The sequence below is a fragment of the Taurulus bubalis genome (genome assembly GCF_910589615.1).
Source record: "Taurulus bubalis genome assembly, chromosome: 11".
Classification (NCBI taxonomy): domain Eukaryota; kingdom Metazoa; phylum Chordata; class Actinopteri; order Perciformes; family Cottidae; genus Taurulus; species Taurulus bubalis.
The window spans coordinates 9,756,407-9,828,495 of record NC_136599.1 but is presented as its reverse complement, the minus strand read 5'-3'; the positions used below and the strand labels follow the sequence as shown (position 1 = coordinate 9,828,495).

The 72,089-nt window shown below is 39.0% G+C and overlaps 3 protein-coding genes across 3 annotated transcripts; 1 reads left to right on the top strand and 2 right to left on the bottom strand.

Moving 5' to 3' along the window:
• Positions 1-19,336: 19,336 nt before the first annotated feature.
• On the bottom strand, positions 19,337-27,427 carry LOC306743962 (putative N-acetyltransferase family 8 member 5; the record flags this gene model as incomplete). The annotated part of the gene is made up of 3 exons (XM_079226522.1): positions 19,337-20,088; positions 20,615-20,640; positions 27,345-27,427. 3 exons carry the CDS (start codon positions 27,425-27,427, stop codon positions 19,337-19,339), a joined length of 861 nt encoding a protein of 286 aa, XP_079082648.1.
• Positions 27,428-39,783: 12,356 nt separating this feature from the next.
• On the bottom strand, positions 39,784-44,589 carry pfdn4 (prefoldin subunit 4). The gene is made up of 4 exons (XM_079225661.1): positions 44,549-44,589; positions 43,516-43,623; positions 42,530-42,670; positions 39,784-40,386 (listed from the first exon to the last, which is right to left on the bottom strand). Exons 1-4 carry the CDS (start codon positions 44,576-44,578, stop codon positions 40,255-40,257), a joined length of 411 nt encoding a protein of 136 aa, XP_079081787.1. The 5' UTR covers positions 44,579-44,589; the 3' UTR covers positions 39,784-40,254.
• Positions 44,590-65,652: 21,063 nt separating this feature from the next.
• znf217 (zinc finger protein 217) lies at positions 65,653-69,068 on the top strand (the record flags this gene model as incomplete). The annotated part of the gene is made up of 4 exons (XM_079226000.1): positions 65,653-66,967; positions 67,191-67,298; positions 67,433-68,824; positions 68,956-69,068. The coding sequence occupies 4 exons, from the start codon at positions 65,653-65,655 to the stop codon at positions 69,066-69,068; spliced, it is 2,928 nt and encodes a 975-aa protein (XP_079082126.1).
• Between the last annotated feature and the right edge of the window lie 3,021 nt (positions 69,069-72,089).

Sequence of the window (72,089 nt, the reverse complement as noted above, 5' to 3'; positions counted from 1 at the left end):
CTATAAATGAATGTCCAAACTTATTTCATTGAATTGTATTAAGTACTCAAACTCAGCCTTCATGGAAATAGAAACACACAGTGCACTTATGTCCACACATAAGTACATAAATATCAGCCTAAAGTAGTTCATGAGTTGATTTTCCCTCGTGGTTTTGGGAGAGAAACGTCATGTATTTCAAATTCAAAGAATGGTAAATATAAAGTAACCATAAAATGCTTACAGTTCCAAAAGATGTGAACATTTCCTTATTGAAATTATGATGATCATTTTCAAGGAAAATAATCCAAAGCATATTTTGAGCATTGTTTACACCCAAAATAGCTCAAAAACATACAAATTCCACTCAAGTTAGATGGGAAGTTGAGAGTAAACAGCATATATAATTATATATAATCTATATTATTATACGGTTTCATTGATAATCTCACAGTTATCAATGAAATTGTATCACCACTATACTTTGGTCTTTAAATTTGTTCAGAAATACATACAATACAGAACCAGTCATGTGGGTGCAGGATAAATTATGGTCTTACACTCCACAAATAGCAAACATGTTAAACATTTTGAATAAAAAAAGAAATGCAATCTGTGTCATTAGTAATTGTTGCATTGGTGCCTTTAATGACAGAAAAGATGCTTCTAATGGCCTTTTTCTAAAATACGGTATGTCTTTATAATTAAAGTGGTGGTAAATGTGTTAAATCCTGTTCTCTGATGTTTGTGTTGTATCTCGAAAAAGCAATAATACCCTCTGTTAATGAATCTGATCGCAAAATCATTTGCAGGGAGATTATCTGCCACTGCAGCTTGATTTGTTCCCGGGTGTGTTCATGCTGACAGATCGACTGTTTACGAGATAAGAAAGATACAGCGAGAAAGTCATTTTAAGTAAACTGCATATCTCTCGACTTTACGTGAATTTTAATAGACGACAAACAGAAGGTCATCCTGAGAACTTTACACTCTGTGATTTTATGGTTGTGTAGCTGTAGGGGGGGAAAACCCACGCTGTTGCAGAAAAGAGGATTTTAGTGACACAAAGTTCCCGTCCTCAAAGTTATATGGTGGCAGGTGTGTTGTGTTGAATTTCAAACATAAATCTGACCTTTCTAGTGGCATTTCAGAGGACAATATTGAGGTGTGATTGAGTGTATTATCTGTAAACAGTGTAGCACTTTACCCAGATTGTTTGCAGCACTTGGTCTGAGTTATGCAGAGCACCGTTCACTTTGATTGCATCCGGCGGGACACATAACCCCTGAACTGAAGCATAACTCAGCATTAATCCCGGTAAAGCAAAACATGAGTCTTCTCTAAACAGAAAAATACATGTATTCCAGGTGTGGTAAAAGGTGTCCACAATAGGACATTAGGGCAAAACAAAAACGTGTGCTATATCTTGTTTGGGGATTTGCACAGAGGATACTGCATGTTGTATTAGTGCTGTTCAGCGCTCACACAGCGTTACAAAATATCGACAATGTCATGCATCATATTTTATTAAAAAAGCAAAGTAAAAATGCTTTACATTGTCTGCATTCTTACTTAAAGGGTTAGTAAAACAGATGTTTTCCAAAACCCAAAACAAAAGTGTAAGGAATAGATTGAGCAGTGTGTTAATCTTACATAAACTTAACACGTTAGCATTGCACTGTATCTCACTAATTGGGACGGGAAAAAATTTACTTTGCAATCTAAAATTAGAAATAAATACAGCAATATTCACTCAACAATTGTGCAGGCTATATTTTAAAGTTGAATGCATCAATCTGTTGCACAAAAAGACACATGGGATTTTTCCGTTGGATTTTGGATTCTTACAGAAAATAACAATAATAACACGTTTTGTTCAGTAAAATAATCTTCACAAAACAAACACTACTTTTATTATTTCGGAACCGTGAATGCAATTGGCGAAAGTAAAAAGCTACACAACAGTCATATGGGCGTGAGTATGCACAATGAGGCAGTGACGGCGGAGCTATTTCGGCATTATGACGTTTATCTAACCAAAAGCCAATTCATGACACAAATACTTTGAGATGAGGAACCAGAAGTGAGTTTATGGTCTCAAATAGTTTCAAGTCTACTTCCATACAGCATGACGTTTATTCGGAAAATTGTGGTCTTATTTAGAGTAAAGTAGACTGTGATTGACAGGTTGCTGCCGCAAGCAGAGATAATTACAGCGTCTCTACGTCACTCCTCCGCTTTCCAAATATGGCAACTTTCAATTATCGGTTGTAAAAAAGCCAAGATGGCGACGCGCAAATTGCCAAACTCGAGACTTGAAAACGACAGTCCACAAAACAATGGGTGACGTCACGATACGTCCACTTTTAATGTACAGTCTCTGCTCATAAATGTCCCCAGCCCGCATTCACCAATTAGTGTATGATTGGCACAATTTCTACAACCTTTTGCGTGCAATAAGATAGCCTTTCTTGCTGTTTGCGTGCCATGCAGTCTGTACTGAAATTCCTGACGTGTTTTCCTTTAAAAAAAAAAAAAAATTGTGTATTTTACTTCATTTATGTACTTATTTACAGCGACTGAATCCAACAGGGACAGTCAGAATGTTCTTAAAAAAGCATTGATTCCTCATTATCTTCTCCTCTGTATGGCTGCAGGCGTCAGTACTTTAATAAGCAAACATATTTGTTTATAAGACAGCTACGTGCTTCAGGTAGCAAAAGATGAGAATGACATCACTCATGAGTGGGATATGATTCTTTCCATTCACTGTAACACGGATATGGGACAATAGTAACAATATGTGTACTGTTTAAACAATAGCTTCTCAATAAACACTACATATGAAGTTCATAATGCTCTGTTTTTGTTGACAATGTGTAAAAAACAAGTGTTGATTCTGTTCGCAATGTTTGAGGCTGTTTGTGATGGTGTTCCTGTTAGTTTGTCTCGCGCTGGCACATGGCGAGAGAAAGCTGTTTGATCATAGCAGACAAGAATTGACCTGTTTTCAAAAAAATGAGCGTCGCAATTTTTCTCTAAAATAAACATTCAGCTGGTGGCAGCAATATTTCCAGCGTTCATTGTTAGAGAAGGTGCCAGGACAAATGTGAGATTTGAAGCTTTTGATTTCCTCCTTATTGGAGTAAGGACACGCCGCCATGCAGCTGCCTGGAGTAAAGGTGTTTCATTACACAACAAGAGACAAAAAACAACACAAAAGAATGGGACAGCAGTGGATAAAAGCTGTTTTGACCTCACAATCTCTTGTCCTGACCTTTAATGCAACATTGTTTTGTGATGATTATTCAGATTTTTTTTTTGCTGATTCATTTCAACTGCAATAATAATGCACTTAAAGGACATATACAAGACATATACCATTTTTAAATGAATAACTTCTCCTCTTAATTAGATTCAAGATATTTGTATATATTTATATATTTATATTGTATTTGTATATCATATGCACAGATAACAGACAGTTACTCCATACAATGAAAACCTTATTTTGCTAGGTCCTCCTAAAACACAGAATTACAATAAACTTAATAACATTTTTGATTAAGAATACAAAAAAACATTGCTATAAATGCTATTAATATATATATATATATATATATATATATATATATATATATATATATATATATATATGATTTTGTATGACTGCATACCAAGAGAAATATGTTAATTCAGTCTATAAATGTCTACACATTATGTAATCTGGAACATAAAACACACGTTTTCACCTTTCCAGGAAAATCTAGAAAAGAAATATTGGTTTTTCAAAGGGTGATTAATGACACGTGATTTAAATATGTTTATATCTGAGAAAAATTCAGAATGAAATGGGTTAGTACCAGTGCATTATACATTAGCCAGATCAAAGCATGGGTCATTAAAAAATAACATGTTTTGCCTCACATGACTCCAGAAGATGTACGTGTGAAAAACTGTATCCCACCTCAGTTTAAACCAAGTTCCAAACTATTTTATGAGCATCAAACAGGGCTGCTGTAAAAAACGGTACTTTCCCGCCGTGCACAGAGGCAGAATATGTGAGCGCTGTATGCAAATAAGCTTGGAACAGAATTGCTGATTTGTTGGGCTTAAGGATTGCAAAACCATGTTTGCATGCAGTGCAATTCTTCAGAGCACCTCTGTGCTTGCAACAGGCCTCATTCTGATGTCTGAATAGTAAATGAACAGCTCATTTGGCGAGGCTCAGAGGCTGCATGGGTTAAGGTCAAAGGGGCTGCTCAAAGTCGCTCTATATGATGAGATTTCAGTTGGTTCATTACTCACATTGCTGCCTTTGTTATTCAGGCAGCTGTCATTATCCAGAGGGACTGAGTGCAAGGGAACCTAGATATTTTTGGAAAATCATTTCTCAGGACGAGAAAAGCAAAGAATAGAGGAGCTAAATCACAATATTCCCATCAATTCCAGGTGGAGTTTATAGAAAGGCAGATATTTGTGTCTGGAGAGGTAGTCCGTATGATAATAGTGTAATTTACCTCGTCAGTGAACACAGAACATGCAGAACAAGCACCCTCCTAACATCTATTGATCAAAAATCCAATCTGTCAAATAAACACAAAGTCCAAGTTGCGTATAGTGCTGGTGCACTGCGAGGCGTCTGGAATAGAGTGGGAGTAAAGCCGCCGCAGAAGGCGTTCCCCATAGAATAAATCAATATTCTATGTTGTATTATTACTTTTTACACCTGAGAAATAAGATGATCCTACCGTATATATTATTCACTGCTCCAAATAGGTTACTTTAGAATTATACTTTAAATATCTTCGGTGATATATAGCAGGCAATTTCATACTGTAGTTTTTTAAGCTTAGTTAGTCACATTTGGACTTGCACATCTATGTAAAATAAGTTGTTTATGTGTACATTACAATGCATGAAATCTGATAATTAATAAGGGATATTATTATGAGGGATTTGTAATTGTATGCATATGAAGGTCACTTTCATTACTGTAGAATGATTGATGTGTGAATGAATGTTAGACAAATACTGCATGCTGCATGATATATTGACTACCGCTTTAAGGAGTTGTAGTTCTCTTGTTCGCCTGAGGGGGCAGAGCCGAACATTGACTTTTGAGACAATGGACACTACCCTTTTTGGGGAAGAAGAAGAAGAAGACGGAAGAAGAAGTCTATTTCCACCCCTGAAACGGCAGGGCCAATGATATGTTTATAAAGGTAATAAAACATTAAACCAATAGGAAGGACTCTAAGTCCCACGAATGAGTTGAAAACTAACCGGTACGCGAACGCTCGTCCTCTTTCCATCCGCCCAGCGAACCACTCGGACCTGTGTTCTGAGGTGCGCCGTGGATTAAAGGGCCCGATTCGGGAGCATGAGCTGTCTATCATTTTTTATTAAATATACTTTTACTATAACTCTTTTGGATTCCGGACCTTATTCCCCACCACCTCCCAGGATCTGAACATATATTTTACAATACCAAACACACACATTGTGGATTTCTTCCAATCAACTCTTCCACGACGTCTTGATGACATTAATCACACATGACATGACCAGCTCTCAGGATATTGTACTTTTCCTTTGGATGCATTCGTGAGTGAGACGAGCTGCATTATGAAAGGAGAAGAACGGCATGTTAATGGTAATGCCGATGGCATGATGAAGATGAATTGCCATTTTCCCGTCATCTGTCTCCTGTGAAACCCCAAAGCAAGGAAAGGGAGAGTGGGGGAACTACTTAACTGACATGGCAGCTCAAGAATGACTCAAATCAAAAGTGCATTAGTGGATTTGATGGACAATAAGCATGGAAGTTGTTAAGGGAGTGAATATTTAAAGCATCTCCCCGGCCTGAATAGACCGACCAATATACAGACAGTCCGACTATAGATATGAGAGCAAATAGTATCGACTAATCAGCAAAAGACCGTTTAGACTTTCCTGAAGCTAAATGGGATGCAGCCAAGTAGAGTTTGATGTGTGTTCTTAAACAGCTTAATGAACCCGTTCTAAACCCAGGGGGAGGTTTAACTATGGATTCCTGCTGCTTTTCCTCCATACAGTGCCATACATTATCCATAAATACTAATGCAAACTTGCAGAGATGAGACACATTCTTAGAAAATTAAATCTGCATTTTGAGGAGATTTTATTCTAAAAAGAGAAGCTCCAACAGAAAAGAAATCTCATGTTTTAAAGTGGTGTCTCAGACCTAATTGCAGTCGATCGACTTGAGGTTCTTGACCTAATGAGCTCCAAGTGTGGGGACACATTTAGCACGCCACAACACTTCAACTCAACTTCAGCTGATTGCAGTGAGTAACTCTTTCATTTCATACGTCACATGATTCATTACTAGTTTCTTAGTAAGAACATATGCAGATTAAATAACTAAAGTAGGCCTATGTGACACTGTTTGTTTCACTGTACAGCGTGAAGATTGTACACTTTTTTACATCTTGCAACTCTGGTATCTCATGAAACTCGCTCATATTTATAGGAATAGTATTTCTACATTTAACATTTCAACTTATTTCTGAACACATTTCTGGATCTCACAATGTATATCCAGAGCCAAAGTGGTTGGTAAAATCCTATAGCTCTGGGTATCCAGCAAAAGTCTCTGCAAAAAGAACCAATACTGACTCGAGGAGTTCCTATATAAAAAAGCAAGATGCATAGAGTGGAAAAATGTGAGGCGGTTTACCTCGCTGGATGTGCTGTATATGTGATGATATTTTTGCTTGTTTAGGGTAACTTAACTTTCTTTGCAAAACATGAATGGGGAATTTGCAAAGTAGTTGAAACTCATGTATTCAGTGTTATCTAGCTCCACTAGCTGTGACTCATTTAATTACGAGACGTTACGATGGAAGTTGACAGACATCAAAGTCATTCGTGCCAAATTCAAACTCCTTTATTGGATGAATAAACATCTTTTTCCTTGATGAAAAGGGTTCCTTCAAAACTCAGATCTCTTCAAGTCGGCAGTTGCTGTATTTGCATGTAACTGCAGCCAAATGTGTCTGGGTTTTGTGGCAAAACTGAAAGCACCTATGGGAGAGTCAGATGGGCGAGCATGGTTTGTGACTTTGAAAGGCACAGCTAGAATTAAATCCAAACAACTAAACACCTGAAACCTTCAGGTGCAAAATATGGTATTATATAATGTAAAGTATTCTTTGGATTTGAAACAATAGATCACTCATGCTTTGCAATTACCCGTGCTTGTATGTGAGAGCTCAAAGTGCTTCTTAATCACTATGAAAATCAATGTGGGAAAAAAGCTAAAAAGCAGTCTAATTGCTGTAACATTTCTCAAGTCCACCAATGAATAATGTTTCCCCCACAGGAAGAATTCAATTGAAAGAAATAACTGAAGTTCTAGAGCTCAGGTTGTTTTGATCTGTTTGACAAGAACGGCACTTTTGTTTGTCAAAACTTTGGATTTACTCATCATGCGCGTTCATATCTGCTTCAAAAAGAGTGAAAGAAGAACTACCTTCTTTTGTGAACTGTTTAGTTGTTGATTTGGACTTATTTATCTCTCAATCTCAATGCCTCATAGAGGAGAATCATATTATTTGTGGAAGACACAGAGACAGAGTCCCATCTAAACAGTTCTGTTCAAAATGCTTTACGCTCACCCACCGATATTCTCTTTGCTTGTCAGTGTCTCTTGCTGACCCCATTTTTACATCTAAACCTAGTTACGAATAATAAAGTTGAACTGAAATTGGGATTCCTCTATATTATTGTATCAGGGAATATGTAGATATTGCACATATTTTTTCATTTTTGAAAAGAGGATAAATTTTGAACATATTTGTGGGAAAAAGTGCGAAAGCCTCAAGCGTCTGGGTGGGCCCAGGGATTACTGAAATCGTACATTTTTAAAAGAGGATTTCTATGACAAAAACACAGATTTGACCATGAAACATGCTCACCTCTGAACTGTAGCTCAAAGGTGAGTTTGACTTAAAATCCCATTCCACGAAGAGAACCCCCCTAAAAGCCCTGATCTTATTGGTAAATCACTTTTTAATCTATAAACCACTATTTCATGTCACAATGCCAGACAAAACTTGACTCGAACTCGGTGGAGTGGGCGGATAGAAAGGTCTGAGCGCAGGCAGACTCCCACAAGGTCTGAGCAGTTAATAGAAGTCTTTTGTTTGACAAAAACTACATTGAGAATGTGAGTAATTATCTGGGCCAACATCTTTTTTTTTCTCAGCTATTTCTGCAAACACTCATTGAGATGTTTGGCAGGCATGTCTCAACAACCACATATCTGGACTGGGAGGGTTAACTCAGCCCTCCAATAGCTTTCCCACAGGAATACCTCCTTCCATTTGTGACGGCGTCTGAATCCAAAACACCCTAGAGGCATCGCCCGGGTGACTCTTAAAATAGGTTCATACGCATCTGTAATTTGGTAAATAAGGTTGCTGTGTCTTTCCCTCACCTTTAGTTTGGAGCAACCTTGCTGTTGACGGGGCACGCAATGAATTACAAGTGAGTACAAAAATTCTGAGTTTAATCGAGAAAAAAACGTAACAGGCCATAGCACCTTATCTCTGGAAACAGCACAAAAACATCCACTACCCTCTATCTGTTTACCACATCAATACCAGCTGTCTATTTTAGCGATTAGGGAACTCTATCGTCTCGAGGATCAGGGTTCAGACTCCAGTATTAGCAATCATCCGCCCTGCTTGAGTGTCGGTCAACACCACCATGCACCAGTAGTTCCTTGAGGAGTAACCCAGCAGAAAGAGCACCTCCCCACTGGGACCAATCCCACAAACTCACATGATATGACTCACATCATTATTACTATAATCGGCAACCCAAGTAGGATTTGACTTATGCACAATACAAAGCATAATGTTGTTATCAATTAGATTGCTTTACTATTAGGAGAGTGGCTTTCTCTGACAGAGCTGCAGTGTGACGTTGTGAAACGAGTGCTGAATGAATAACAGCTTAAAATGGGTACATGTGGGACTATAACCTTATTTTATAAATTGTTCTGTGCAACTTATCATCAGTTATCATGTCAATCATGTTCTTGGTGACATATCTTAACTTGAAAGACAACAAAACAGTGTTAGTATAAGAATACAGCGTAATATATACGTATAAACAGGTTTAAAATTGACAGTAACACGTCAAGGTCAAGAGCAGAGCGGCGTGCATGCAGCTCTGGAATGACACTGAACGCTGTTATTTACTGTTCTGTCGAGAGTTCATTTCCCTGTCTCTCCGCAGAGATATTTACGAGGCTCGATAGAAGTGTGTGTCGGTTCCACTCTGTGCCACAATGATTCTTCATGTATTTTCATTGTCATTTCATAACTGAAACACTGATCAAGATCATTTCAAACTGCTAAAATGCATTCAGAGGCATTGCCTCAGTTCTTTTATCCCACTAAATTGAGTTTGCAATAGTAAATTTGTGGTTACCTAAGAATTAATATTGGAAGCATTTTCACAGCAATGATTTTAATTGACACGATTCAATTTTATATATATTTATATTGTTCTTATAAAGTCATTAAAATGCTACATTTATATGAGCAATGTCTATCGTTCGATTGCTCCATTGGTCAGTCCACCACTTTGGTCCAGACTGAAACACACCAACAACTATTACATGGAATGTAGTAGGTCCAGATGTCCATGGCATCCAGATGATGAATAACTTTTCTCATGTACAAGCTGGTCAACATTTAGCATATTAACATTTACAGCATTTAGTTCAAGGCACCAGTGAGCCTACGGCAGAGTTGCTAGCTTGACTGTAGACTCCTATTCTTGTTAATTGTGTGCCACTTAAAGTTCTGTTTACCCCAACATGGATATTTAAGGATTGTTCACAGGAATGCTTCAGTGACATGGAAAACCTTTTAGGTTATATTTGTAATGTATTTGTATCATGTTCTTTCTAAATCCTAATAGGCTTTAATTTAGATGAAATACTAATATTGAGGATATGTTTTCATCGTAGTCTGATCATGTTCTAATCTTTATCAAGAGTAAGATATGACATAGTTCAGCAAGGTTTTGCCAGTTAATGAACCAGTTAATGAAAACACGGCCCAGTCGCCAGGGAAGAATAATGACACTGTATGTTTCTTCAAACCACGGATACATTATTGAATTCGATCAGAGCAAGTACACGTTGTACAACAAACAACGTGCATGAGCAACTATGTAGTTCATCTGGCAGAACGTTATAGAGTTACAAGCGAGAAGGTCTTCTAAAAATGGGTGGGAGGAGTTACAGGACTTTCACCCAGGAGACTGTTAAATATTGAGTGCTTGTTTTACAAAACATTGCTACGCTTGTACCGCGTTGTTATTTATTTGGGCTTATCTCTTTACGGTGGTTATGTTGTTACGGTATGTTGTAACATCATCATTTTAACAGAAAACCACAATGTTGTTAACCTTACCATTCATTTCACAACATTTAATGACATGCAAGCGTGATACGAGGCTGATATGAAAAGTATTTATGAGTCGTCAACACTCGACATATGCCGTGGTTTGCAGAAATGAAATTCAATGCCAATATTTTTTTCTGGTGACTGCGTTGATCAAACATCAGTCATTCATGCAGTAAAATGTGAGCAAACCTAAGATGTAAGCACTATCAAGACAATGATGCCCCTCAGATGGTGGGCATTTTGGTCTCATCAGCTTTTTCCACAGTCATGAATCTGATGATGGGGTGAGAATAACAGCACGGGACCCTGCTGTGTTGGGGTTACAACGAGCTGCAAAAGAGGGAATCTTTCCGGCAATTTGGCAGGAATCACAAACAATGTCCAGCTACAATGAAGTCTCCTGAGATCGGCGCGAGAGGATGTGCCTATTCCGAGGGTCTCGCAGAGGACTCGACTGCCAAACCTGGAGATGGCACACACCGAGATATCCAAAGCAGACTGCTCAGTCTCCATGCATCACACAGAATTGGTAATGACCATCTGTCTATCCTCCTCTGTAGCCGCTGTCCAAACTGCTGCGATTCAGTATGTTGCCTTTGGGTAATAATCATGTCTTTTCACCTCGAAGTGCCAGCAGAGGCCGCCTCGTGGTGTGGCTCGGTCAAAATTAGTGGGAATAGGTGTTGTGTTTCAGCTGTGCAGAGGGTCGGTGCCAGCAAATGAAGGATGAAGGTTTGTCTCGGAGTCTGCTTGTGTGCGTAAGGCAGTGATGACAGTGAGTCTGTGTGGGTGGGTGGACGGATGGGTGAGCTTTCACCCAGTTGGTCAGGAAGACATATTGTTGTGATTCAGGATTGCTTCACTTGCAGACTCCAGTATTATATTTCTGAAAATCATCATATCTTGCTGTATAGCGTCGCGGCAGCATATTTGTTACTACAAATCACGTTTTTTACGGCGTTCAAGAAAACAGCTTCAAAATGCTCACATATTTTAATTATTGGGAAAAACAGGCATGAATGAATGTGATCCTCATGCTCAAGCTATCAAGAATACTGATTAAATCCTTGGTGTGATTGTGTCATTTAATTGTCTTACAAGTGTTTTTATTTGCTTATAGCCCTCTGAGTGGGGGTAGTAATCTCTGACGGCTTGGATAGAGAACAATCTGTCTCCTCATAAGCACATTCAAGTCTCCCAAGATCCATCACTGTCTATTGTTATTATTAGTTTTGGCATAAAAAAAACTATTTTAGAAATCAGAGTTGGATAATTAAAAATCCAACTAAAGCCATTCCCGCAGGAGAGAGTGCATAGGATGGTGAGACGTGGGTCTGCAGGCAGGATGCATTTCAGCTTCTGTGGCGCTAGCCTTACAGAAGCCTTGATCTCGGTTTACAGTCTCAGACCACGCTCACTCTCTATGTCTGTTCTCTATTTAATGTTGCGTCTGTCTGTCTGTCTCTTGTAATTCGTTACACTACATATCATTTCTCATCCCAGGTCTGTCAAAGGTGTCATTAAGCAAACCCAAAGCCTCCCTATCCACTTGTCACATAGTTTATATTCATCCTGGATAGAAATAGAAAAGGGATCTTGTGTTTTAACAAGCAGGCAGCCCTTGGTTTTGGAGATATTCACTGACTATCAACAGCGACCTTAACGGTATCCCCAGTGGCCGCAATCAACAGCGCTCCAGAAGTGGCGTCCTCAAGGCTACCTGCCTCCCCACACCAACTCTGTCTCCTGGAATAATTAAGTTAATATACCAACACATCGCTCATCATAAGGAGCTAATTGAGAAAACAGATTCATCAGGGCGTTTACAGTTAGAGAGTTTCGGTTAAATGTTAATAAAATAAACGTGTTTCTTAACCTGCACATCACTTTTGACCAACCAAGACCGTGATCTTTTCCTCACGTTCACCAGCTGCTGTGAGTCCTTCAACATCACTATAAGAACATTTAACTAGAAACCATCAAACGAGGATCACAGCAGCTGAATAGAGACCACTTTGATATCAACCCTCAGCCAGCAAAAAGAAAATTGGAAAAAAAGGTCTATTCATATTGTTTTTATATCGTCATCACAATGTCACCTTTAATTTGTTCAATAAAAGAATGTTCATTCATTTATTTTATTAAACAAATAGCTTGTGGAATTTTAGCAATATACTAAAAGCAGCAAAAGGCAAAACTGAGTACACTTTTGTATTTGTTTATTTATTGCAATTAATATTGTTATCGGGATATCATACAACGTTAACGCATGTCACATATTTCCTCACATCCTGCAGCCTTCGATCTACTGTTCAAAGGTTTGGGATCACCCAGACAAATTTTCTGTTTCTTCGCAATTTCTCGCATGGAATAGCCTTCATTTCTAAGAACAAGAACAGACTGGTGAGTTTCACATGACAGTTCTCTTTTTCTGGCCATTTTGAGAGTACAATCGAACCCACAAATGTGATGCTCCAGATACTCAACTAGCTCAAAGGAAGGCCAGTTGTATATCTTCTCTCATCAGCATAACTGTTTTAAGCTGTGCTAACATAATTGCACAAAGGTTTTCAAGGGTTTTCTAATCATCCATTAGTCTTCTATGCGATGAGCAAACACAGTGTACCATTAGAACACTGGAGTGATAGTTGCTGGAAATGGGCCTCCGTACACCTATGTAGATATTTCATTAAAAACCAGACGTTTCCATTTAGAATAGTCATTTACCACATTAACAATGTATAGTGTATTTCTGATTAATTTAATGTTATTTTCATTGAAAAAAACAGTGCTTTTCTTTGAAAAATAAGGACATTTCTAAGTGACCCCAAACCTTTGAACGGTAGTGTACGTATGTATCTATCCATCTATCCACAGATTCCAATATGGTGTATTAACTGCATTAACCTCGTCTGAATTATACTGACCCTGTCATCAAAGTGTTCATGAGGTATTTATCAATAACCTAAATATACAGTTCTATAGAGACAATTTTCTCCGAGCAGGTATGTCTGTGTTTCATTTGGAGAAAAATCCATTCGAGACCTCTACTCGAAGTACGAAATCCACTCAAACAGAGCCTCAGAGACGCATTAATTGTAGCGACCACAACACGTGTTTATAAATATCATGTAGGTTTGTTAGCTTGTTCAACCACAAATACATCTGAGAAATAGCCTTGTGAAAAAGGTACCTTGTTTCTCTGTCTGGGCCTATTAAATCTCCTATAAAGCTTCCAAAAGCAGTCAATACGCAGCATCAGAACCATTTGATTCACTTTGGAGCTCACGGCTCAGCTTTGCACATTCTCTAGTCAGGCTGTGCTTCGTCTTGTTGCTCCGTGCAGACAGTGACACCCGGCTGAGGGAAACAAAGCTTTCCGACAGACAGCTTTTTAAGATTTATAAACATTCATGCCGTTTTCTCTTCAAGCCCATAATTTACAAAACGTCAACATCCCAGAAAATAATAGCTTTAATTTGACAGTTAAATAGTCTCTTTGAAATATACACCGGGTGCAATAATTGTTCATACATGTAAATTGACTCGTATGCGAGAACAAGAGGTTTGGTTTCAGCCTTGAAAACACAGACAGTGAGTGAACTGGTGCTATAGTGGCTAATGCAAACAACACCACTGCTAACAAATACATAATCTGTCAGATTACCATATGACAGATGGGCATGTATGGCGTCACACACAGTAACAGTTGGCAACAAGTGCTCTATAACAGGGAGCCGGCCGTGTATACTTGATGTCATTCCCTCGAGGTGAAATCAAAGTCCATAACCGCTCTATTTCTCTGGCTCGGAGCACAAATCTCATCACCCCCCGACTGAGACATTATCCTTTCCTCACCTCAATACAACGGCACGTGCCATATTCCCTCACAGCAGCGCAACTCAATCCATGACTCATTGGACGAGCGTGATAAAGAGCAGTCTTCCAACTTCCTCGTCAAATAACTTCCGCAGGTCTTTAGTTAATATGGAGATCAATCAAAGCTGTTTTTTAATGATTTCGGCTGGCCATTTGTAACGGGGATTATTTCCTCTACTTCTTTCAATACCCCTGGAAGCGCAGAGATATGACGAAATTATGCTGTATGTCGTTAGAAATGATTAATTTCCTAAATATATTGGATCATGGCTTTTGCTTGTCAAATGTTATAGTCAGGGAGTGTATGACAATTATTAGGGAGTGGAGGTGTATATTGCATTCATAATAAAATGGCTTGGCTTTATGCAGAGGACCAAAATCCAAACTCTTGTTTCTGTACCAGAGCTTTATTTTCTCATCACCATCAACTAGTTGAGCCAACAAGTTTGCTTTGAGAGCCATATTGAACATCTCTCAACAGAGTGCATCATGTTTTTTAAACCACATTGATTTTCTTCTGCATCATAAAGGCAGCTGCAGTACAGCTCAGTGAAATGTGTCATACAACGTTAACCCCTGATACATTTCTAGTTCAGCATCACATGGAGCAAACTTTTTTTTTTGAAGTTTAACAAAAGAAAAAAAAAACACAAAAAAACACAAACATTTTCCTTAACGTAAGAAAAAGTTTATTTGTCTTGTGCAAATATATCTAAGCCAGTAAAGCGTCTTGTGCCATCTTGGCTTCTCACTCATTCTAAAGGAACGAAAACATCATTATTTTAGGTGATTATACACTATCAAGGACCAACATCAATAACCCTAGCACAGCTTTTGTTGTCACTGGACATACTTATATTTCACTGTATATACTATATTTACACACGTCATATACTTTGAATTTGTACTATTTAATTTTCTTAAATGTCTTCTATTTAACTCTGCTCGCTGCTGCCACAACCAAATTTCCCCTTGGGGATGAATAAAGTATATATCCTATCGAGAATATAATTATGAATATTATATTTAATTTCTGCCAAAAAATTCCCCCTAAACCAACACACTGGTCCACCAAATGTATTCTGTTTAAACCTGCACTTCAGCTTTGCAGTCATTTTTATTCTCTAATATGCAAAATGCATACTGTGATTGAGATCAGTCTCTTGTTTCATTATCCTAAAATATTGCAGAGTCATTTTAAGCATACCATAAGAGGATTACACTGTCTTGTATATTGGAGAGCAGTCATTGCGGGTAACTCAGCGCTGAGCCTGAAACATGAAAAAATTGATTGTCCCATATTTCTCCTAATTACAACAGCTGTGATCAATTTTGCATATGTTGTTGTGTCCAATTACTTCCTTGACCAAATCCCAGCAGTCCTCTTGCAGTGGAGCTGCAGCTCAGCAAACGACCTGCTGCCTAATATTGTCTGGAACATTTATCCACGATGCAGAGGTGCATTGTGGTGTAAACACATTTAATACCAACTCATTAGCGACATCTAATCCCACATTCATCCCTATGATTTGACTTCCGCCCTTGAATGATAATGAGACACTAATTGTGAGTTCATACGTGTTTCACTGTATTACTGTAAGCTATAATTTAAGGATCCAGTGTCTCATACTTTACCTGTTAGTGTCTCAGAGCGTGCACTGTGGTCCAATACTCTGCTCTTATAGCAAAAGAACACATTTATCATTCTTGAATCATGCAGCAAATAATTGACTCATTATTCAGTAAAAGGAGGTGCACAATCTGCATAATGGTAGTCTCCTGGATGGAAGTTGCAGTCTAAGCGATTCGTTTGTGTAGTTTGTGTTCCTCTTGTTTTAACACTAAAGTAACTGGCCAGGTCTTTGCAGTGAAGTTCAGCAGCACGGCCAAAAAGAAACTTCCTGTGGTGCAACGGAGAAGATGAAAAGTGATTATGCAAGGCGGAGGTGAAGAGCATGTGATGATGTATGATCCAAACAAATCTACGTCTGGCTTTGAGACAACAGCACATAGGCGACTGGTATCCGGGTGCAATTAATCTCCATAATCTTTGCTTATTCAATAAGAGTGTTAATAAAGAAAAAGAGACAGGTTTGTTTACATACAGGTGTTGTTTGTTGAATTGATTACTTTTTTTGTTATTACTTTGCAAGTGTCATCGAAGTTTGCCGTAAGATATATTATCTTTTTCCTGTGATAAACTAGAAGACCTCGATCTTGATCTGAGTCAGATTAATACAACACAGCCTCCCTCATGGTGAGAATGCATAAAGGCAGGAATGCTCGAGACAATTCCTGCCCACACACAAGCAAGTACACACACACACACACACACACACACACACACACACACACACACACGCGCACACACACACACACACACACACACACACACACACACACAAAGAGATGTTTTCCAATTTAATTTCTTTCATCCTTTGATGAGAGTCTGGCCATTTTATTGATCTCACCTCTAGTCCAATAATGACAGAATGATATAGAGTCCCTTTAAGTTTTGTCATGTATAGCTTTCATACCAAAACTAGAATTACCACCTTGCGGTTGTAGTGACCTTGACCTTTGACCAATCAAATTAAATCAGTGTTCCTGAGATATTGCTGTCAGAAGAAGGGTACGTTCATAATACATGGACGGACTGACAACCAGAAAACATAATGCCTTCGGCCGAGGCTGTTGCGGAGGCGTGAGAAGAAAGAAAACAACAGAAAAATGCTTTAAAACAACACTAATTTAGTAATTCATTATGCAAATTAATCAAAGTTTTGCTTAGCTGTTGCATGCATGCATCCATACAAAAAGGAATTTTCACAGTAGTTCATCCCACTTGAAAGTTTTCATGCTTTATTGTTTTTACATTAAATGAATGTCGATTTCACGTGACTTTTTTTCCCACTGGTCAACAGAAAACCACCCTTTGATGTCAAAGGGAAAATAAATCTCTATAGTGATCTAAATAAAATGTATTAAACCCCTTTAATAAGAACACCTGAAATATCGATGCTGCAGTCATTTGGCTTTAGAAGTCACTTCATTAGTCAAATCAACGGTGTGCAGTCGGGGGGAGGGTTCAATTGATTGTCACACCTTTAAATGATGGAGCTACACATTACACAGTAATGGCTTAAAAACAACAATGTCAATATCCTGGAGGGACTGAATCAGATCCGAGCCAGATCTCAATACAGGTGAAAAATGTGTGGCGTGACTTGAAAAAGGCTGTTCACTCACTCCCCCCATGCAACCTGACAGAACTTGGGCAGTTTTGTAGAGAATTGCAGTGTTCAGATGTGCTGTGTTTGCTGCCAAAAGTCCATCTGCTAATTACTGACTTGGACAGGGTGAATACTTACTCAGAGAGAGAGAGCTGTGTTTGACAAAAGGGATCTTATTCTGTTGATCAGTGCCAAAATGCCCCATCAAATCTATTTTGATTCACTGTTGTGCACCAGTATAACATTCTATAGGAACTGTAGCTGCAGCAATTCAGACTTTATTTTATAGCGTTTGTGAAGCTTTTTTCTCTTACATACCTCTTAAGAGGAAACCGACTCATCCGTGAAGCACGTGTATGAGAGGAATTACAATCAAGCTGTCATCACCTCGAGGCCAGTTGCACGGGTAATTGTGCGAGGATGACAACAGGTTGGCCAGTATTAAGCCTCATCTTCCTCTGGCTAGTTCAACACCTGCCTGCTGGCCACCAGCCTAATTTTTTTCCTGACGGCCTCAGCAGGAATGATTGATGCCCGAAGCCCTTTGACAGTGTGTGTGTGCCAAACTGCTCTATTCATACAGTCCCTCTTGAAGCTTATTTAGACCACACCTGTCATTGCACACACTGGTTGCTTGATGTTTTCCCTTACAGGCTTACCGTGGACACACACTCTTTCAAGATAAGCAGGTACTGTGTGGCTCTGATAATATTTTTGAAAATTCTAATCACCTTTCGGGGATTTCTGAGGCAGTAATCTGCGTTGTTTAGGCAGAGCTGCACAAAGCTTGTAGCTGACAAAAGGTTTATTAAGACGATATCCTGCTGGGATGAGGCGGTACATTGACAGGAAGCTCCTGGTTGACATTGTTTCGGAAATGACATTGTTTTCAGTTTCATTTGCCATAAAAGAGTAACTCCCACGACCCTTTCACCTCTACTGCGTCCAGTCTCTCCTCGCACACATCATAAGCTTTCTCTCTATTGTTAGGTGTCGATAATCTTTGCCTTGTGCACGATGACCTGAAAGCATATACTCAACTCTTTATCCTCTTTGTATGCCCCTTATTCCCCCCACCCTCCCACACACACACCTACACACACAAACACACACAGCTCTCTCAGCTCCAAAGAATTTTAAACCTCCCAATACCCTGATACTATTGCATTTTTCATTGGTATTTTAAGCAAAGAGTTGTGAGGTCTTAGAAGTCAGCTGGCATTAATTCCTCCGAGGCCGAGGGATTCAGCTTCTCCCTGGAAAGAGGCTTAAAAAGAAAGTTCTTCTGCTTCTAAATGACTTAATTTTCCCTTTATCACATACATTTCTTTATTCCTTATTGGACATGAGAACAATAATTGAATGTGAATACAGTCTGTTCCGTTCAATTTCTGATAATTCATTTAATAATTCTTGAAATGTATTGTTTTTTAGTGTGCAGTTTAGAAGTGAATCTGAGCAGAGAAGCTAACTAATTGGCTCATTGTTTCCCATGGTTGTGGGCAGTGGACTATCAGGGGTGCAGGTGGATACATAATACATCAAGGCAAGAAGAAACACAAGGAAACTGAGGTGATTAATACTGCTTTGTTAAAAAACATTACATTTAATGTATCTTTTTCAAGCTACCATGATAACCAGCTGGAGATATGAGTGACTGAATATCACACAACAGAAATATGTTTTGCATTAAATGAGACAAGAAGCATAAATTAACCGATATTGTATCGATATGTACAGTGGAGGGTTGTATCGGGCGCAGAGGTCTAAAGTTCATCAAATGAACTTCTCCATCCGCATCACATTTATTCTGGCCAGTTTGGAGAACCAGCGGTTAGCGTGTGTGTTGCTGTGGGATGCGGTTTGAACAAAACCAAATTTTTGGTACAGGGAAACGGCTTCCTTCTGTGGCACGCTGACGTCCAGAACGAGTCGGGCATATCCTCGCTCTTTGCAGAAATCAAGGGCCTTCCTCGTCAGCTGTGAACCTAGGTTTTTGCCCCGCCACGGAAACACCACGACCATGTGGGACATCTCGCCGTAACTCCCATCACCAGCATCTTGGGCAAACTCGGAGCCTCCTCCCGGCGCTCCTCCGTTCCGGTCGTCGAACCACTCACCTTCCTCTCCTCCCGCTCTCCCCGTCACCGCCACCATCCCGACCACCTTGGACTGGCCGTTGACGTCCGCCTCTGCCACCCAGAAACCGTTATCTGGGTTTTCCATGTAGTTGGCGCGAATGTCCGCCATGTCTGTGTTCAGCCTCCTCGCTACGTAGCCGTTGTAGATCTCGTGGCAGCAGAAGTAAATGAGGCCAGCCCATGCACTGCCAAAGAGTAAAGCTTGGAAGTAGGAGCTGCCTCCAAGAACATAACCAGCCATGGAAATGCTCAGAGCAATGCCAATGTGGTCTGGGTGGCTCATGGCCTTGAAGAAAGCTGGGTACACATGTTCACGTATCCCGTCGCAAAAGAGCGACGTGACCACATGTTGATCCGAGGGTCTGTATTCCCTGATGGAGAATTGAACTGGATGTTTAAGAGGGAGATAAGGACAGAGAGAGAATGAGAGCTCAGTGAGACTAATCTGCCTCTTGTCGCAATAACAAATTCCTGCTGGATTTCACAATGTGCTCAATACACTCACGTAAACTTGTTGAGAAGAAAAAAATCTATAAATCAATACACCTCTTACGGGATCTAAACCTTTTCATTTCTAATTTAGCTCTATTCCGCATGAGCAGAAAACCTGCCATTTGCCCATGACAACCCGAGGTGAAAATCATTATGAAATTATTGAAGCATTGTTTGTCTTAAGATTTCAAGAGTGAGAAGCAATACAATTAAGTCTCAAAAGTGCCAAAGAATGAAAATCCAAACAAGGCGAAAAAACAGAGGCAACAAACAAAAGGTCTTCAGTGAAAATATGTTGTGTCATGGAGGCATGTTAGTAGTGCCATTCATTTACGGCCCAGCTGTCTCGTTAGATCTCTTGTTCGCAATCAACTCGACTACTTGAAAAGAGTAAAAGAAAAGGTATAAAATATCCACTTACAGTTATTTTTCTGGGCCATGCCGACTCTTTCCCCCTCGTCTTTCACTCACTCTGGATGACTTAACGCTGCTGCTCCCCCTGAACTTCAGCTACAGATTATGATAATCAGACTTTTACAAAAGGGGTTGAAATTAGTCTGAGCATGAGCACCCACCTCTAACACACACACACACACACACACACACACACACACACACACACGTGGACCTTAAATTCTATAAGAAATGGTTTGATTGAAATAAGGGTGATTTGAGGGAGCATGTTTTCAGTTTAATTGAAATTAATCAGTGTTACTTTGATTATGAAACGTAAAGTATACAACAAAAAATTAGCTTAGCCAACAGAGTAAAGAACTGTATCACAGATTTCTCAAGCAGGATGAGCACAGATCCTGAATATATTAAGTCTAAATACTGATCAGAATGAAAATTCGCCACTTTCGAGCACTTCAGAGATATTTCCAAGAATACAATGTTCTTAATAACCTCTTTTTTTGGGCGCTTCAGTTTGGTGTCGTTCTCTCAGGAAACTGCAGTTGATCTCCACACGGCCTCTTCCAGAAGGTGAAAGTAAAATTAATATTGTCGAGCCCCCTGACATAAAAGGGTCCTATGGCGTCAGTGACAGTGTCTTGTGCAATAACCCAGTGGCCCTCTTGACATGATTACATTTCCTTGGCAGGAGAAGGGCCTTTCCACCTGTTTAAATCAAAAGCGCTGCCTCATGAATCTGAGAGCGATAGAAGGTCAAGCAACTCTGGAAGTTTCCAAAACCATTTTTACAGCCATCATTCTGAACTGTGCAGCCCACAATGAAACCCCTTTGAACACCACTGTAATTACATTTTTAAGCTATATATTACTTCTTCTGTTGTCACATAGAGGACTGTATGATCATGAGCCCCTTTCAGACAAGAACCTACTTAAATAAATGTGATGGCAATTTGACACATTGGTCTCATTTCTGAATGAGCAATATTACGAAATCGGACCAACTAACATTTCTATAACGCATCTGAATAGAACATTGCCAGATTACCACAAAAGCTTCAGCAGCACAAGGCTAAATATGGAGAGAGACTTCAAATACACAAAAGGACTGGAGCACACTGATTGATTTGCAGAATGCAATTGTGCAGACTAAAGTTTCAACACCACTGTGTGCTTGTCAGGGTCAGAAAGTCCCTTATATCCAATTGGAAGATGTCCTTGAGCTCACAGACGTCTGATTCAGCTGCATGCGGCTGGAAGACGTGCAAAGAACCCAGTTACATTTAAAATACACATCCTGTTAGCTTGAATGAGGCACAGAACAGAAATACGTGGGAGATTCTTCTCATGTCAAATCAGTCTATCAAATCTTTTTTTCTCTCTATGCTACGCAGTGAAACAAAAGTGTTAAAAAAAAACGTGTACAACCTAAATTATAATCAGACCAGCTGTCTCGCTCTTTATATTTTCAAAGTAACCTAAAAGAATATCCAGCAAAAAAAAAAAACATCATATCTAGGCAATAAATAATTTGACTTCAAAACAACTTTAAAGGCTCGTCACTTCATGCTTGTGCACTGTCAGACTTTATGAAGAATTCTGTAAGAAACGAACAACAAAAGAACTTTTTTTTAATCCATCAGTAATGCAGCCTGTGAGAAAACACTTGTCCTCCTACATATGGTAATTACTCGGTTATTTTTTGTAAACAGTGATTAGGAACATTTATCGTCTGTAAAATTAGCGTAATGTTGTTAGCAAGTTTAACATGTTGTAAACTGGTGATGTTACGGACTGAACTTTGGGGATAAAGAAAGGAGGGCTGGTTCAACACAACTCGACGGCAGTTACTGAGAGGCTGACAGGAAGTCTGACTGCTCTCGTGTTCTAGTGCTTTGCACAGATCGGATACCTGCTCGCCGCCTGACCTCATCTCTCTGAAGCTCTGTGCCCAGCAAAGGAAGGGCTGTCGGCAGCATGGGGGTCCCTTCTATTTTTAGGCTCATATAATGTACCCAAAATTCACTAACATGCAGGATATTACAATAGACATTATTGTAATCGTATGTGGCAATGTCTGCCCTCACAAGCTAACATTAGTATCATCTTCATCAGCCATTGTTGCTGATCCGTTAATGTTAGCTGGTCTTATGAGGTGTCCCTCAGTAATCCTGAACAAAAGAAATCAACAATTCAGCACTATGTAATTTAGTCTTTTTACTTGTTTACAGCAATTATTTTCGAACATTTTCGAGCATGTTTGTTTTGTACAAACAAATATCACATTTTACTTTACCCCAACATTTTTGGAAACACTGCAATCATGTTCAAGGCATTTCGTCACATCACAATCACTGAAAGATTCTTGAAAAACAGTTGGACACAGTTTAAAAAAAAATAAAGTTATGACCAATACTTGAAAATGTACAAGTACAAGCTGTTAATCAATTCATACTTGAACATCATGAATAGGTTCACATATGATAAATACTTAACCACAGGTGATATTGATTTCACTTGATAAAAGTAGCGGAGAGTGCTTAAGAGTTGATTGTGCGATGTCTTGAAACAAAAAGTCACAAGAAAAAAAGGTTAAAGTTGCCCTGGAAACCAACCACTGAAGGTGAACTGCATGCTCCACTTCTAATGGGCCATGAGTGCCCGATGAATTGCATTTGTATTCATAGACATGTACTTGCACAAGGATTGTAGGGGAAAGAGCCTGTTCGGTATGCTTGTCATAGAGGGATTAAACCATTACATTATTGAGTTTTTCTCCACATATCCAGTGGCTAGCCAGTATTTGAACGCACCTCAGACAACTTTATTTCCAACCCACTGCTTCTTCAGAAGCTCTGGATATAATCTGAATTTCCTTGTGGTTTTCTACAAAGTGCTTACACAGAGCGAAAACACTCCCCAGGGATTTACATTTACTTCCAGACATCTTTCATTCGTATAGTAATGCATTTGCTCTTGTATATATATGTTTGATATGCATTATGTCTGAACATGGATACTGAGTTGGAGCTGTGTGGGACATGAAAGTGGAAGCTTATTCTGGTTTGTGCAACAGTAATGGCTCCTTCTCCCAGTGCAGGACATCCAGGACAAACTGGAGACACATTCTGCGACACAACTCTGATAAGGTCAATATGTGCCAGCATAAAGACTCTGGATGCTGACTCAGTTTAGATCTCTGTTGGAGTCAATGGGAGGACACACAACTTCTACTTTTACAGGATTTAGGATGAGATTAATTATTTTGTCCAGATGAATTTATCTGCAGTCAAACTCCAAAACTATCTTAAATTGAGTTAAAACTTTTGAGTAAAAATAATACATATCTATGGTCAGTAATTCTGCCCATAACTGGGGATATGGTTTGTAAACATTATTTACTAAGTAAAACAACTCTGACACTGAATGTATCTGAAAAATTATCACTGACAAAATATTGTATTTCTCTAGCTTTAATGACGGCAAAATATTGTTCAACTTTGTCATGGCTATGTTGAGACACTTTCTCTTTCCAGTTTCCAGTCCTTGTGCTAAGCCAAGTTGCTGAATACATATTTACCGTACAGACTCTAGAGTGGTAAACTAGTTATTAAGCAAATTTCTAAACTATATCAAACTATTGACCTTGAAGGTCCCGTAAAGATTGTAGACACCTAGTTGTATGTTGCATGAATACAGATTATCACATTGTAATATGTTTTTTTAATCATAGGGTGCAATATATTTGTACTGAGAACCCAGGGAGCACATTATGCTTTGGTTATCTTGTAACACTGTTTTAGATTATGGGAGATAAGAAAGCACGAAGAATGTCTGAAATAAAGAGCAGCGGAGAGTTGTCTTCTTTCATATCTTGTTTTATGATAATCTTAGTTTGTCACAATCCAAGACATGCTCCATCTTTGTAACCGCTAAGACACCTAGCTCACTGTAAACAGAAACACTTGATTGTCTCACCTCAAAGTGAAAATGTCAGGTAATTTTCACGCTGAAAATAACAAGCAACGCTTAAGAAGGTACAGTATTTGAAATATTACTGAATAATAACAGAAAGATGTCGAGACAAATGTTGTGTGAGTGTTGATGAGGTAAGTTGGGGAGAATGCACGAATAGTGGATGATCAGTGCTGGATATTACCAAGCTGCCTTTTAAAGGCTCACAAAACTGAGGATTTCATACTCAACCCAAACTACAACTGTAATTGTAATAACCATAATAGCCCTGTGAAGCTTTCTACACCAGACAGTTGGATAGATAAACAAGAGGTAAATCTTCGTTATTCTTTTCCATTGAAGCAACAAATGTAAAGTGTGGCCCGAGAGAGGTGCCAGACAACAGGAAAAGGCCATGGTGTTACCCAAATCAAGTATTTATCCCCTGGTGACATACAGTTGCTTAAAAATGCTCCTGGCATCTCTCTTATCTTATTGACACATATTTTGGCCTTGGAGTGCTTCTATCGTGAAGGAAACAATGGGCACTTTTTAAAATATATGTTGGGGTATCGTATGGGTCGAGAATGACAAGAGTATCACAATAAAGATGATTATATGTGACAGATAAATGTCACTGATTGTCAGGCATTTAAAGTGTGTGCTTTAGCAGGATACCAAAATTACAGTTTGCACCATCAGGGTGAAGATGATTTTGCCATTTCTATCTGCCTTGAAGGGATCACTGGGTGATCAACATTACATTGATGCATCCTCTGGGGCGCATGACTGTATTCAGCAAATATTGAATCATTAGTTTTAGTGCATCTCTACCAAATATGATAGTAGTTCATCAAGCATTTGTGGTGGGTGTGACCCAGTTGGTAAAGCATGTTGTCCATTATTAACAGGGTTGGCAGTTTTATTCCCAGCTCCTTAAATCCCACTCACCTGGCCAGTGGCTTTCATAGCAGTTATGGCACCATTGTGAGCATGTGTCGGTAAATGTGCTCCACTTTTAGCAAAAGCACCACGTAAATGCAAATATTTCATTCTGAACAAAAGTGTTGTACCAACACACAGAAATAGGCATCCCTAAAGCCATGCTAGCAACCTGATGGGATCAAGATGTTTCTCCATGTATCAGCTACCAAAGGCTGCTTAAAGGCTCCATGTTGATTAGATCGAAATCTAAAAAGTCCCCCAAATTAAACCACAAAATAAGTAGTTGGTCCATGTCCTCTACAATGATCAACAAAGTGTTTTCTGATCTAATGCCACTATTGACATGGTGATATTGTCCGTCAATAGTTGGAGATTAACTGAAACAATTGATGCTGTCATTTTTCTTGGGAAGACAGACTGTTCATATGTAACCACTAGAAGCTTCTTGACGTTTGTCAATCCTCCAGAAAGGCAACAGTGTTATGAGACTGTTTCTAGAATCAAGAAACTCATTACAGCAAGAGCAGTTGGAATTTAGATCAAGTCATATCACAAAAACAGCTGCATTGTGTGTACAATCATCAACACTGTGCTGCACTTTTAAATACATGTTAAAATGGTACAGTCCAGCGATTGATTGAAATTAAAGTTTTGTGACACGTCTGATTTGTGTTACATTTTACACAACATCTTTTGAGGTTCAGTATGATTCCAGTTCCAGCTCAATGTATGAATGCATATTTGAGACACATCACTGCCTCTTCGTTAAATCATCATTAACATTTTTCAAATTGTTATCTTCCACTTTTTCGGAAAGCCAACTGATGGTTTATTGGTCTGATACGAAAGTGCAGCAAAATGACCTTATCATTAAAATGATTTTACTTAAGTGTATTTGTATAATTTTACAGTGCAACACAGAAGAGGCATACATTCAACTGTATACATTGTAAATGATATTGCATTTATGCTCCATCTTTGTAAAATGACTGTTAATTGAATCAAAATAAACTTTACAAAGCCAACAAATAATGCAACAAAATGCATCATTGAGTAAAGGTGGTCTTTTTGCTCTCCTCCAGAATACAGATTGAACCACACCAAAAGGCTTTCTCCAGCAGAACTATATTGTGTTTCAGGCTCATCCCGGGCTCTCTGGGGACGGCTGGGTCAGAGAAGAAGCTGCAGCAGCAGCAGCCTGAAACTAAACTCCATCTATCACACTTAAGAAGCTGCCCACCTCCACCTAGCCACCAATATGCCAGGAGTTGTTGAGAGATTATATAGGGATTTTGCAGCAAGATAAAGACGTGAATCACCGTTTGCTTGTGTTTCATTAGTAGATGCTGGTATTGTTTAAGGTTAATTACTGACTTGGGGTGCATGGCTCAAAAGAACACAAATCCCTGCATGGCTGCAGGCTATATTGAAGAAGTGATTTGTCTCAGACAAGGCAAATTTGGAAGAGAACCTTAAAGATAAGTAGTAACAAAGGATTGAGATCTGAGGATGAAAACAATTACAATAAGAAGTTAAATAGAGAAATACTATGTTTGATTCACTTAATCACACTCGCTGTGAAGAGGCAGAATGAAGACAGAAACTGACATATTTTGTTTCTCAGCTACATTTTCTGAGAAAACAACACTTTTGCATTCAATGATGAACAATACGTTTATAGATGAGTCACAGCAAGTTACTCACAGAAATTAGAAACAAGACGGCTGTGATCATCACGCAGTTTGAATTTTAAGAAAATAGATGTTTCAACTATTTTTGACTGCAGTATGCCGTGTGCATCTTCGCTTTATTTAACCTCCATCTAAAGACAGCAGGTTCACGTTGCTGACTTCAGTTGCACGCTCAGCTCCTGACCGATGCTGAAATTCTGCACAGAATTTCTATTGGTGAAGGTTTTGCCCATTTTGCGCAATTTTAACATCATTATTATTCATGTGTTCTTTTTACCCATAAAGTTAAATATTGTCATTTTCATTAGTCCTATCAGTGGTTAATGCACGCCAATCTGATGGAATGCCCTGTTTAATCTAGGCCCTAATTTTACACAGCTGCCGACGGAGAAGTGGAGTCTGTTATTGGCACTTTCGGATATTTATTTTCCCGTGACCTGGTATTGCTCAGCGCTCCTCTAAAAGTAAACAGCATCCTGTGTGAGTGAGAGGATTTTTTAATGGACTCTGTCAAACTCTATTCCAAAATTGGATTCGATGTAGAAAGGATTAAGGTGTGAAATGTTTCTTTGCATCAAATATTTTTTCTCTGATAGAACATATCACACATGCAGATCCCATAATGCACTCTGCATAAAAGCACAACTATTTTTGTCGCTTGACAAGGTTAAAGCACTATTTGAGAATGCAAATGAAACTCTGAGATTGAAAGGATGTATAAAAAAACAAAGCACAATTTACTCAATCAATTTACTGTATTTTGGAGAATAGCATAAAACGTCGCTGTTTGGGAGAGGCTCCAGTAACATTGTGGTGTTTTAAAAAGTAAACACGAAGGCATCATCCCCCTGGCGGCCTGCTTCTCATCACAGCTGTACAGTAAAGTGACCTCTGCTCCAGCCAATATAAACACTATACCTGCACCTCGGAGTGGAATTACAATTAGTGAGACAGATGCAACAGCAACTGCTGCATCATGTTGTCAGATGGTTTGGATCATTGGGGTTATGTCATGAGAAATTCAATTAAGATTAAATACCGACATTTTAATCCCCAGATTTACAATGTCACTGGCTACATTTGGCCACTGGGGGAGAAACAATATTCAGTTACAATCCTCCAAGCATACTCGGTAATGTAATGTAATAAAATAAAAAAGTAAAAGTACTTTCCATGCAGAATGATCTCATTTCATTTATTTACTTTCCACAACTACATTTTGTACAAACCTGTGTTGGGTCCCAGCAACGTGATGTTATGGGCGTATGCCACATTCCTTATGTCATGATATGCATTTGAAGCTTTTAGCGTGTCAATTCAAACCATGGGGTTAACGTAAAAAAACACATTTTTTCCGACATTTAACCCCAGGTCGTTAATGTTAAATGTTAGCTGTTATTTTGAGGGAACAAATCTATGATTGCAGTTAGATTTAGACAACAACCCTAATCAGCTGGGTTTAGAAAAAACATTATGGTTGGGCTAAAGATAAGTAAGTAAACAACGCAACATAAGAAAGGAAAACAATCGTCACTAACATAACTTAAAATATGTCAACACAGATATGTTTCATACGGGACATGGATAACGGTCTCCTGCAGTCAGAACAGCCTAAAATGGAAAGTCATGAGCAGCGTTATGATAGCACGCAAAATAACATTCACACGCCATTTGGTGGGACCAGGCTGGTCTTAGACGGGACTTTGAGTATATTCCTCTCACACGTTCAACATAATCAAAGCGCAACAACAACAGACACTCTAATAAGGGACAGTGGCGACATGCTCGTTCACTGTTACTTGTGATTATCAAAAAATGCATCACTATAAGCAATGATGTGTTAAGTGACCCAGTACTGCAAAAGTAAAGTCATACTCAACCTTGTGTCAACACAAACAATCAACATAGGACTCCCATTTGTATATGGATGTGAGAAACAAAAACAAAAACAATAGAAGTAATAATTGGATTTTGACTCGGGCCTCTCTATGAAGCGGGTCTGTTCATTAAGTACGAAGCAAGAGCCAGGACTTGATTAGCTTAGCTTAGCATACAGATTGGAATCACTGCTGAATCCCTCAACCAGCAAGCTCTAAACCTCTCATTAAATTACCAAAAGTAAATCAAATACATTTTTCAGGTTGATACCTAAAGCACCCAGAAATTGCACAAGCAAAAGTTGTTTATTCAGAGACTTTGAAACCATAGCATTTCAAAATATCCAGACAGATGGGTTCAGTGAAAGCAAATGAGGTTCACAGCCTCACTTCAGCAGTGAGAACTGATTAGAAAGTATCACCTACAAGTTTATGTGTCGTTTATGGAGTCACACTTGCTTTACTTAGCTTGGTGGTGGGTCCCGGAGGATATGTACATATTTTACCTCCAAACCCTGATTCGCCTTTGAAATTAAAGGAATTTATTTTTCAAAGACAAATTGCGAGAATGTGATTATTTCTGATACTTTCGTAGAGCCTATGTTGGAAGAAAGCCCTCTAACCCATATCCTCAAATGAGATTGTTCTGCTTAATATTGTGTGAAGGTTGCGAAGCTCCAGAAATATCTTTAAATCTGTAGATTCATCACAAGGGCTGAGCTCGAACAAAAGCAAAGCTAAAAATGTCAACTAATTACAGACTTTCTGATCAGTTGAAATCATATTATCTCATGTCTTATTTCATACTGTACCTACAATGCTGTTTCTGAAGATGTTTCCTTAGGTTTTACTGAACCTAATTTAATTTTTTTTTAAACAACACATTCCTGCATTGGAGTTGTATTATCTTAGAAGTTTACTGCAACATGTGCAACTTTTGGTAGGATTAACCAGAGCATCAATTATGCTGTTCTCTACCTTATCCAATCTATACATACATTTATACTGTTTCTTATCACTGTCTTACCTGTGGGGGCATTTATGTTGATAAATGGCGTTATAAATCTTGTCGTACACAATAACAAACCGACTGTATGTCTCGGAATACTGAGATGTGAGCAGTATGGGGCTACAGTAATGTCTGAGCAAGCGGGGCTCATCCATGTTTATTTATTTACATGGATCATCAGCTGATGAGGATGCTGACTGTTCCTGGACATGACATGTGAATATATATATATATATATATATATATATATATATATATATATATATATATAACCCAAAACACAACCTGTCTTACAAGCATTCAATTGCCTGAACGTTTTCTACAATTACATTAAATTAGAAGGGATGTGCAATCCTGCCTCCTCCCATCCATCCATCCTTGAAATACAGTAAAACAAGTGGACATTTAAACAAATACTAATAAAGTTCCACATTTTTTTAAACTATAATTGTCATGAAGCTGTAAGCTACATGACATCTGTGGATATCTCATTAACTTCGCCCACAGAAAAATTCACACCATCAGCACTGTTATTCATGATTCTGACCTCTTTCGAAAAATTCTTAAGACGTTTTACTTTGCAATGCTTTTTTGGCAATCAAGTCAGCCCTCACAGTCCTCTCTTCATATTAGTCAAGATCCTATTTAAATCTTGCACTTGTTCATTTTTAAGCCCACAGAAGAGCTCATGCTTAACTTTTCCAGCCTCAACCCACGGCATTATGGGCCCCTCATTGTGTTCATTCCAGACAGGATTAATACTAAATACTTTGTTTTTACATTTAGAAATAGGTTCAACTGCCAGAATGTTAACAGTACTGTCACAGACACAGCCCTTGTTGCCAATGTTTGGTGTTTTAACATCTTCACAGACGGTAGCATCTCTAGGAAGCAATAATGTAGTGCTTAATGCCGGGAAGGTCACGACATTCACAATCACGGCAGGTGGTTAAATTCTTATCCTATCATAGATCTCCAACCATATGCATGCACATTTGATCTCATTTCATCCATTGTTGGTCTGAACTACTGTATGAAATGTCCTCATGACATAAACACAGGTTGAATGATTAGGCACAAATGAATGAGACGTTAACCTATTTCCTTTCAAAGCAAGAAGAACAAAAAGGATAGATAATAAAGAAGCAACACGAGGAACTCAACAAATTCCCCTCACAATCCTGCCGGAGATTCACAGCATGTTATTTTACATTGATAGGATTAGTGTGACAGACAGCAGAGATATCCACATCTTTAACACTTAGTTAAAATAGTCCCAATTAACATTTAATCAATACTACCAGGGCCATCCTAGAAAAACAACAACAGATGTGTTCCTGCTTTCTGGCCGTTTTGTCTGTTTTTATGTCAATCTTGCAACTACAAGTAAATGTATATACATTGTAAATTAAAACACTATGTAAAACATTGTCAGAGTAAGTGGGTGGTAAATCACACACGGCGGTCAGTCACAATTATCCACTATTATGATGTTATTCCCAACTCTAATGTTTCAAGTATTGTATGAAAACCTGCCAAATAGCATCATTTATAGTCCCTAAAAAAATATACTTTGATATAAACCAAGAACCTATGATTTTCTGCTGAGGTTTGGGGTTTTAGTTATTCATTATTTATTACGATGACTTATAGCTCTTCCCACTCGTTTCAAGAGGGAGAGGTTCAAAGGGGGAAAAGGTGATGTCCATGTACCTCCATGCACCAATCAGTATGAAGCAATAATTAAACTTACTCCACGAAACTTTCATTTTGTGTTGATTTTAGCTGACCACATGACAGGCATTAAGCATCACGACATAAAAATAGCCAGTCTTGTAACTGATCGTTTGTTTGCAAGTCATAAAGACTTGCATAACTCAATATATTTCAGACGGTTTAACCTGTGTAATTCCTTGTAATAACCTTTCCTCTTTGTATTGTTAATAAATAAAACTTGAGGAAAATACTTTCAGATTGGAAATAATAGGATTGCAAATAGATATTAATAATAATGTTCCTGTAGTTCATCTTAATGCCAACCATCTTACATAATAGATTATTGGATCATACTTAGCATACTAAATTTAAAACCGTCTTAAAGTGACAAGTTCATTCAGTACTACAAGTGTATCTTGCTTTGCAAACCTTGTTGAATACACAAAATGTCACAATTCCCCAAATCCTCTTCAGCTATAACAGCCCTATACACAGATACCACAATCTGGATTGTTTTGGTGTACAGCTGTCAGCTCCCTCCAATGAAAGCACTTGCGATCAGGCAAGTTGATTGGCACTTGATTGTGCTGCCATATTATGTATTCTCCTGCATCTCTTTTTGGAAGTATTCTCCTCTGAGCTGGACGAGTGGCCTAATTGAAAGTATGCAATTCACAATTCATTGGCAGGAGGATTATTAGCTCACTGGCATGCTTCAAAGTTACATTTGCCAGTTGGCGCCGACGTGTAAACACAGCACAACACCTACTGGTGTGTAAATAGAAAAGAAAGAGCAGGCAGATCAAAGGTGACAACGCTCACAGACATCCCTGTGTTATGTTTTATAATGGAGTTAATTTACCGTATTTATAATGGAATAGAGTAACACAGGTGCATGTAATGCAATGATATAGTGAACCCTTTCCGGCTCAGCCACAATGCAGACTCTGATTTTGTTTATGCTTCAATTTGGACCGCTGTCGAGCAATCAGGTTTAATTGGTGGAAAAACAGAAAAGTCATAATTCATTCTTGTTTTCCAAACTTCTATTTTACCCCATTAATTATGCTATGTGCATGTTGCTAAAGATAAGGTGTGGGGCGGGAGAGATAAATATTAGAGCGATTATAGAAATCACAATATGACAGAAAAATATCACCCTAAAGGATGACTACATGAAACCATCTTTTGTGCTTTTATTTGCTGTTGTTGGACCATAAATTGAAGCTAATTGGACGACTGTGGAGCTGAGTCGGAGCAACACTAATATGACTGAAGGATCATTGGTTTAAATCTCTACTTGGGGAAAATCCTGCCCGTAATGAATGTGAAGCATTCATCCTTCTTCAGTAAATGCCATTAGAGCAACGTTGTGCAATACACAGAACGTTGGACTGGTCTGCTGAAGCTGCCCAGTGGTCATCAGCTCAGAGTACGGAGTGGGACTTGACCACCAAGGCGGTCCCTGCCCTGTGGTCTGTGTAGTAAACAATGTGACTCTAACGCCTTGTTAGCAACCAGACTAAGCGTCTACGAGGCTGTGCTCAGGCCCCAAGGTGGTTTGAGCTTCATGCTAACGTCAGCATTCGGCTGTAATATGCTCACAGTGACGTACACATGCTGATTTATAGCAGGTATAAAGTTTGCAATTGTCCACACCTTAGTTTGGCATGTTTGCATAATATTAGTTGTTAGTTTGCACTAAACACAAAGTTCAGCTTTGCCGTTGGGGAATGTCATTAGTTTTGCAGGCATCTAGTCATAAATCAAATATTTGACAGTTTAAAATGTTGACGAGATGATAGCAGATGAAAACTTAGAGGATTACCAATGTAACAACTGTTATTAAGTGGGGGACATGACTGGCTATATCAGATGCGGTGGCAATTAATCGGGATGTTACTGAGACATTTCAGTAAATAATACAAATGTCAACCTCATGGTGGCATTACAGGAAGTCAGGTGAACACCATTGGGCTTAACCCTCTGGGACACACAAATGGAAATTCATCCAACAGTAGTAGAGACATTTCACTCAAGAACCAAAAATCCATCTCATGGTGGAGCTGTAGGAGAAGTCAGGGGATCACCAACGTTACTGGAATTTATCATCTGGGGACTATGAACATCTGCACTAAATTCCTTGGTAGTCCATCCAATAGTTATTGAAACATTTCAGGAAAAAACTAAAAATGTTCATCTTGTTGGGACACGGAGATTACAAACAAGATTAGGCTCAATCCTCTGGGGAAACCGAACGTCCTGAAACTATTTCGTGGCAATCTGTCCAATGATTGTTGAGCTATTTGAGTCTGGAGCAAAGTGTTGGACTGACGCATTGCAAACCCTAGATTCAATGTTAAAAAGATTGAGTTTTAAATGTAATGTTTAAATAAATTCCACATAAGATCACGAATAGGAAGCAATGTGGTAAGATTCAAGTTTATCCATCCTTTCTCACCCAACAGCTTGGATGTGTCAGTTTCTTCAAGGTCTTTGCAATATAACTGACGTAAATTCAGGATTTGGTAATGATATTCATTGAAACATTTGGAGGCATTCTACTGTCTTTTTATATGGTAAGTTATTTGGTCTATTGTTCCGTAGTGGATATGGAAATGCTTTTCCAAAGTAATAGTCTTTGCATATTAGCGGCCACTGATTAAAGAAGATAACTGATGGAAACTTACTAGCTAAGACTCCCACACATTTTAGAGACTTGAAGATACATGAGTGAAAGTTTTAATTTCCAATTCAGCAATTCATAAATGAAAGATAAACAAATCTTTAAATAAACCACTAGATGTTAGCCCTGGGACACCAATTTGTTTTCAAAGCACTTATAAGTCCTGATTGCTGCACTGATGCCACACACACACACACACTCACACACACACACACACACACACACACACACACACACACACACACACACAGAGCGAGTGAGAGACACACAGACACACACACTTATCTTCATCATTCAGATGATTCATTCGCTGTCGCAGTGGAATTGTGCCTTTATTGTCTTGGCTGATCAACTTGACAGACAGTAATGAAATGAATGACAGAAGATATCCCAACATAGTGCTCAGCCTCCACAGATAAATCCAGACTCCCCGTTGACAGGAAGAGCCGGAATGGAATTCATTATCAAGAAATAATAAGTCTTGAACGTGTCTCTTAAGGCTTTCGGTCCATCTGCAGAGCCGTGTGCCCCCATTTGCCGCTTCCTAAATGATCCACGTCATTTGTTCACACAGGTGTGCCGCTGCCTCCCACAGCCCCCTGACACAGATCTCTTCACTGAACTCCATCTCACTCTGTGCTCCTCTGCCTGACACCCATGACGTGGCTTGCATGGCATTCTCTCATGTGTTGCACTACAGGGATCTCCAGGGCACAATTATGTTCACCATGAATTCATCTGCAGATATATTTGTATATGAAGCCATTTGTTTCGTCGATAAACATTTAACAAATTACCATGATACTTACTTATTTTCTCCCACCAAACAGTCCACAATTCCCAAATATTAAATTGACATTGATACAAAACAGAGAAGGGATTGGAGAAGCTGCAACTATCAGAATAGTTGCTGATACATTTTCAGCTGATCAATACATTGTTCCAGCTCTATTTAAGTTGTGTATCACACAATTCCACTCTGACCAGGCATTAGGGTTGTCACGATAACAAAATTATGACTTTTATACGATACCTGCCATAAATATCACGATACGCGATACATTCAATACGATACCAGAATACGATACAATACTGGTATATTTATCTATAATAGTAATAAATAAAACGTCTGTATGCTTCCGTTTTTTACCAGCTTGTTCCTGCCCAGCTTTTTGAACTCTTAACAAATGGCATTAATATTAGTATTAGCCTACCGCAGGATATTAATGAAAAGTAAATGGTGCCATCATAGCATTGATGATACACAGCTATGTAGGCCTATGGTCCATATCTTAGCAGATGACTACATAGTTATTTCCATTAATATGAGACATTGTAGAGTTACATAATTTTACAGATGTGTGATTGAGATGAAAAAAAACTAAAGCTATGTGGGATGGGTACATTAAAGATGGACACATAATTAAAGGGTAATTTCTCCCCTTTATTGAAAAACAACAATGAAAAACATGCCACCACATACCTTTCACCAATACACATATGCAATTACACTATGGCGAACAATGAGACAGCCAGTCTCTCTATGCTGTCTGGCAGAATTGTGAATATTCACACTTGTTGCAATGTCATCTTCCTTTCTTTCCTCGTGTTTCCTGTCAGTCTTTATAATAAGAAGAATAATTCTAGTTTCATAAAAGACAAGACCTCCATGTCGACAGCAAGACAACAATATTCTATCTGTGAGGTTTTTTATTTTGCGAATACTCGTATTAATGGCCACAATATCATTTACACAGCCTATTACAGAAAGCATGTCGCATTATGCTTTTGAGATTGCTCCTCACTTGTAATGAACAAAAGCGGAGACAGAACAGCTGTAAGTGATGAAGAATGGATGGAGCCGCTACGGGTTTTTCAAACCGTCTGGGTTGACTCTCCTGACATTTAGGCTAACTTTAAGAGACAGTGAGCAAACACAATTTTTCACTGTAGCAGCAGTGCAGAAAATGATGAAGTGTGCACAAACATCATGTGTGGAAGACAACAGCTAGCAGGAAAACCTGCAATGACAACTGGATTATACTTAATTGAGAAAGTAGCAGGGAATGTGATCCAAAGTTAATTGTGGATTATCACACTTTGAACCGAAAGCCCGAATCATGAGCCGAGTATGACTCATTTTTACTGAGCATCCTCCAATGGTTCCTCTCGATATATTTTTTTTTTTTTCTCTGCATCTCATTCAGAATTATTCTTTCAAAACAAACACGTTTGACGTATTTCTCCAATATTTACAATGCGCAGCCATATCCAATAAAGTCAAAGAGCTCATCTTGACACTAGATAAAGCTATTTGATTTCACCGTGAAATAACTGGGGAGACAGAGACCCCCTCTGGTCGGTTTCTTCCATTACTGCAGTCGGCCTGAGCTTAAACGAGACAGTGAATAAAACATATACAGTATATACATATTAATATATTTCCTTCAAATAAACATTTTATATCCCAATGAGGTCAGTGAATGTTTTACCCTAGCTGAATTTAACATACAAGCATCATATTTGGTAAATGGTTCTGATTCTGATTTTAGGAATTAAAAGCTGTATTTGTGGAAAAACACTGAACTTAAATTAATGCCGCAAACTGCATCCCACCTTCTCTGACAAATGAGCGATACCGATAGCTTCAGTGGAACATCATACCAATTTAAAAGCTGTCAAAAGTGTACTGAAAGTTCACTCCAAACTGCACAGTTGATAAATATCTACAGCTGTGTCATTAGAGAGAAAGTAGGGGAGTGAGAGGACAGATAGAAACGAACAGATAAAGAGAACGAGAGAGACAGAGAGAGTAAACAAGGCCATCAGGGAAATAAGTCCAGTCATTTCCATGTGTGTTCCTCTGAGTCGGGGTTTAACAAGCTGTGCATAAAGACAAGTCTGTGTGGGCGGAGTTCTTCTTAATCATAGCTGTGAATGTTCAGCAGGAAACCTACCGGGAGGAGAAACTTGTTAATTGAGATCTTGATCCTCCAGAGGTGTCTGCCATAACTTTAAGCTCTCCATTTCATTTTTTTTTCCTCCAGATATTTTATTAGCACATGCAGGCCACACTTGGAGGCACAATTTAATGAGGTTTGTGCATTCTTTGTTATTTGTGGGAGCCACCAACCATCCTGCATATACAGAGAATATTCCGAAGAAATTAGGCAAAAATATTCAGATGGAAAAAGGAGGGGGAAAAAAAAAAAGGGTATTTGTGCCTTATTATGATTCATGTTTTGGATTTGCAGAAACAGTAATTACATTAATAAAATACAATTTTGATGTGGAATTTATTTGAATCTTCCAAGATTGACTGTCATTTCTGTATGAGATCTTGTTTATGAAATAAGTGCCATGATATTGAAACACACTTCAAGTTCAAACCTAAAGCTTAATTAATGAGCCAGAATACTTGAATTATGTATATTGTTACCTTGTTTCTTTTCCAGCATTTGTGTTGCATACCTGTTCACGGCAATACACACATACATGTCTAATTATACCTATGAAATAAACATTATAATTATTGATTTTATTTCCATTTCAAAGTGCTATGCTAGCTTTGTGTTTGGTCTTTGAATCTGTGTTGAGTTGCCAGGGTTTTTACATATTTTTAGTAAAATGCCGAAACAGTGACAACCCATTTGTTTATTAATCTCACCAGCAACATCCTCATTATCCATTGCCATGTTGCGTTATTGATTTACTTGTGTAAATGAAGACTAATTCCCTGATATGCATGTAGTGCATATGATTGTCAAGAATCACACGCCCTGATCATTTCATGTTCAATGTGTGCACAGGAAATGGTTTCCTTGCCTTTGTGTCAATGGGTCATCATTAAAAGATGCCTTTGATCTGCCAGCTCCTCTTACTCATCAGCTGATCGAAGCTTTGGGAGGATGTGTGAAGATGTTTTTAACTAGGTGAACAATCAGTCACAATAACAATTGAGTGGGAAAATCCTCAGGAAGAGCGTGCATTTGTACTTATTTCCTTTTTTGCTACTATACTTCAACTCCACTACATTTGGGAGGGAAATGTTCTCCCGTTTACATCGACGGCTAAAGTTTGCTTTTATCCCCAGGTTCATAATTTATGTAAAAACACAAAATAAGCTTATAAATGACATTTCATCATTAAAAAGGTGAAGCCAATTATTCCCAACAGTTTGGCTTGTGACCCCTTTGCGTGTCTTTTGGGCCCCTTGTCATGTTTGTTGTTTGTTTTGGTCGATGAGGCGTTAGCAGCTCCAGCAAAGAGATCTTTTAGATTATTAAAATTAAATCACAAAGGCCCTTAGGTGTCCACACATTCAATATTTCACAAAAGGCAAAGATTAGCAAAAATAAATCTCTATAGATTTGTGGCAGACGGCTTTTGTTTTTATTTCCTAACCCATTAATCATACTTGACCACTCAGATTTATCTTTGACTGCTGAGGGGCTCGACTCCCAGATTGGGATCAACAGAACTAAACTACCCGACTGTGAGTAAAGCAGTTACAACCAGAACCACGTCGATGGACCAGCATCAATCTAATCATATAATAGTGTAAAATATGCGAGTAGAGCGAGTTTTCTGCAGAACTACTTAAAACATTTTGTTGATGACATTTTTACTTGGGTAGAATTTTAAATTCAGAACCTTTACTTGCAAGGGTTGTTTTTATTATGGTATTGGTACTTTTAGTATGTAAAGGAGCAAATTACTTCTGCAACCACTAGCAAAATAATTTGAGTATAGATTAAAGGTGTCATGTCTACTCTGAGCAGATCTCAACAAATGCGTAGATATCATTTTGAAATTAATCAACACTTACTGCTGCCACTCGAGAAAGAACCATAAACACAAGACTTCATCTCACCCGTTAGACAAGACAAGACAAACTCTACAGGGGGAAAAGGTTTTTCATATTTCTTTCACCTTAATGACTATCTTCTAATGCATCTCTATTTCAGACAGTTCAGTGGATTTCATGCTCGGCTTTAACTTCTTCATTTCAGACAGACAGTCTGTGCTAAATTATGTTGAAACAAACACAGATTAAGAAGAAATACTTCAAACCTTGAAAAAAATGTGGATGCACGTTCGCTCCATTTTCTTAATTTCTAATTGAGGATTTATTGGTTTGGAATTTTTCATGTTTAGTAGTTTGTAAAAGACAACAACCATGTAGATCAGCAACATCAGGTACTTATTTAATCAAATTGATTTCATGTGGAAACACCACTATATATATATATATATATATATATATATATATATATATATATATTTTTTTTTTTTCACAATAAGTTAAGTTAATAGTTAATAAGTATTTCAGCCCTCAGTGCAGAGACAATTTCTTTCTTCCTTTAGGGTCAAACAAAGTGAGTTCACAAATGAAACAAGCTAAGAATGTTAAACGTGTCACATGTTAAAATAGTACACAGCTGTTTTGTTTCTCATTTTTTACTTTAGTTTGAACCACAGAGTAAAAGAAAACATGATCATTAATTAAGGGACAAAATACAATACGTTAGAATTGATTGATGCATTTATTTAATCTTCAAATCTTTTCTGTTCTCATCCTTGTGAATTAAGTTTGCCGGAGCTAAAACGAAGAATCATACGTTGGTGGAAACAAAAGCCAGGAGTTACAAATCTACGCCGTTCATGCCGAGTCCTACTTGATGTTTCGTTGGGTAAACGCTTTGTGGAACTGATACGAGAGCTGCATGAAAAAGTCTGTGTTGGGGCAGCTGTCAAAGTCCATTTCACAGCTCAGCTTTCATCTGCCTCCAGGTTAATGTTGTTACCGAACTTGGCATAGAGCTGGACCTTCAGATCACCCAATACTTGCAGTATCGCTGACACTCGTCCCTCAAGGCCTTTGACCTCTTGCTCCAGTGTTTCCTGATTACAGAACATAAACTCCCATTACAAGACAACCGCCACAATTTCCCCACACGAGGCAAGCAACAATGGACATTTCCATAAATTGGTTTAAATAAATGATTAGATGGCTTAATAAAAACACATTCTGAAGACAGAAGAAAATGTGACGAGGAAAGAAACAACGTAAAATGATTATGTACATAAATGAGAACTAAATCTGCTACTCTCAACCACTGGGCCACATAAATCAACTGGAATTACCCCCTCATGGTATTATGCCTCCGCCAACCATTCAAGTTGCAGTTAACAGTCCAAAATGTCATCACTTCATCATTTTAGCCTCTTAAGATATTTGTGTGTAATTGTTGTGATTAAAATATGAATTCTTGAGTTCTGATCAAACACGAGTTTTGTGATGTCACAGTGACCTTTGACCATCTAATTTTAATCAGTTCATCATCAAGTCCAAGTGGATGTTTGTGGCAAATTTGAAGAAATCGGCTCATTGTGTTTCTGAGATGTCACATTCCCAAGAATGGCCTCTGGCCACAGTTGTTTTTAAATAAAAACATCAAATTAAAATGCAGAATTTTAATGACCAGTAATGTTTGAATATCACCATGACACATCATCAGGTAATGTGATTTGAACTGTTAGATAGCCAACGTTCCCTCAGATGCTCCACCTCAGAAACTAAATTAATCCTTTTAATTTTACCCCAACAAAAAAAAGACTGATGGTGGACACGATACTGCAAAGCAAAAGCTACAACGCGTGTGGTGAGGAAATAAGACGAGATGGCAGTTATGAAGCACTGATACAGCCACGGTCTGCTCCCAAGGAGAACCAAGCGGCTTTGAACGGTTTCTCACCGTCGCTGCTTATATACTAAAAGGAATAGTTCTACATTTTGTGAATTATGTTATTTGCTTGACTTGCTTGTCATCTAAGTGAATGCAATTTTTTATTTTTTTTTTAAATCGGTTGCATTTGTAATATAGTGCAAGCAAGTATTGACCTAAATATTAATATTCATTTCAGCTACAAGTTGTTAAAAATAAATCTATTACTTGTTTGGCGATTGTGTCAAAGGTTTACATTCAACACATTGTGGCGTTGCTTCCTGTGGGAGTCTGTGCCAAATAGCAATTTTCAAACTGCATCACAAATAACAGTCAGATTTAACAAAGTATTCTGACAGATTTACAGAGTAATCTTTGTGTATTTGCGATTTATCGCAGCTCAGCATTAAGCATAAATGAATAGGCATTGAGCTGTATCCGACGAGGAACTAAAAGTAATCATCAATCACGCTTCTACTACATTTGTCAAACCATACGCAGAGTTAGAGAGCTTAAATAGGTTTTGTGCACACTTTAACTATTTTATTTGGGGCCACCATGACAGCTCTCTATAAAAGCAGAGGAAGGAAAGCGCAGCAAAAATAGATTATTATGGGGCATGAATGTGCACATGAAGTATGTGAAAACATGAATACTTTGTAATAACACTTGGTGAGTTATGTTCACTCAGCAGGACATGATTTTTGGGTTGTTTTACAAACCAAATGTTTCTAATCAGCAGCTACTAATGAGATCTAAAAAGGTATAATAGGGAAATTATAGATGCCTTCAGAAGTGTCACAAAATCAAATTTTTGTGACGATTATTTTGTGCAAAATAAGACCCGTAATATAAAGCTTGTAGTCTGGCTCTATATTCAATTCAACTGTTATGAAAAGAGCGTTCTATATAGTATAATTCAGTACAGATTGGATATATTAGTTGAAGAAAAAGGCCACTAAAATACTTGCCACAGAACAATGCTTCATTGTCCTTTGCTGGAATGGGTCATGATGTAAATTTGCGCAATTACATAAAAGATGATCATGATAATACATAGACAAAGTTCCCTGGCCGGGACAGAAAACTGTTTAAAGTAGGATGTAAGTTAACATGTTTTAATGAGAAAAATAAAAAAATACGAGTGAACTAATCATAGAGCTGATGTATTTACAGTCATACTCAGTCTATTTGCTCAATCAAATAACTTTTTATATCAATCACCATTATAAAACTTCACAGTCCATTACCTTGATGAGGGTCTTTTACTGATGATTACAAGTCTGACGAGTATAAAAAAAAGACATTACGAAGCTTACCTTTGCAGCCTCCAGCAGCTCTTGTGTTTCTTCCTGGGTGTGACTGACAAATACATCGCCAATTTGATATGGGATCAATAGAGAGTCGTCGTCTAACATCATGAGGTCATCGCTGGCATCCTGTAAGTTCTGAAGAGATTTCTGAAGGGAGACAACAGCAGATCGTTACAGTCTCAATTATGGCTGTGCACAAATTAGTATCAGTAATTTAGCAGCTACACTACCCGAGTACACACGTAAGTTTCAGTGGAATTAGTATTGATTCAACTTCACAGCGGTTTTTAAAGACTGTACTTTAGGCTTCGATGAGCTGAACCATGTTAAACTTAAGAGGTGTAGCCTAGGTAGGTGTGAGGGTAGACTAGTTATTAGAAACACTTCTCAGTGAACCACATTCAAATTAACAGGACCAAAAACTACAGCCTCCAAAGTGACAATTGAGCTCATTAACAAGCTCCTTAAAAAAGGGAGTTAAAGCAGTATTTTCCTAAAAAACAATGTTTAGACTCAGACAAAAATATTCCCTCTCAATCATCAGTGTGTGTATCTGCAGAGACCCTGCCCTATCGGCCTGTACTTTATTTTTATTTTGCCGTGTTCGGGACATTTATGGGCATCAGCCTTTGGGCACTGGGTGTGTAGTCCCTATTTAAGCGCAAGCATCCAAGATAAATTACAAAAATGGCAGACAAAGCAAAATGCCTAGCGGACAAAGTTTGTTTCAAAACAAGAGTGAAGCTGGGGGTGGCTTTCACTAATGCTGCCATATGAGATGCAGCAGGTTGTACACTGGGCTCTGTGTTGTTCAGCTGGGGGGAGGAGGGGCCAACTTTCAATGTTGTGTTTACAAAACAGTTGGTGGCAATTAGTGCATAGTATGCCTTTAAAATATATTGTGTTCCAGCTATCTTGGAAAGACTGTTACAATAGATTAACTAATTTCTAAATATGAATGTTGTAAATATATATGACCACATGAAGCTTACCTTCTTTGCTTCTATTTCATTTTTCAGCTCCGTCATCCGACTTGTGTTCCTGGCAAATTTATTGATCTTCTGCTGGTCTGCAAATGTGACGTTCACATCTTCAACGGCCTGCAGACATGAGGATAGAAGTTAAAGTTGTGGTAAAAGTCAGTGAAGGAAAGTTACTCAGTAGCTAATTACAAGTACTAAATAACTGTACTTCTATGGCACTACAATTCAGGGGGAAATACTGTACTTCTCTTACTCCACTACATTATGTATATGAGAACACTACATAAATTATACCAGCAGTGTATACAGTAGTTAAAATGAGCCTGAGCTTCACGCAGCGGCAACATTTAAAGTGACGTACACATAAATGCATCAATAAATTAAAGTCTAAAAAAAAAAAAAAAGTTGCATTATTCTCAAGTGGGCCTCTCTGCATAATGAGTACCTACTTACCTACCTACTTACTTTTGAGACTTGAGTATATTTTGACCCTAATACTAACCGTTATATATGTATAAGTAAATCAAAAACTTGAATGCAGGACTTTTATTTGTGAGAGAATAAGTTGTAGCTACACTGTGGTATTGGTACTACGGTATTTAAAAGTACTTCTCCCACCGGTAACGAACACCAGCCAAACCGCTAGCTTCGCTAGCATTCATATGAACGTATAGGTTAGCTTGCTAGCTAGCTATAGACGACAGCTTGATTGGGGTGGCCAGTCACCGTCCCCAAATATCACAGCCGGCGGTTAGCTGCTCATGGCCACTACCTTTGTGCTGTTAAATTGTCTTGCTGCTGCATAAACACTTCACAAATCTAGCTCGTGCGTTAGCCATCAAGCTAACACTTAGCGGCTGCTCACGACAATCGTTGACATGAGCTGCACGAGGGTGTGGCCGTGGTTCAGAGACATCACTTTCACCCGCCGTTGAGGCTTTCCTCCCCGAAAACACATCTACTGTCTTATATGAACTGTCAGAGGAGACCGAAAGAGTGTGTCTTGGAGACTCAATGCAATTTATCTTTATTTAATACTTACTACAGGTCCCTTCATGGTGGCTGCCATCATGGCTTCCTCGAGTGCACAGAAACAGTGTTTCTAAACCGAGCAATATGACTACACCGCCACCTAGCGGGGCGGCGACCCAAGAGCACGGCGGTGAAGATGGCAGTAAAGTGCTTGATTTGGTCAGTTTCTACTTGTTTTTCCCATTTAACAGCATGTGTTGGTTTCCCCTCGATCGCACATGTGCTTTTATAATAAAACATAAATAGTTAGGCTAATATGATGTGGCTAGAACATGGTCCTTCATTTACATCCATCCTAACACAAGGCACTTAATCAATTCCACCATAAGGGCCAAATTCAGCCTGTTTGGTATGTAATGATGACTAATCAACATCAAGAAATGTGATTACAATATGTCAAACGAGTTATTTTATCAACCGGAACTGCTGCTTTGTAATATGTCTACAGCAAACAGTACTACACCCAAGCTCAAATATTTACTGAATACACTTGCAAAGCTGGAGCACTGTAAGGCTACATGTAATCCAATGTCGACGAGCTGCAGAGGAGGAGTGAAGTGTACCATATCAAATGTTGTTGCAACCGGGCAGTATCATGAGAAATCTATTGTTTTGACTAAATGTTTATCGGCTGCTTTTTGTTGTGTCGTACCACTGGAACATGACTACTGAAACTAGTAGGCTGCCATGCGTTGGTACATCATGAGGAGTTTGCTTGAGGTCTCTCAGCTGCTGGCCTTGAATGAAGTCAAAAGTGCACAATCCGAACAGGGGAATCCAACTCCCACCTCAATGTGCAGGCCATAGGCTACAATTGAGACATTGTGTTCGTGGATTCCAAGCCTTGTCATAATACATTCAATAAATGAGCTACTGCATATTTGAAGTTCTTTTTAATCATTTTATTTTGCAGTTGTTTGTTGTAAAACCACTCAGACACGTTTGGTTGATTTGCATAAAGAGGCTTTTGTCAACATGATCAAAGTATATTTATTCTCAAAAGTAGCAAACAAAGCAAATGATGAGAATAAAAAAAGAAGGAAGAAATCAGTTCATGGACTAAAGTCAGTTTGTCTTTGATCCCTGAACTCCTCTCTGACAGGCTTGTTTGTGTCAATGTATTGGAAGGCCCTCGAAGACATTTAAACATCACTACGTGAAGGGCTTTAAAGACAGATGATTTCATTACAGAGCTCTTTGTGCTTCTTGATTAACTCTGATAATAAAGCAGATAGCTGTTGTATGCAAATCAAAAAGCTCTTTCTCAAATAAAATCAAAGAAATACTTTATACATAAATAAATACTGCTCATGATGACCGAAATGACAAAAATGCTTAACGTTTTCCCTACAAAAATAACCAGACTAAAGCGCAAACATTTTTATTTTTGTTTTGGCAGGGTGGAAGTGTGCCAGGTCAATATCCTTGAGACACATCCTGTTACTTCTCGTTTGTCAACAAAAATGTGCCGCGTTACAATAGTGTGCTTGATTAGACTGTAACTACATCGTCATCATGTTGAGGTATAATCAAAGAAGTCACAGTGAGATTACCATAAACTTATATTCGAGAGCACCACCACTCTGTTTGGCATTTTACTGGAGGAAATCAATTGATTACTTAAAAACAGTCCCACCCATTTTTTTAAGCACACAAGCTGTGTATATAAGCTGTTGGTAGCAGCTTGTATAGACATTTGAATAGGAACAGCAAGTATCTCTCTGACAGAGTGGCAGACTCTTTCCATATTATTCTTTTCTGAAGGAGGATTTCACTTTCTTGACTTTCAGAGGTGTAACAAGGTAGGATGTTTGAGTGATACTGATGTTAAGAAGATGCCAAACTACTGTGTGAACAGATGTACACATTCTTTAACTACTTTAAAGACATTTGTCATTATTTCCTGTGTATTTTTGCTAGTTTATGCAACATAACAAAACTACATTTCTGTTTCTTTCCATTTTTGTTTCAGTTGAGTCTCTGTTAAAAGCCTCTGTCTGCAGGTCTCCACTGGGAAAATCATGGGAAACGAGCACTCCAAGAGCAAAGAGCTGCTCAGCAGGGTAACACTCTATTAAAAGCTGTAATGTTATACCTGTAGTATAAATAATGTTGCTGCCTTTAAATCAGTGGTAAGATTCACATGGTTTTTCAAAATGGTTCATGGGTTCATTTACAGTCAAAACCACTGTTTCTGTTGAAATGTAACCCATTGTACATAATGTCTTATGAACTGTGGGGCTAACACAGAACAATATTTCTTTACTATATTTCATAGAATGGGGGACTTCCTGAGAAGCATAGAAATGGATCAGCGAACGGCCTCTCTGCAAACGTCTCATCCAATGGTGTGGAGATCGCTGGTGAGTGCATGAGATGTTTTTAATCTTTCCTCGTTAACATAACGAATTGACAAAGTAAAACATGATAATGATTTAACTGTGAATTAGTGGAAACATGGATACAGTGTCACTGTTTTTTTTTCTCTGGGAAGATGAGAATATTTGTTTTTGATAATCTTTATTCTGTTATCTGTTTCATTGTGTTTTGCTCTGTGGGAAAATACAGGACATGGGCAGATCTTTCATGTGTGTCTTGGATTAGTCTTTTGGACTTTTATAAGGCTACGTCAACACAGTGACTCACAGCTAGACTCTGTCTTGGGACTTCCAATGTAAACTATAGGCGTAGTCTCAGACATTGACAAGGAGCCACTATTTGAACTGTCATGGTGTGGTTTGTGTCTTTGTGACAATGGTGCTGTAGGATTCCCACTGGGACCTGACTTTGTCCAAGAGCTAATGTTGACGCTGGAGATAATGATAATGTCACTTAGCCCATGTTTACTTCTCAGAGCACTGCACAAGCAGCTACCATGCATGAGTTTGATGTTGCATGCAAAGAGCTTAACATTGAAATCAACATTGATATGTAATAGTGGTGAGAGCTGTGAGTTTCTTCGGTAAAGCAGATGTACACACACAAGTAAATATTAGATGAGACAAATTATTGACAGAAAAAATATATATGACAGAAATCCAAACTTAGCCCCAGTTAGAACATTTTGACATGGTAAAGAACAAGTACATATCTTGATCTAGAAATGAAAGAAGAAAAAAAGATTAACGAGCAATTATTCATTGTGTTGTGCTAGTTTGTGAGTCAGTCAGTTTGGTAATTCCAGATTCTAAAATGTAACTTATATTTTGAAATGTGGTGCCATGTGCCAACCATTTTATTCACATTTATATAATGGATTCTTTCTTTCTTTTTTTGCAGTTAACAGTGATACCACAGTCCAGCAAAATAGCGAGCCCCCCTCTTCAAACCTTGCCACCGAATCGAATGATTTTGTGATTGTCGAATCAGGCTGCAAATCTGCTGACGCTCCAGTTATGTCTGTAATCATTGAACCCATCATCCAGAAGGAAGAGTTCAAGGAAAGTAATGAAGATCAAACAGACGTTAGTCTTCCTGCCACCGATACACAGACGGTGAGTGCACTCTCCATGTTTGTTTTCAAGGTGATTCTTGTCATTGTCAAATTTGTCTTTGAACATTTTCTTCTTTATTATTTAGTCCTTTCCAAAACAATCGGTATATTTTTTAGCCAAATTTGAATGTTATTGTTATAGATAGTTGGGTAGGGAAATCAGCCGTTATTGAGTATAATGAGGCTACATAGTTGGTTTTGGTCTTTTTATTGGAGTTGTTCACACATTGAATAATGCATATCTTCAGTCATATCTTTTAAAGTGTTCAAATCTATAGAACAATCTGCATGTTGAATTGCCTCAATCAGATTGAGCTAGTCAAGTAAGCCAGTTTCAGGCGTACATAAAGCATTCCAAAAACAAATTGAAAAAAAGATAATAATAATTAAATAATAATTAAATAAATAATTTATGCAATCACAAAACAATTCCTTTACTAAGATAATTGTTCTGCTGTCTCAGTCGCAATGTGATCAAGCACATGGTTCTCATATGTGTCCTAGATTAAACAAATAACTGTATTTGATCTAAACACAAATGTTGATTTTCATGATGAAGGAGTCAACATCAAGTGGAGAGGAAGCTGCCACCGTGATCATCGCTGTGCACCGAGAGAACGTTAAATGTCCACATCGAAAAGCTGAAATATCAACACAAACAAACAGAAAAATTGCAGATATTTCAACCCAAACTAGTCAGGATGCTGATGATGATGACACAACCACGGATATCGAGGGCCCGGTTGAAGAAGTAGTCGGCATGGAGGCCGCAGCAACTGAAGAAGATCCTCTGAACGAGTCGTACTGTGTCATTATTGAGGAGTTTGTTGAGGAAACTGCAAACGAGGAGCCCGTAGACAACCAGACAACTGGGATCACCAATGAAGACCTGGTCATGGAAAGCATTGTGTATAAGAATATAGTGTTCAGAGCGGAACGGGTGAAATTTTCTGACATCAAAACCTATTATCCGGAAGAAGAGAGCGTGAATGGGCGTGATGAACCTGAGCCAGACATTGCTGCAGAGCCAAATTCTAACCAAAAAGAATCCATTATAGAAGATGAAATAGTTGCAGAGGAAAACAATATTGAAGAAACTTTGCCATTCGAGGTCTTGTACAGCCTTCCTAAAGTGGTGGCAGACTGTGTGAAGCTGGTTTTTGCGGCTGTACCTCAAGCCACTGGCTTTGCTGTTGTAAACATGGCAGTGCCAATTGCAGAAGAAGTAACTGCTGAAGACAATGGTGAAGGAGCTAGAGACATGTCAGTCAATGTAACAGAACTAAGTCCTGTATTTGTCAAAAACAATGCTGAGTTGATGCTGGAGGCAGCAATCGATGCTCTCTCTAAAGAACTCGAACCAACTAACCTTACTCCTCAGGAGGCTGCAGTGGATAATGGCTTCCACCTGGAAGAAGAGATGATCACTACAACAACGTATGTGGCCCATTCTGGAGAACAAGAAGCAAGCATTGTTATTCCAGAGCAGCTTGTTGAGACGGCCACTGACGAGACGAATGATGACGCTATTGAGGCTTCCTCAAATAAAATGAAAGCAGTGCTAGAGAGTGTTGAGGAAGATACCACAAACGTAGGTGAGGAACCTGCAGATGTGCCACCGATGGACGCCCCCGACGAGCCAGAGCCATGCGTTTCCATCCAAGAGGAACCCAAAGACAAGAACGTCGCCCCAGCCGAAGTGCCGACTGATTCCAATCATGACGTTCCTGAGGAGCCGGTGAAGGAGAGTTTGAGCCTTCTTGAGCGTCAACCAAAATCCAACGTGCCGATAGTTATTCTCCAGACAATTGAAGATGAAGTGCCACCGATGGACGCCACCAAAGAGCCCGAGCCTTGCGTTTCAATCCAAGAGGAACTCAAAGACGAGAACGTCGCCACAGCCAAAGTGTCGTCTGATTCCAATCATGTCGTTGATGCTGATTTTGAGGCCATCGTGGAAAAAATCGTTACAGAAGATGTTGTCACAGCTGCACGTAACCTTGTGACTTCAGAGGAGGAAGCCCCAGAGGTCATTGTAGAGGGAGAGACTGAATCAAGTGTGAACTCAACAGATTCAACACCGGACTCACAAAGTGTCACAAGAACAGACACGGAAGCTTTAGCTGTTAGGTTGCAGTCGGCTTGTATATCGGTTGTTGATGAATCAGCATCCAGGCTTGGTGGTTTAATTCTACCTACACATTACAGTATTACTGTTACTATTCATGTCTCCCCAAAGCAAGAGCAGCAGTAAAAACGTTGAAGGAATTGTTTGAACCTTTGTTTTGCAAATGATTGGTCTGCCTGTAGGATATCATGTGTTTAATGATATGTGGAAGTAATTGTAACTCAATTGTAAAAGGATTTGTGTTTTATCGTAAAGAAAAGGGTCTCGGTTTTTATATATCATCAACACATGTGCGAAAACATTTTCCAATAAAATTAAAAATTAAAACATCTTAATCATTCATGAGTTTGTTCATTATCTATTTGCATTTTTTCCGTCGAAATTTTTTTAAAAAGGAATAGGACTTTTGAATCAGTCCACGCTGAAAGAACATGGAAGTGAACAGATTTACTACTACTCGTGAATTCAGAGTTGGTTATTGCTGTATTTAACAGAAAACCCACCATCAAAACACAGCAAGGTATTTGGGTTTCCTGACATTTCTCAGTGCAAAAATCTCACACATTGTTGAATATCAATGAGTGAGGGGTGGGACACACACATTAATAAAAGGCTGATTGTTGACAATGCCCCGAGTAGGCAGAGGCATGGTTGGAATTGTGCACTCCCATCTCAATGCTGCGATTAAGACACTCACTGCTTGCATTATCAGCTACGCTGCTCTAACGTGATTCTCAAAGGCCAATTCTTTGTGATGGTGTATAGGAGACAGCTGACCTAAAGCAAGAGTCAGAATCATTGACGGAGCCAGAGAGTGTGACTCTAGACTCGGGTCCAGAGGGAGAAGAAGCTGACAAATCTGTGGAAAACCAAGAGGACAGGAACCCAGAAAAGAATCCAGTTATGAACTTCTTCAAAACAATAGTAAGTGACACGATTTAAAAAAAAGAAGTGTGGTTTACATGCACTTGGTAATTTTAATTGCTTGTAAAATTAGACTGCTTGGGAAAAAATCATTGAAGAATTGCTTTAATCAAAAGTGAAAAAAACAATCCACCCTTGTTATCGCCAAATATTACCAAAGGCAAACAACTGCTCAAACAACACAAATTAAGTTAATAAGTGTTTTAATTTTTGCTTCTGGCCTCACTCCAGAAATTGAGTAAATTGCCTGGTAAAGCGTGATTACAAATCAAACAGTCAAGATGCTGTGTTTAAATTTGGACAGTGAGTCTTTTTATTGTTGAAGTATATTAAAAAGCAACTTTTATGACAGCAAAGGTATCCATAACTAAATCTGCCAATGATTACAGTGCCTGATGGAAATGCCTACAACAAGCAGCTATTGTATTTCCCTCTTCATAGTGCTGTCTTTTGGATTCATGCCGTTTTAAAGAGTTACCATCGCACTAGCCCCATGCTAATCAAGTCTCTGAACATGCGGGAATGTGGTGGCCTATTGTTCAACCCATCGTGTGAGCTCACAAGGGAGCCCTGTGCAGTTGGAAGTTGGGATTTGTGAAGATAGAGCGAGGGCAGGCCTACGCCATCTCCGGAGCACAATGGCTGTCACAATGACAGCGCATGTACTGTATGTGCTCTGTCAGGGACCTCAGTGTGCCTCAGTTAGCTTACCATAAAGGCCTATGTCTGCATTCATGAAAGCCTTCTGTTTTATCTAAATTATTATTTCTCTGTTTTTACTAAAGTAGTCACACTGACTCTGTGTTACACTGCAGCATTCCAGCTCTATGAAATTAAGATTCAACATTTGAAGGCTGGCATTGTCGTCTTATTTTTTATGTCATTGTTCTTTCTTTGTTCCACAGGTGACTTCCAAAATAACCAAAAAGGAAACAGCTACTGCTGATGCCACAAAAGACCAGGTGACCAGATGTTTATGAAGCATTACATCAAATATAAACCTTAGCTCATCATGACTGTACCACCGAGGGATTATTCGGAATAGTTTTAATTTTCTTTGATTTCCAATAATGAATAATTTTGTATCATTATTATTTTGGTTAACAAAGCCGAATCATTGAACACAGTAATGTTAGGGGTTGATTATTATATACAGTTTATTAATTATGTGCTTATAACACTGTTTTTGCTACATAGCTGGTATACATTTCTTTCTAAAAACACGTTATTTCTTAAGAACCAATAGGTTCTCCAATTTATTTATAGGACATGGAGACAAGCTTTTTCGCAGATCTTCTTTTTGCTTGACTTTAACATTATTTCTCTAACTGCTTCCTTTTTCTGTTGCCAAATAGTCCCAGAAGGAGAACCAACCAGCAGCAACTACTACTGTGAGCACAATGCCCATAAAGTGTTTTAATTTGTTTTTTATTTCCCTAGAAAGCATATGTCTACCGGACATAGTTGAATTCAGTTTAATTCCAGAAATTCTACTTTAATTTCTAATGTTGCATTGTACATACTAATTCAATTTGTAATAGTTTATGTTGGATGAGTTGCTAAACTGAATTGATCACTGCTTTGCATTTATCTTATCATAGCTCACCTAAAATTGTCATTGTGTAAAAGGCATTTTCTGTTAAAGGTGACTATGTGGATAGTTTCCTTTCCAAAGCATTACTTTAACACCCAATCTCTCTTGACTAGGTTGCACAAGTATCTGAGCCGCCCGCAGCACTTAAAGGAATGTCTTACCCACCGCCACCTCCTCCAGAGCCACCGAAAATGGAAATCAAGGCCGAACCAGCTGTCAAACCTGCCAAACCCACACCAAAAGAAGAACCAAAAGCTGCTGCAAAGGAACCCGAGTCCTCAAAAGGAAAATCAGCCAAAAATACTCTGAGCAAATTCTTCCGTTCAAAGGTAAATGAACAGTACACTGGAGATCGCAAGACAAGATTGTTGTGGTTATCCATGTAGACTTGAGTACATGGTCCAGAGTGAAATCAGATGATAATTTAGTGTGAAATATACTATATGTGAACCTGAGGTACTGCTAGGTGTCAAGTCATCCAAAGGCAAGGATGCTTCAGCAAGTGGAGCCAATGCACCGGCCAAGTCTGCAGTGGTACAGTGGCACATTATTATATTCTCAAACTGACCACGGCTCATCCTGTTACTAACTGAACAAGAGCTGGTTTGTCTGGAGGTGGCAGAAACTGAACAATTTGCGTTTTTCAAATTGGAATCTGCTGCAATTGTGTAAGCTTTATGTATACTGCTTTGAACCTTATCCAGATGAATCAGGTTATGTTGGACTCTTTAAAAAATGTGACTGCAGCTAGACATGTAATAATAGTAATAGTGTGACTTCGGTCAAAAGGTTTCGCTGTAAATAAAGCCTCACGTTAGCACAGCTGTTTCTACCACAGTCCATATTTCCATGATACATTACATTTCCAACATTTAAATTGCATTAGTGGTTCATTTAATTAAACAAAGGTTTGCCATTTTGGGAAATACACTTATCTTGCATACTTGCCAAGAGTTAGATGAGAGGATCAATACCATTCTCATTTCTGTAAGTTAAGTATGAAGTTAGAATCAGACAATTAGCTTAGCTTAGCACAAAAACTGGAAACAGGGTGAAACTTGTACCAGCACCTCCACAGCTCACTTACAAACACGTTTAATGGTTTGTTTGGTCTGTGCCAGGCAAAATAACTTGACATTTTTACACTTCAATTTTTGACCAAATCAAATAAACAAGATACACTGTAATTCTGGCAATTCACAGGCGCTAGTAGGTGTACGCTATTTCTGTACTTTGAAGGGAACCAGGCTAGCTGTTTCCCTTTGCTTCCAGTCGGTATGCTAAACTAAGCTAATATGGCATTGGCTCTATACTTAGCTCACAGTCATGAGAGTGGTATTTACGTTCTCATACAACTTTCCAAAATACAAACATTTTCCTAAATGGCAAATTATTCCTTTAACCAGTTCATATTAGTCACCATTCATTGTCATGCTAACATATGAAGCTTTTCATAATTAGGACATTTCCTTTCTGTTTTGTTGGCTTTTACTAACAATAATAATTCCCTCACTGTCCTGCAGACAAACAATGATGCACCACCACCACTACCAGCAGTAGAAGTAGAGGTAACACCAGTTGTAGAAGTACAGGTAAACTAGAGAGCATGCTCAATCGTCTCAGCTGTGGTCACAATACACTGACCAGACACAGTAAATTACAGCATTTTCACTTGTCCATCTTAATTTGCATCTCTTCAGAATAAAAAAGTAGCTTTGCTCTGCAGGAGACACCAGTGGAAGTGCCAGAGCCAGTTGTTGTAGAAGTCAAGGTAAATCAAAGGAGAGTTCTTAATTTGGGGGTTTGGTAGAATAATCCTCTGATTATATCACATCACCATGTTCTAAAATTGCCAAACAAATAACATTGACATGTTATCATTTGCATCTGCTCAGAGTGAAAATAATGTTGAACCCCATGACACAGAAGAGCAGGTGGCACAGCCAGTTGTAGAAGAGCAGGTAAATCAGCAGAAAGTCTTAATTTTCTTTGCTCTGCAGCCACCTCTGACATGATGTTGTACCAGTTGTACATAATATGTTCAACCAAAAAAAGCTTTAATTTATTTTCAGTTCACACACATGGCATTTGGCATTTGCAGTCATTATAATTTCATGCTTTGATTCATTCATTTTGAAAGGATGTTATCCATTTCTTTCACCAATTTTTGTACCTGGTAAATTTCCATCACGACAGATGAGTCAGCCCGTGGTTCATTGCATGTCATACAGCATTTCCATTGATGAGAAGACAAATAATGTTCCTTTCCTGCAGATGGTGGAAGAGGTACCACAGCCCGTGGTTGAAGCTGAGGTAAATTAAAAGAGTTCAACATTTTGAGAAGTAAGCTTATGCTTTCTTGCAGAGAGTAAGATGAGAAGAACACTCTCAACTGTGTCTGTTAAGTATGAGGCAACGGCTAGCCGATGGTTAGCTTAGCATGAAGGCTAAAACAGCTTATCTGGCTAACAGCCTGGTTCTGTCTGAGGGTAACAATATCCAGCACCTTAAAGCCCACTAACGTTATATATTCTTTTTACTTTCCACTTTCATTTTGTTGGATTTCCTAAGCCAAGCCAGTTGTTTCCAGCAGCTTCCATTCTTTATGTAGAGAGCTAAGCTAACTGTCGCCTGCATCATACAGTATATAAAAAGTACAAGAAAGAGTATCAATCTTCTCATCATTTGGCAAGAAATAAAATGACCTTAATTCCCAATGTGTTGAACTATTCATTCAAAGGAGGAATCTTCAGTGGAGACATTCCCTTCCCTATTTTCTTGGCTTTTGTCACTCACAGACATTATATAATCTTGTGCATGATGTTGCGGGCTTCTTCACTTACAGGGACTGGTTTCTATCATATTTTTCTGTCTCCTTTCCTGCTCTGATCCTGCCTGGACTCCCCCAACCCCTTTACCTCTTCTTTCACTTCACAGGTGGTAGCTGCTGCCTTTACTCTGTCAGCTTCAATCCTGGTGCTACCTTTTATTTGTAAATACCTCATGTGTATTTTCTTCTCTGTCGTTTTGATAATAGAAGGTGGATTTTTCAAAAACCGGCACTTTGGAGGCTGCTGCAAAGCCAGAACCGCCACCGCCTGTCCAGGAAGCCAAGAAAACAGACTCAAAATCATCTTTCTTTTCTTTCTTCAAGCCAAAAGTAAGGACCTATTCACATACGTCTTCATAGGTTTTTAAAAGGTCTGAAAATGTCTGAGTATAAGTTGTAGAATTACTAAACATAAAGTAACAGATTCATGTGAATTTGAGGTACTGTTAGACCACATGACCACAAAGGTCCAGGCGGCCTCCACAAGTGGAGTTCGGCTCCTCTGGAGAACAACTTGACTGGTAAAGACAGTAAAAGTATCTCTGGAGGATAGATGCATTATTATCCAGAGTAATTTCATCAATTACATCTGGTATTAAAACTGCTCTAAAAGAACTGCATTGGCAGAGACATTTTTCTCCATTTGTTATTATATTTAAAAATCATAGCAGTGCTTCTATATACATCGCTTATAATGTTGCGGTCACTAGGACCCACTGGATCCTAACAGCTGGTACATCTTAATGTCACAAAATGGTACATTTGATCGTAACGAGTGGAGCACAGCTCATGGACTGGAATAATTCTGTTTTTCATGATGCACCAAAACACTTTCAGGCTGATGATCCCAAGAAGGCGACCCCTACCACAGCTGCAGCCGTCGAGACAGTCAAAGCCAAGGAGGAACCCAAAGCAGCAGCCAAGTCATCAGAGGCAGTTGTAGATAGCAAACCAGCTTCAGTGGCCTCCCAAACTGGAGGAGATGCCGCCAATGCACCCAAAAAACTGGAGAAGAGGAACTCCATCAATCTGTTCTTTAAAATTCTGGTTTGGAAAGCATCACTTTTCCCTAGGCCTAGACGTTGCTGATTGTTAATTCTGAATTGACTTGCATGGCCCTGCATATTGCAATACATTGTAGCTTTATCTCCACTAGATGGCAGCAGCTACTCATGAAGTAACTGAAGGCGTTGGCCCTATTTTGAATTTGTGAATTGTTTTGCCCAGTTTGGTTTTAATAACTTCCAGCTAATACATTTGACTTGAATCAGAGGACTCATATTTCTTGCAGTGTAGCAAGCCGTTTAGTTAAATGAACCAATACAAGTGAGAAATGAGGAGGTACTATAAAAATGCAAAACATAAACAAAGCCCTCATGTTAATAATGTTCCCCACAACTAGCATCAAGAGCAATGCTTCTACAGGAGACTTAAATCAAATGCAGATAACTATCTAATGGGTTATTAATGTGTTCAGATTTGGCATGGATTACATGGGTCTTTAAAGAAAAGATAAGTACAGTAGATATTTTAATAATATATTTTTTTCATTTCAATTTCAGGGTCAGAAACGTAACTCGACAGATGCCGGGATCCAGACAGAGGCCGTCACTGTTGCTCCAGCAGCTGAGAAGGCCAAATGAAACCAAAACCAACAGTGAAGTTTCCCTGTACAGACTCCCTCTCTCTTACTTGCTCTTACTCAATCTGTATGTCTCTCTTTGTCTCATTTTCCTTTCAACTCTTATTGAATTTCTTTAACTACATTTTGTTTTTGTTACTGTTTAGAAGTTACAATATGCAAAGAAAAGCGATTGGAAGGGCAAAAGCAAGTTGTGAGAAAGGTGCACAGTGGTAGTTGAACAAATGGTGATTTAAAGTGAGGTCGTTGATATATTTATATACCTATATATAAATATTTTCTGGGTCATGTAAATGCCAGACAAGTATAGCAATACGAGTGTGAAACCTTTTACAGACATTTAATGTGACTTCTCGCTTTTCTTGCAACTTAACACACGTGCAATATACAGTAAAATGCCTTGCTTTTAGCAATTTGTTTGTCAAAAACATAGAAAAAAGGTTCTATTTTTACAGTTCACGCCAACAATATCACGCAGCTGTAGCAGTGCAGAGGTTCATCGGAAATGACATTGCACTTAAATCTATATGACACAAAGAGCTATTAAGAGGAGCATATTAGTATAACAAACTGCACTTACAGATTTTCTTAACTTTGCTATGTAGACTAAAGCACATGCGTACATATCCTAACAGTCATGTATCTTTATTGTTGTGAGGGGAACTGACTGTAAGTCGAAAAAATGCATCTGAGGTGGGAAAATGTTGTAATTGTGCAAATGTGTCCTTGGTACGTTTGGCAGTAGTCTTGAATCCCAGTTATAGCTTTTAATTTGATTGCAGCTCTATGTTTCATGTAATTTAATAAAAAGTATTTTTGCGCCAGTCACTTGTGTTTGGCATTATGTGCAATTAATATCATGCTTTTGTTTCCCTATTTGTATGTATGCATGTATGTGTAACTTCAGCTATCTTGAAGACAATAAATATGTTCACCATTCGTTTGTTCTTCATCTGTGTAAACTGCAATAGAGAAAGCTAATCAACATCTGCAAAGATATGTGGCTCAGTAAGTTTAAAAAAAATCTTATATGAGCTCTAAACTTGTGAGCTAATAAGGCGTGGCACATGAGTCCCACCTCACTATGTTGGGTGTAGAGGAAAATACTCTACGCCTTACTCATCTGTTTATTTTGTTGGCTGACAAACGAAAGCAGGCTGTCATTTGGAACTTTAACAGACGGAGATGGCTGCCGACCGTCACTATTGAATACTAATTTACATTTAGAGTCCATGAGACACCTTAGAGATAAAAGATGTAAAACAAGATCTAAGGAATTGTATGTTTCAGGTAAAGGAAGCCCTCAAATGTTATATTACCATTTCTGATGCAATTCCTATGATGGATAACACAGTGTGCAGTCTTTGGAAGGATGTGTTTTAGATAGTAATGTCTGAGACCCACCATTCACCCGCCATTAAGTGATGAGTCGTGGCCCCTGAAGGCATAACTCACGCTGCTCCTTTATTATCAATGAGACACACTCTTCTTGCATTACCCTCATAATCGTTGTGATCATTTTAAATTGTGCATCAAAGTAATTGCCATGGCACTTAAGGAGAAAAAGTGAGGTAGTGCCTGCACAGTACAAGACATGTGGTCCATTGTCAGTCGTCTCCCCTGGGGATTGTTTCAAACTAAGATGAATGTGTGACTTTTTTGCCAACAGTAGCGCTGGTATGTGCAAATAGCTCATCACTATACATAAAATCACCACCTATTAACATTCTCTTCAAATTAAAAACTTCATACTACCCACACTGCATTTCACCACCACTTCCTGCTCTCTACATGCTGGTATTAGGCAATTCACTCAGCCTTTTTCCACACAAAAATCGCACAGTTCAGATGAAGGTAACAGCTGCATGCCCCTACATGTAGAGTTTAAAGGGAAGGCTTTTCTTTACAATCCAGCCAATCCCTCCTGTGTACAATCACAGACAGAGATGAGCTGGGTGTCTTATTGGAATGGAAACAGTTACAGGTATGGATGTAACAGTGCATACAGATTGTGTACACACTGTACAAGATCTGCTTGACCACCATGTTGCTGCAGTTCATCTCGGGACAATGGATGTGACTGTGTGAATGCACCAAACTCGGAGGGGGGCGGAACAAGGGAACAGTGGGCAGGGAGGCCTGACAGGAGGCCTGCTGTCAGCATAATGTGCAGCGTGGTCCGGCTCTCTAGTAACAGGTCTGTTCTGTGAAGAAACATTAGGGTGACACAATTCCAGGGACCAGTGGAAAAGACAGTAATCTCAGATTCTGAATAAATGAATGGTAGCGATCTTCTACAGGCCAGTGTTAGTCACTTTAACCAAGGGTTGATCAACAAGTCCTGCAGGCACGGTGTGTGTGTTTGTGTGCATTCTAATGCAGATGCTCTCTACGGGACTTTTAGGGTTTGTTTTGGGGGTCTTTTCAGAAGAATGTCACATCCTGCTGGAGAGACAAAAGGGGTCTGTGGTTTGATACCACAAATGCTACAAATGACTGAAATTCAAGATTCAAGATATTTGTATTGTCATATGCACAGATAACAGACAGTTAGTCCGTACAATGAAACATGTATTTTGTCCTTCTTACACACATGATTACAAAAAAATAAGGTAAAGAAAAATAATTTGAATTAGAATTAAGAATACAAAAAACATTGCTATGAATGCTAAAAGTATAATCAAATATATAAAATAAGGCACACAAATATGACTACATTATTGCACAATTAGTTTCACTGAGTGTATAAAGTGCACTATGCATTGTTACAAATATATCAAGTGTAGTTGTGACATGAGGTCACAGAAGCAGCTTTGTAACTATTATTCGATATTGTGTGTTGGAACATTTGCTTAATATTCAAATCAGTGATGCGATAAGGTCTTAACCGCCACTGAAAGATGATAGGGTCAACTGTGTTTTGATTTGAAAAAAAGTAATTTTTAAGACAAATTTTGAGATTAAAAGCTTCCATTTCCTTTTTTGTACTTGGAATGGTCCATGAAAAGTGTGTTGCAGGTAAACAGAAACACAGCCAGTTGCACTGTGAAGATATAAACTACACAGAATTGTAAGACGACTGCTGCCCTAAACATCATCTACTGTGCTGCGATAGAAACAGTATGACGATGGTAAATATTGGTCAAAATGGATTTCAGATGGAAGTTTATTCTTTATGAACGTGGACTATGGTGGAGATATACTGAACCAGAAATATCTTAGGCTGACCTATGACTTATGGATATGTATCTGTATTGGCATGATGAAGTATCTGTGTCGTAACTGTACAGACAGTTTGGACTGATCTTGTTTTTGAAAAAATATTGAATATTTTAACCCAATGAACAGAGAAAATCTGTCTTAACTAAAGTGCGATACTGTAAATTTCAAATAGGAAATATTTCATTGACTGTTCCAAGTCTTTGCAGTTTATGTTTGAGAGGAGAAAAAGGTCAGAAGAATTATTATACCAGTATGCTAGTTTCGAACAAACAAATGAGTTCAATAGGATTAATTCAAGCAGCAACAGAGAGACAATCAAAGAGTTAAGCATTCTCACCATGTTTATTCAAATTATAATGGTTAAGTAACTATTGAATATTAGCCAGAGTAAAGTTATTTTGCTCATTTGTTTATCAATGTAACAGTTTCTTCTTCATTGTATCATATTTGCCCATTACTGGGCAACAAGTGTGGCTATCCACTTACATTATATTATTTTATTTTGTTTTGTTTTATATGATTAACTATGTCCATATGGGTCACCATGGAATAAAGAAATGTCTTTCAGTCGAACAAAGTTCAACAGTGTACTCTCAACCTTTTTTCAATTATCCTCAGGAAAGAGGCACAAATATTTCAAGCATGTGCAGACCTCCAAAAAGGAATGCTTTTGGAGACTGATGAAATTTCCCTGATGATCAAAAACACAACAGCTGGTTGCACTGAATAAACATAGGGGTGAGAAAGGAGATTATATATTATCAGTGTCTCTCAGGAGCGACACCAGGATTATGCAAGAAGGCAGGCTGTGAATCTGGAAGAGAACAATGTATAGTCAGCTGCTCCTGACACACCAAGACAAAAAGAAGCCACCGCAGCCTTTCCCCATCCGCTCATCCAGGTCCTATCAGTCTGTCTTCTCAACACATAATTATTCATTCAAGCGGGGTTTTTTTCTTCTTCTCTTTATCTTTAATTAAAATGCACTGCTTCGGTTTTGAATGGGTACATGTATGTTTTGTTGTTGTTGTGGTTGAAAAATATAATCTGTAACAAAGAGTTAGAGCAAAATTGTGGAGTAGAAATCACATTAGCATAAAGTCAAACAATATGACAAAGTTAATTAAATCAGTAAAAAGTAAACAATGTTTGCGTACTTGTTGCTGTCATTACTGCTCAGGGAAAGTAATGCTAATTAATAAATTGCAATATATAATGTGTGATTACATTGCCATCCAATTAAAGAATATATGTCTGGTTAAACACAAACTTCCACCACCTCACAGGTTTTTTATTTTTATGATAGGCTATAACATCTCCTGGCAATTTCATCATCCTGAGGCATCAGACTGCTTCTTCAGATTGATCGCCTTTCACAGAGCCTTTGTGGCCACAGAACAATAGGAAATGAGCGGGAGGCCTCTATGTGTCACATGTGGTGCCTTTGATTAACATACTAGACTTGTTTGTGTAACAGGATCCAAGGGTGAAGCAAGGATACCTAAACATGAATCAGGGTATTGCAGGGGGTGCACAAATGTTTTAATTTAGGGAAGCACATGGAGGCTATTGAGTCTTACACACATACAGGATGTTTTAGTTTGTACTGCGAGGTAATTAGAGAACACATGACTTATTGAAGCCAAGATTTAAACAAATGAAATAAACATTTATATTATTTTCACAATATGCACAATACAAGCTAATATGTGATAGGCATAAAGTCTCTTTATTGGTATCTGACACGTACACAATAACCACATCCATTAATGCATTTGGGGAAGTCTGCTTGCTAAACCTGCAGATCTACTTGTGATGTCCTAACAGAGAGAACACTGGATTGGTCTGACCTGTTTGGTAATGAGGATTTCAAAGCAACTTTTAATATATAGGCAAACACTATACTAGTCTATTTAAAAGGGAGGATAAGGCAACCACCCAGCCTAATCTGAGAGACGGCCTTTGTTCACTGTTCCTTATAGCTGGAAGTGATTCCTAATAAAGTTGGTTTTCTTTCAGACATTGCTTCGTCGCAGATGGTTGGGTGTATGTGTGTCTCAATAATGAGTGTACACACTGAAGTCTACTGAATATCCTCATTGATTGTACAATACATGGATGTAAGCTACCATCAATGCCTGGTGTCTCTTTGGGAGGGTTTCAGGGTGGAGGAGGGGCTGTTACTCAACTTCACATTAGCCAGTGGGGGCTACTGTAGGTGATGGTCTTTATCTCATATAAATCAGTGTATTGTTCTTAAATAATCAAATGTACTCTCCATTATCCCTGTTATATTGAGTATTAGCATTAGGATTAATATAATAAAGTATTATACGTTTGGATATGTCTTATCTTAATAGGAGAAAGCATCCCCTTTGTTTAAGGTTCAAACATTATACATTTGTATTAAGTATATGGCTTTATCTATGTATGTTTAGGTGACAGCAAAATGTAGTTAAACTAGCTTACTTTGAGTTATTTTTTCATATTTTATAAATGGGAAGAAGCTGAATCTTGTCAACCAACCTGCTTCTGCAACAAAAAAACAACAAAAAAAACTCATGTAACTGTGAAAAAGTTTGAAGCACCCCTCCCCCATCTCCACATGGTAGCTGGTGCATGACGCGAGAGGGTGGAAGAAGGGCTGCTTCTTTAGGTAGGTTGAGTGCAGCATTAGGACTACATATGAAACAGTTGTTGTTGTGTCGCCTCTGGCTCTAATCAGCACCAGGATCGTACTCTGTGACAGTCTACATCGACTAAAGTAGCATTTATACGCTATTATTATACAGGCGAGTCCGAAGTTAGCGACGTAAACGCAGGAAGAAAAAAACACTATTAGATTGTGTGGTGTCATAGAATTGTAACCTGTGTTTAAAAAAAAAAAAAAACACGAAAGTGATTAAATGCCAAAGACTGGCAACCCTGTTCAAGTGACTGGTAAGTAGATGGCTCTTGGAAATATGTCATACAAACATGTTCATATCATTTTAAGCACTGTTTTTTTTAATTCTCGTGTGTTAACATAACGTGTAAATCCTTGTATCTCTTATTCGCGACCACGTGACTGCCCTATGGGTTTTTGGGGGTTGCCGTGCACGCGCTCCATCTTCCCCCTTGAGACTCGCTGGAGAGAGAGAGAGAGAGAGAGAGAGATAGAGAGAGAGACAGACAGACACACTGAGAGAGAGAGAGAGAGGGAGCGCGCCTCAGAATTCAACAGCTGCACAGTGAGGACTCGCCAAGTAGAACAAATATGATTCACATTCAAACAATTGAATAGGTGAGCTGTCCACCAGCAGCGGCGGCAGTGAACGCGTCTCGTGTGCGAAATGAAGAAGCAACTCACACAAACTGCTTCGCTCGCTCCCGAACTCAGTCGCTCGTAGTATCAGTGTCATTATTAATCCGGAAATTCTCACTTGGTAGGTATTGTTTGGTGAGTTTCTACAGTTTGGTTCGAAGTCGAGACAACAGAAAGTGTTTTAGTTTTCCGACGTTTAGTTGTCGTTGGAACGTCACGCGGCGACGTTAAACGTATTGTTAAGTTACGTTTACGTTACCGAGAGGTGGGGGTTGAGTTTATAAACTGGCGTTTAACTATATCAATACGCAGCGACGTAAGTACACGAGCGTGCGGTTGCTGTTGCTGCTTTAAGCCCATCTGTTGTCATGAAGTGAGCCTTATCGTGTGGTGGAGTTAATGTGGTTAACGTTAGCTTCACGAATCTTCTGATGACTCGCAGCCAGAAACATGATTGATGTTCAAGAACAAGTAACCCGAGTCCTCGTGTTGTGCTTATTATACACACATTGAACCGTAATAACCACTCCGTTTAACAGCCGTATTAACTTTGCTGAAGTTAACTAAACGGTTAAGTACAACTTTGAGCAACCCCTTCCCTTCTTCCTCATCCTCCTCCTCCTCCTCCTCTTCTTCTCGAGCAAATCGACGTTAATTGTAACGAGAGCTGCGCTCGCTTGAATAACAAAGTGGCTAACGTGAACGCTGCCTCAACAAAGCGTGCGTGTGGTTCAGGAAAAACAATCCCACTGTGGGTCATTATCGGCGGTTGCATGTGCTCACCTGGATTAAATCAAAAGTGCATTAGCAAACTGATTCATGCAAAGTTAAGCAGTAACTGCTACAATTTGGCATTTGCGTCGAGGTTATATTATTGTGGGGCAACTTATTACCAACTATATTGCCCAGTTGAAACACGATTAATGTATTTGGGTAAATGAAAACAAAGCCAACAAAAAAAAGAATCCATATTGTGTGACTCCACAGTGTATTTAAACACTGCTGGTTGTTGTCACAGTCTTCTCTTTAACTTGTATGAGCCTCGAGCCTCTGAACTTGCTGGTCCAGGTACTCCACCCTCAAACCAGGAGGGTGATGGATCATTATACACTCAGAAAGGTAGTCCTGGTGGTCACCAAACAAAAGTAAAATAAAAAGTTATAGGCCTGGAGCACACCCTATACATGTGCAGCGTGTGAGTCAGCAAGGCATATATATATATATATATATATATATATATATATATATATATATATATATATATATATATATATATATATATATATATATATATATAAGGTGTCTGCTATGCTATTGTTAAATGTTTAGTGGCTATCAAACAAAGTCCATGAAACTGTCTTGAGACTTAATTTATGGTGTGATCTTTGAAACAAGATGGTGGTAAAGTTAAAAGTTATCTCCAGAAGACTGCTCAATATTACAGTAATTCATATTGTGGTATTTTAATATTTGTTTTAATTCAAAATTGTTTAACATTTTAATAGTGACTATTATTGTTTATTCTGAAACAATGTATCTTACAAATGAATCTTTGTTTTGAACAAAACCCTATTTAAATGGTAGCTGGAAGGACAGTATGAACCTATGCGTTCAGATTAACCATATTAATTTAGTATGCTATCAAATATCTGTGGTTGATTGCTCACAAACTGAGCTTTATATACATATTCAGAATGAAAAAAAATAATGCGCGAGTAAAAAAAACATTGTTTATTGTCTTTGTTTTATCAATGGCCTGTACAGAGAGGAAATGAGTCGTCTATGCAGTTGATTGCTAAAAACGATACATTTCCTGTTTCTGTGGTGTATTTTTGAACCAATTTGTCTCTCACATTAGGTAGCAGCTACCTGAGTTTGTTCTGACATTCAGCAAAGCCTAAAGACACTTTCTCCACTGTTTCCAGGTTCCTAATCTGGACAGAGGCTACAGCGTTGCTGTTCCACCTTCAGAGGATAATGCCGACTCACTCGCTGCCACAGTTTGTGGAGAGCCCAGATGGTCTTGCCCAAGATATTCTTATTAGCAACAATGCAAGTGTACCAGGACCCGGCTGTAGCATGACACCGCACACCATTTACTCAGAAAAGGCTGTGTTGCAATCTGGAGGAAGCGTACCACTATCGTGTATGTTCTGTGATCAGACTTTTACTCATCAGGATGAGCTAGGACCCCACGTGTTGTCGCAGCACCCCACTACTTTCTTTGAACCAGCCGTGCTTAGAGTTGAAGCAGAGTTTAGGATCCCAGGAGAGAGACCCTGGCCCAAACCAAGCAACTTCCCCGTTGATAAAGAAGAGGTTCACAGCTGTATTGTGTGTGGTCAGGTGTCACATGATGCCACTGAGCTGGAGACCCATACAAGGAAGCACAAGGACTACTTCACTTACTGCTGCAATGTCTGCGGACGTCGGTTTAGAGAGCCGTGGTTCCTCAAGAATCACATGAAAATGCATGTTAAATCAGGAGCAAAGAGCAAAGCCCAGCAAGATCTGGAGCTCCCGGTCACAGTCAATGACGTCGTCCAAGACCTTGCTTCAGAACCAGTTGTCACTGTTTACAAGATGTGCATGGTGTGTGGGTTTTTCTTCCCTGACCATGACAGTTTGGCGGAACATAGTAAAGTACATAATCGAGAGGTGGAGCCAGGCAAAGATAAAGACGAGGAGAAAATGGACGTCACTACTGAATCCAGTGCCCAGCAGGAATCATTTCTTCACAGTCTCAACCTTATGCCTCGAGCGACGGGACATATTTTGCAACATGCAAGATCATCAAAATGGATTCCCCAGCTGGATCCCTTCAACACATATCAGGCCTGGCAACTTGCTACAAAGGGCAAGATAGCAGTTGGCCCTAATAATATTAAAGACATTGGCCAGGAAGCCAGCACAGACAATGAAGAATGCAGCTCTGATAAGGAGGAGTTGAGTCACATTTGGTCTGAGGGACAAGGAGACAAAGCTACAAAAGGAGTCCTTGGGAGAGAGCTCAAGTCTCAGCAGTCGACAGTAGTGGAGAACGCAGCCCCGCAAAGGCGGTCTCTAATGCAAAAAAATAAGGTCAAAGAAAGGCCAACCACTTGTCACGAATGTCAGAGAACCTTCAGGACCTACCACCAGTTAGTTCTCCACTCCAGGGTCCACAAGCGTGAGCGAGGTGGCGAAGAGAGTCCAACTTCCTCTGTTGATGGGAAGTTGTCAAGAGCAGGCTCCATTGAGCATGCAGAGGAGGGCTGTGAGGAGGGTTTCGAGGAAGCAGCATTGGGTCCAGGTAAATTTAGTGCTAATAACACGCTCATGCTTCACTCTGTCTTACTTGTGATGTAGGAGTTGAAAGAAATGCTTTTCATACAAAGAAAACTCTGTTACCAAGTGCACCCTCTGCTGATGGGAGGGATGATTACATGTGCCTTTTGTGATTTTTTTTTTATTTTTTCTTTTTTTTTCTTTTTTTCTTTCTATGTATTAATTAATTAATTTGTGTCTTTCAAAAGGTGAAGATGGTTTTGACCGATCAAAGGTCCGATCAAAAGCATGCAGTTACTGTGCCAAATCATTCCGATCAAGCTATTACCTCACAGTTCATCTGAGGACGCACACAGGTATTTCCAACACATTTGGCTTGAATGAATCTTTTATGAACATGAGACTGCTGCCTACATTAACTCCACTGTACATTCAGTGGCTTATATTTTAAACTATGCATATACTTAACTGTACGGCTTGTTGGTTTCAGGTGAAAAACCGTTTAAGTGTGCTTACTGCGACTACGCTGCAGCCCAGAAGACTTCACTGAAATATCACCTGGATCGGCGTCACAAGGACAAACCTTTCGTTGACATTCCCAGCAGACCTGTGCCTTTAGTGCCCTCTCCCAATGACAAAAACCATGGAAATGACAGTGAAAATCCTGCTCCAAATAGATCCAAACTCTGGGTTCCTGGAACCAGATCGTGTACCAATGGAACACCAGAGGACAGATTTGATAGCATAGGTAGTCGCAAGCTTGACAAACCACTCGTACAGATGAATGCTGAGTATGAGAAATTAATTGCCACGTCTGCTTACTCCCTGACTGATGTCGGAGTCATAAAGTGCCCCAAACCTGTTAACCTGAAGATGGAAAGGGAGGAGATAAAAGATGAGAACTCTGAGGCCCCATTAAATCTGTCCTTAAAAGTGTCTCTCTCCATCCCTGCTAGTGTGGAGCCCAGAAATGCATTAATTCCAATTGGCTGTTCGTTTTGTCCGTATAAAACCATGTACCCAGAGGTTCTGATAATGCACAAAAAGCTCACTCATAAAGACAAGTCAGACGGTGCAAAAAAGAATGGATTCGGCAGTTTGAAAGAAGGACGTTTCACAGGTTGCCCCCCTGCCCTCGAAGGGAAAGATGTCACTCCGCTTCCGATGATTGACCGGCGCCACCCTCGTCGAACCAAGTCCCCGCCCCCTCAACCTGCAAAACCAGAAGAAAAGACGCCAATCAAACCACCGCCTGCCCCGAAGCGGTCCCCGATCCACACACCCGTGCACGAGGTTGTCGAAGAGACCCAGCGTGTTGCACATAACGTTGACGCGCATCCCAGTCAGGAATCCTCCAGGTATACGGAGCTCATGAGGAAATCCAGCACAGCGCATGGCAAGTATGCCATGGACCGACCAGGCCTCCCAGACAGAGTGGGAATCGGAGAGAGGAGTTACCCAGCAAGGAGCGGCGTCATTTGGCACGCGGATGCTGCCAGGCTGTGCCTGTCGACCCGATTTGGGAGCCTCCCCCAGATGGATTTTGGTGAGCCTTCCAGCAAGAGATTGAAGTACGCGGTACCCAAAGGCAGGGAAGCTGACACCGGTGAGAAGCCTGGCTTCAGAGGACCAGCAGGGCCTGTGTCCAACAGGATGCTCATCTCGGGGAGAAGTGTGAAAACCGCGTCGCAAATGTCGTGTCCGTCCACAGTTTCTGACGCCTTGGGTTCTTTGGCAACTTCGGCGGCTATCGGGGGAGGCTTGGACTCCGAGTGGAGCATGATGAACCTTCTGCGCTCCTACACACCCAGTGACCTGGCGTCGCTCTATCACGGTTCACCAGTCAACCCCAGTCATGGAGGACTGGCCAACCCAAGAGCAGGTATGTATTCGGTTAGCTAATTCAGGAGTGCTTCATACAGAGGTGCAGTTTAAACAAACAATCCAAGTAGGCTACGTTATATCTGCATATCCTAGCAGTTTGAAAAGTTAACATTAAATATGTTTTCTCAGGGGGCAGAACTGTGCTGTACCAACACTTACCCACCCTGTCCAACCATCAGAGGAGAGACCCGCCGGGCCCTTTCCCCAATCAACGCTATGGGACCACTGACAAAAGTACCTAAAGTGGCACCGAGGTAAAAGGTTGAAACATATATTTTGTGAAGTACATACAATTGGAGCTTCCTTTTTTTTCTGATTTTCAAACCCAGACCAGAATATTTTACCTGGTACTTGATAAAAAATATTTGAAAACATAAAAAAGTATATTTTTCTTCTCTTTCGATTTCACCTGTACTGCTCCCTTATTTTGGAGAACTTCTTGAATAATTAGTTCAATATTCAGATTAAAGAGAGATGTTTCATGCTCAAAAGGTCTAGGTTCCCCTAATTTCATATTTTTTTTCAATAAAGGGAAATTGTGTTGCATAGACATTTCATGGTTGAGACCTTTAATGTACTTTTTCTTTTCTTTTTTGAATGAAAAAATGCAGATCATCTCTCTTCTGAAAATGTTATTCCACTGGTGTGCACTGATATTTGTTTCCATTCAGAACTGTTGCTTGATCCATATTTGATCCACACTGATGCTCAGATATCTGTAAGTGTCTGTGACATAACAGTAAACTTTGTATGTGGGATAACTTAAATGTATCTGCCAGCTTTCAGTACATAGAAATTATATAAAGTAAAAACTTAAGAAATGTAATATGTGTGAGAAATTGCTGCTTTGTTCACTTACTGTTTATGTCCAAGCAGTGATTAAGCACTATTCTATTCCCCCCCTTTTCCAAGGCACTGAGGGTTGGGGATTATTTTTGTTGTTGTTAAATAACTTAAAGGCGTCGGGCCCGGTGGTTTACAAACGGGCGACAGTAACCAGTCCTGTGTATGTTGAAGTGGTCTACCTCATGTTGTGCTGTTTATATTGTAAAGCTGCTTGTGAAGCCCTCATGTCAGCTGAGCTGCGCACCGAGCTGTCTATCGACTGGAGACGGATGTTTTGTAGTATAACTAGATGGACATGTGTTTTTTTCGGGTGTCGGCGCGTTTGTCAGGCACCACATAAAACACAGACTACGACCTACGGCACATGATTAACTGTCACGCCGTGTGGGTTGAGGAGTTCTTTCACATACTTGGTATTGACAAGCCCAGTTTTAAACATTATTATTATTTGTCCTTTTTGAAATGGCAAATTGCTATCATCTGCTTTAGTGGTGCCTCAAATTCATCAGCTGTAACATGTACCAGATTTCACAAGTTCTGTTTGTGTCTTAAATGGTCCTGCTGTATTATTTTAGACTGCACATTTTGTCACTTTTCAGGAGGTTTGCTTTACGATGCAGAGTCTTGAAAGTGTTATTTAGTTTCAAGTGGCAGCAGTCGGTCCCAGCTGGTCATCAAGTGGTCTTTTTAGATGTTGCAACACTGTGTAGTTTGGAGAGGAAAAAATACAGAAGCAGCTATGTTGATTGATGGCTTGATTAATTACACACTGTGAACAGTCTCAGGCTAACTCATTTATGAGCCATTTAGTCTATTGTCTAATTTAGTATTTTTGCCACTTTTGAAAGGCTTGGGTTAAGTTATTTCTTTTTTTGGGGCGGGAGGTTTTGGTATTCACATTACTTTGTGTACTTTATGTAAAAAAGTTAAATATTGTTTGAGATTTGTATGACACGTTTCAATAATAAAGTGAGACGAAAAACTATGTGTTGTGTTATCTCTCCCTCAGTGTTCTCGGTACAGAACACGGATTGGTACTGTTAGATTTGACAAACCTGTCAAAACATGTGTTCGTACATCTTACAAGTGTAGAGGTCACACATACCTGCAGCTGAAATACTTATTGAATTGTCAAAGAAGTCATTTTATGGTTGTATTGTACCTCCCGTATGCATATATACTGTAGACACGTCATCTTTAGACATTATCTTTACATCAACAGTTATTAAAGAAATAGATCAAGAGTCATGGTGGTCCAAGACCTTTAGCTTCCTCCCACGGTACACCCTTTAATGACTGATTACAGAATAGTCTGGATCTGATTTATAATATTTCAGAATTGGATTGTTTTTACACAGCCACTCATCCACATTTTCTAGCTCTCAATTTAAGATTTCAGTCATCGAAGGACTAATATGGATGCTATTGCATTTGCATGTTTTTCAAAGTAATACTCCGGTTATCTTCAGTCCCTAACAAGAAAAGATTTAGTCAACATGCATCAGCCTCACACCTCCAGTCCAACACAAATCCTTTGCACAACGATAGAATGGAAATTGTGCAGAAAATGTATGGACTAATTTACATTATACTAAAGAATAGGTGGCGTATGTTGCATTCCCCCATCCATGACCCACATTGACCACTAGATGGCAGTATTTACAAAGTCTAGATTAGAGCTATGTCAGATTCTGGTTTCAAAGCCTTGTATGTTCAGTCTGAATAGCAGACCTACATACAGTATGTAGCACAGTTATAGTCAGATCATCGTGGCCAGGTTGGGAATACAATTACAAAACTTTAATTAAAAATACAGGAGTATTGATTAGCCTTGATACTGAGTAAAGTAAATTACACACATCAGTCTTCATTTAAAAAAGTAGACTTCTCCACACAGGATGAAAAAAACAGCTTATAGTGATCTTTTTGCTTTGAAAGTTACCGACTGAAAGCTGTGCCTGTGGCCACACCCGAATTGCTGATGCCACACAGGTTTAGCCTGTAAGCAGTCAAAGGCAACACACCTGCTTTGTGATTCAGTGGGCATTGACTCCTTGGTGAAAAAAAGCTTTGTTTGGTCATATCCTCTTCAAGACATGAGCACACTATTGTTGCATTTCCTCATATCTATAAACAGAGGACTGACAGAACCCATCATGGCGGTGCATTCTGTAAACAACAAATTGCAAGGGACAATCTTCAGCACATTGAACACTTTAAACTTTGATTTCCATCCCCCCTCCTCCCCTTTTGAGTAGACCACATCTGTTTGCTGTCTGTTCCCCTGGGCCAGCACTGTGTAATCTATTGCATTAGCTCACATTAGTGCATATCGCCCATGGGCCTTGGTAATCACAAACGCAAAATGAGCATTTCACTTAGCATCACCCTCATGTTCCCCCACACTATGGCAAACT

Coding starts and splice junctions, on each gene's coding strand:
- pfdn4 (XM_079225661.1), bottom strand. CDS start 44,578: ATGATGGCAGCCACCATGAAGGGACCTGTA. Junction 43,624..44,548: donor CCACCATGAAGGGACCTGTA/GTAAGTATTAAA, acceptor TCATGTCTGCAG/GCCGTTGAAGATGTGAACGT. Junction 40,387..42,529: donor AGCTGCTGGAGGCTGCAAAG/GTAAGCTTCGTA, acceptor TTCTGTAATCAG/GAAACACTGGAGCAAGAGGT.